A 72,089-nucleotide genomic window follows, 5' to 3' on the forward strand; every position below is an offset into this window, starting at 1 on the left:
AGAAGAGTTGAAATGCACCCAGCAGCTCGCCTGGGTGCCCTAGAGAAGAAATCCTAGCTGAGCATTAACTACAGAGCATCCTCCTCCAAGGTTTGCAGCTGGGAGATAATCATAAGCCTGGGAACATCCTGAGCCAGGAAGCTGACAGCAAAGTGTTTCCAATTCCTGAGAACTGCATTTGTCTTATAATGACTGCAGTTGTGTAAGTGTCATTTCACTTAGAAGATGGTACCTTTGCTGAATGGAGTTGGGGGGAGGCAGAGCCAGCCCCAAAGACATGTGATCATCATTGCCCTGCAATTGTGCAGGCAGGTTAACTGGTCAGGCTGTTCCTCTGGTTTTGGCTATTTTAAAAAAGGAAAAAAAAATAAAAGATAACTACATCCCTATTGCCAATTGCCTTGGAAAAGACACAGTCAATTTTCTCTTTTGTACTTAGCAGAAACACTATTGGTGTCACCTCAGAGGTGGGGGAGCCTTATTGTCTAGGTATAATCAGTGTGGCCCGAGGGCTTTGTGAAATGCACATTCTTAAGAAAATGAAAGTATTCCAAAAAGTTCACTTATCTCCTTTCAGTGAAAAGTTATTCGCTTTCTGTGCCAGTAACATCTATGGATTACTTATATATTCATAACAAGGCTACTGAGTTTTTAAACTCTTCATGCAATTAAGACGAAATTTGCATGAGGAAACATGCAAAATATCCTCAACAAAATATACATTCTGAATCCCTCTCCAATATCTCCCCTCACTGTCAAACCCAAAATAATACCATGAGAGAAAAAATCATGTAACAGTTACACATAGCTGGGGTGAATTATTAATTGGAAATTGTTACCAAAAGCTATTGTGGAAAGGCGATTATACTTTTCTGTAATTTGGCATCATGCAAGCTGGCTCTGTGTTTTCAATTAAGTAAAAGAAACCACACACATCTATAAGAGAGGGCAGTACAAGGATGGAACAACATCTACATTTTTGTGCACTGCCTGCTTAGCTCCGATTGGATTTGTCTCTGTTTTATTCCATGGGATAATTTGATTAGTTCCTTCTTGTACAGAGAGGCAAAGAGAAAATAATATCTACCAATGATTATGTTACTTCAGCTCTAGCAATCCATTTTTTCAAGAGTTTATACAATGTCATTGATGTCAGTAGTACCTAATCCCAGTGAGGGACCTCTGGAGGTATTCAACTCTACTACTAAACAGTAGAAACTTACAAGAGGCCACTATAAATGAAGACAGTGAATAAAGATCTTATCAGGCTAGACAACTATTTTTAAAATGATATTACTAGTGGGGCACCTGGGTGGCTCAGTCAGTATGGTGTCTGACTCTTGATTTCTGCTCAGGTCATGATGTCCCCATTTGTGGAATTGAGCCCCATGTCAGGCTCTGCACTGATAGCTTGGAGCCTGTTTGGGATTCTCTGTCTCCCTCTCTTCCTGCCCCTCCCCTGCTCATGCTTTCTCTCTTTCTCTCTCTCTCTCTCAAAATAAGTAAAACACTTTAAAAAACTAAAAAACAAAAACAAAAAAACTCTATTATATTGTATCTGACTTGCCCCTGTCTAATATAACTGCTTGAAGTATAAATGAGTATTTCTTGAAATATGCCACTCAGTACATTTACAAACTTTTATGCTCAATGCTGTGACTTACTCTACACTGAACTGCCACTGGGTGACAGAAGACAGATTAGGGACAAGAAGAGGTGGCTAAGGGAATGAAAGGAGTAATGACTTGAGATTTACTATACAACCATTTACTGATTGCATTCTGTGTATGTCAACGTATAATAAAAACATTATCTTTTTCTCTCCCCAAGAAAATTCCAATTCAGTTACCTATCAAGCTATCCAAGGAAATACCAAGTTCTAAATCTTAATTCTGCGCCATATTAGCCATTTGACCTTTGGGCAAGTAATTTTTATCTTTTGTGAAGTCTCAGTTTTATAACCTGCAAAATGGTATAATGACATCTTGTAGCAAAGTTGAAATATTTCAAAAAGACAATACGTGCAGAAGTGCTTAGGATTTTGTCTGACATATAATAGATATACATGTATGTTTATTTGCTTCTCCTAGGACCAAGTGAAGATTATATAATACCTCTAAAATCTCTTACTTATGGGAACTGGAAATAGGTCAAGGTAGATGAAAAGGCCAAGACATAAATATTATTCTATTTGCCCTCATAATTTCTTGTAGTTGGGAGAAAAGGACTTTGGGACTCTTTCACAAGGACATGAAAGGGCACAACACTGTGATAAATAATGAAGGCAATATTAACAGGTATTTAATCATTATATAACTATGAGGCTTAGACCTAGGAATTTGCTTTGATTAAAGCTAGTAACTGAGAGTCCTATTCTCTTTGATTCATTGTGCCTGACCATGTTTCTCATGCAGCTGGTTTAATCTCATTCTACAGAAAAATACACTCTCTTGAATTGATTTAAACCACCAAATAATTTGTTAAATTATTCAAAATAGCTCAAGCAAGTGCTTCCTGAAAGGGGAGTAGAGGCTATACTGGAAACAGGGCTGTTATTGTAATTAAACAAGAGGTTTCATTCCACCAGAGAAACACTGTTGCTTTTATGTTCATAGAGAAGGAAGTGGGAGGGGCTCTCTCTCCATCTGTGATTCTTTCTCAGTAACAACTCAACCTACTAGGTCATCTCCACCTCTTTCCACAGCTAGATGCTCCTTATGCAAAAGAAGCAATGATACCAACTAATCATTACTTTTATTCATGCTTCAGTTTTTTTTTTTAACTAAAGGGTTAGCTTCTAGCCCATACAATTCTGTAAGAGTTTTTATTTAATGACATTTTCTATTTTTGTTTTAATTATTAGTAAGAAATCCTGCTGATTTGTCTCACCTTTTTCTCCAAGTATCTCTGTTGGAAGATGAATACTAATTATAGTGAGCTGGGGGGAGACAAGCTGAGATTGGAAAACTTGGCCATGGTCTCAGAATGACTGACTCCTCTAACCTGTCGCTTTCTAGCTAGAGGCCAATGGATGGAGGGCATTTGAAAATGTTTTCTGGGGGCGCCTGGGTAGCCCAGTCATTAAGCATCTGACTCTTGATTTTGGCTCAGATCATGATCTCATGGTTCAAGGGTTCAAGCCCTGCACTGGGCTCTGCCCTGACAGCGTGGAGCCTGCTTGAGATTCCCTCTCTCTCTTTCTCTCTCTCTCTCTCTTAAATAAATCAACTTTAGGAAAAAATGTTTTCATAAACATTGATGATTAATGACAAATAATTTCATGTAATTTAGAGAATTTAATCCTTCAGTTTAAAAAGTTCTGCCTTGAGCTCATAGTTATAGTTACAAATGTGTGTAATATATATATATATATATATATATATATATATATATAGAGAGAGAGAGAGAGAGAGAGAGAGAGAGAGAGAGAGATCTATGTCTTAAAGGGTAGATATCTGAGGAGGAGAAGGTGAAGAGAAAAACTCAGAAAAAGAGTCTCCTGAAACATGGAAATGATGTCTTTATTCCTATCCTTCAGTGGACAGAAGGAAAGGGGCAGGGCTTTGAGACAGGCTCTGCTAACAGAGGAATATCTGTATTGAAGCAAAAGATAACACTGAAATTGAGAAAACATGTACAGCTAAGGATTACGTAAAGAACAGAGTATAAACCAATTTCCAAACCAAAGATAGAGCCATGGATACAAACATGGGAACATTTTTTGAGAAAATGAGAAGTATTTTCTGGGCAATTTTCAAGACAGGTATCTGACCCCAGCTCAATTTCATGGGCTATCAGCAGAGAGTTTATAAAGAGCCAGGACCAGGCTAAGAGAAGATTACAGTATGGGCCAGTACAAGTACTCTCTCTGATTCACTAAGTAAGTGGTCTCACCAATTCCTCATTGAGGACAAAGAGTCTACTGTATATCTTTTACATTTCATTACATGGAAAAGTAATCCATATGTTTGTCACCAGAATGTCATTAAGTCTTCCAATTATCTGTTCTCCATCTGGTTTTTAAATACAAACTGCCTTGAGTTCCCACTGTACTTCATATGGAAAGTCCAGGCACCTCTCCAGCGTCTTGTGTGGGTTTGGGAAGCACACCTTGATCAAATTTCTGGCTTCTGCTGAATTCTCAATTTTATATTCTAGTATTGTACTTTTTCTCTTTGTTTTTTTTAATATCTCCAAGCATGAAAAAATCTCCCTTTCTTCAGACCCCAGAGCCACTGTAATACTAATTTAGATAAAAGTGTTTCACTAAATATTAAAAAATAATCAAGGTAAATTTTAGCACAGCACAGAACAGGTCATAACTTAAAACTGAATAATTACGCAACTCAATGCTTTGGCCCCTTGGCCATACCTGCCACAGTTTTCTGTCCACCCCTTTCACCAATTTTTTTCACAGCTACATTCCTTATAGCCCTGCCTGATACCATGTTTATTTGACCCACTCTCCCTCTATTTTTTTCCTATTTTTCTCTCTAAAACTCCAAATGTCTGCTATTTGTCATTCATGAGATTTTATTGATTTCTGTTGCTACTAGCCCCTTTCACATTTTGTAGGAGACAACACAGGATAATAATCACCTTGTATAACTAAGTAGCAATCCATCTAGGTGTTTTCTACCCACTCACACAGTTGTATTGATATATAATCAACATATAATATTGCATTAATTTAATTTGTACAGGTGATGAATTGATCATGTGTATACTGTAAAATGATTACCACCAAAGATTAGTTAACCCATCTATCACTTCACATAACTACCCTTATTTTGTTTTTTTTATATAAATTATTTTTTTAAAAAAATAAAGTTTTTATTTGAGAGACAGAGAAAGCACAGGTTGGGGCAGGGCAGACACAGGGAGAGAATGAATCCCAAGCAGGCTCTGAGCTGTAGGTGCAGAGCCTGATGTAGGGCTCAAACCCACAAACCATGAGATCATGACCTGAGCTGAAATCAAGAATGGAATACTTAAATGACTGAGCCACCCTGGTGTAGCAACTACTCCTTTTTTTGTAGTGAAAACATTTAAGATCAAGTCTCTTAGCAACTTTTACATATATAATATAATATTAACTTTAGAAGGAAATTTTTTTAATGTTTACTTTTGATAGAGAACAAGAGAGACACAGAGTGTAAGTGGGGGACGGGCAGAGAGAGAGAGGGAGACACCGAATCTGAAGCAGGCTCTAGGCTTTATGCTGTCAGCACAGAGCCTGATGAGGGGCTCAAACTAACAAACCATGAGATCATGACCTGACCTGAAGGTGGCACTTAACCAATTGAGCCACCCAGTCCCCTTGTATTATTAACTTTAAACAACATAGTGTACATTAGGTCTCCAGAACTTAATCACCTTATCACTGGAGATCTCTCCCCTTTAACCAATATCTCCCCATTTCCCCTACCCTCTTGCTGTTGAAAATCACCATTCTACTGTTTCTATGAGTGCAGCTTTTTGTTGTTGTTGTTGTTGTTGTTAAGATTCCAAATATAAGTGACATCACACAGTATCTGTCCTTGTCTGACTTATTTCACTTAGAATAATACACTCAAGATATATCCATACTGTTGCAAATGGATGTATTTCTTTATTTTGGCAAAATAATATTCCATTGTTTATATATGCCACATCTTATTTATCCATTTATTCACTGATGGAAACTTAGATTGTTCCCATGTCTTGGCTATTGTGAATTAAGCTGCAGTGAACATTGAATGCAGATATCTCTTTCAGATAGTGATTTCATTTCCTTTGAAACACACCCAAAAGTGTGACTGATTGCTGGATCACATGGTAGTTCTATTTTTAATTTTTTGAGAACCCTTCATACTATTTCCAGGAGGTTGTAACAACCATTTGGTTGGTTACATTTCCAACCAAAGATGCACAGGTTTCCTAGGCATCCTCACCAACAGCTCTTTTGTCTTATTAAGTGAGTGTGATGTGTCAGGTCATTGTGATTTGGATTTGCATTTTCAAGATGATTAGTAATGTCAAACAGTGTTGAGAATGGGACACAAACAAAGGAGGTTTTATTTGGTCATCTTGCTGATGTCACTACATACCTAGGTATCTCCTTAAGGAACAACTACTTACCCTGGTAACTCTGCTCCTCTTTGAGAATGCAGCCAGGTAATAATTATATTTTTATAGTTATTTTCTTCCTTCTGGTATAAAAGTTATGTATTAAAAAGTAGATCACCAGTTTTGGATTATAGAGTCAAATGTTCCTCAAGTTACAAGCAGCAAAATGTAGGTAATTTTACTTTGTGGAATTTGATTAATTACCAGTCAGGAATCTGGTACTCAGAATGAGAAAAATTTGTAAGCATCTTAGGGCTGTAAGAACATATTACAAAGTTTGCCAAATTTCACATTTATTATTATCATTGGGAAATATTTTGGGTGTCCTTGAGGGTGGCTTTTGTGCACAGAAAGTAAAATTTGTAGCTAGTCTAGCATTTGAGGTTAATACTTGCTTTATATTCAAATTTTAGAACCTTTTAACCCTTAAACTTTTAGTTTTCACTTACAAATGTTATCATTCTATTTAATAAACCTATCAAATTTTAACGATCGGCTTTAATCAACTTTTCTCCTTTAGTACTTTAACTACTTAACAAATAGTATCTCTCTAAGTACTTAAATGAGTCTTGTAAATCCAATAGATTAAAGGCATAAGTGTGTTGGGGCACCTGGGTGGCTCTGTCAGTTAAGTGTTTGATTCTTGATTTTGGCTCAGGTCATGATCTCACAGTCATGAAATGAAGCCCCAAAATGGGCTCTGTGCCATGCGTGGATCCTGCTGAAGGTTCTCTCCTTCTGCCCCTTCCCTGCACATACTCTCTCTCTCTCTCTCAAGCAAAAAAAAAAAAAAAAAGTTATAAGTATACTAATTTTTTACTCAATACTGTTATCAAATTTAGTAATTTTGTAACCTTTCACATTAAAATAAAAAGTTTCATCATTTACTTAAATATTTTAATTATCATCATATATTATTAGGTGTTATAATGTATAATTTTCTATTAAACAGTAGTATATACAAATTTATATATGTGTACACACAGACTCACAAATTGTTCTTAAGCTTAACATAAAAACTTTAAAATTATAGCTCTATTACTTCTAAATTTTTATAATTTAGTTAAAATTAAATGGATTTGCCCACTAAGGAAACATATTTTCCCATCAAGGAAACATTATTATCACTTCAAGCAATTTAAGGTTATTCTCCCAAGAAATTTTGGATTATATACCCAATTTAGCTGGGGTTACACATCAACCAGATATTTGGGAGGAGGTCTGACATCTGGATGGTTCTGCTCAAGACAGTAAGAAATACATAGAGACTTCATTTATAATTCCTATGCATCATGTCCAGCTCCATACTCTCCAAATATTCCTGGATTTATGTTAGCTAATAGATACCTCACAAATCCTTCTTGAGTCTCAAACTATCCTAGATTACTTCACTTACAGAATGGATTCAAGTTTCTTTCTCTCTCCCTCTCTCTCTTTTTTTTTAACTCCTTATTTCATCCTGAATTATTCCCATACAATTCCCACATGGCAGGGTCATAAATCTTAGGAAGATTAATATTACTTCTGCCTTGATTCTGCATGTCTTGTGGCTTACTCTTGCATTACGGTCAGGACATTAAACCATGACAATGACAATAACAGGCCTAAAATGTGGATTATTAATGCTTTCTCCAAGGGAATTACATATTGAGCCAGAGATATATACTTACCAAATAACATAATGTCTTCATTGTATATACTCATATGTATGTGCTAGTTTGGAACAACACTTTATATTTACTGTGAATTCACATTTTTCACAAATTCTCTAATTTTCTTGTGCATAGCCTAGTTAATTTATATCGTACATGTTAAAGAATTTATTATATGTAAAATTTACCATGGTATCTGTAACATACTTTTTAACTTATTATTTTTTTTATTTAAAACTTCATCTGTGTTTGTTAAACTTACTATGCAATTCTCCAAGAAGAAAAATTTTTGATGAGACCATCCTGAAAATGAATGTGTTTTTCAAGTTATCTTCTTTCCCTTGTCCATGTGTATATATTTTTATGTCTTCATATTGTTTTATACGTTCTATATATTCCATTGTATTTTGTTTTAAATATATTAATGCATTGAGTGTAAATTTCTAAAATTTTTATAGCCTGTTTGGCATATTCTCCTTTTTAATTATTTTTTAAGTAGAGTTGATACACAATTTTAAATTATTTTCAGATATACAACATTACAATGTTGTATATCTGATTACAATAGCTGTACATAATTACAATATGCTATACTTGTTCTACCAATAACTTATTCATTCCATAACTGGAGGCTGTACCTCCCACCCCCTTCACTCATTTTGTCCATCCCCCATGCCCTCCCCTTTCTGATACCAAGACCACAAAAGTGGAAGTAGCCTGCATGACTTTGGAGAATATCTGATTATAAAGATCTGGGAATACTGACAAAGGAGTAGAGACTTTAAAAATACTAGATTTCTTTAACTGCGAGTAATGTTGTTTTTCTTTTCCAGATCATTGTGTATCTTTACATTACTATTAAAAATGGAAGGAAAGTTCTTTTTCTAATAACTCATACGTCATTTTCCTCATTTATTTTTATATATTCATTCACCAGTTTAAGAAATATATGACAGACTCTGCCAAAGAGCCTGGAAATATAGAGATAAACATGATCTTTCTCCACAAGGAGTTTTTTTTTTTTTTTCCTAAAGACATTATTTGTAAAGAAACAAATAAGAATAAGACATACAGAATTTTCATATAGTATTCTTGGAATACAGAGGAAATATAGAACAATACTACTTAGAAGAATCCATGAATCCTCTTTAGTCAGGCTTCATGTTAGTTGATAATATGGAGGATAGTAGAGCATTCAGTTATTTGTTTATTCATTAAATATGTGTGGTTTTTATGTGTTAGAAACTGTTTAGACTTAAAAAAATTAGACAGAAAAAATTAGAAAAAAAAAATTCTTTCCCTCAAGGAGATTTTATTGTAGAGGAGACAGAGAAAGAGGGAGAGAGAAATCACTAAATAGGTAAATTATAAATTATATCAGATGGGATTAAGTGCTGAACAGAAAATAAATCAGGGAAGGATGAAAGGCAGTGCTCACCCTAAGGTGAGTTGTTTTACTGCCCATGACACCTTATGATTATAGTCTGGGGAAGAGGGATACTCTAGGCTTCCTTTGGTGACTACTGACTGTTACAGGGATTGATGTCATAATGAAAATTTCCAGGCAGAATTAATGGTGGCAAGAAGATACATTTTATGAAGGAGGAAAAGGTGGAAGTCTTGACAGAAGAACATAAAGTTCTGGGGCTTCCCTTCCATGCTGCCAATGGTGGTGTGAAAGCCAGGGAAGCAAATCTTTTTTTTTGGAACATGTTGGGGACACTGAGTTTCCTCTTGACCACTGTCAATGGAGACAAAGAGAATGGGAGAGGGAATCTTATCCATATATTTCCAATTATACTCCACAGTATATTTTAATTTTCATGGACATTCTGATGGACTCCTCAATTGAGACCACATAAAATAAGGATTAATCAATAAATGTCTCTCTTTACTTTTACTTAAAGTGAAATACTGCCTTTAACTCATAAAATTTTCTTTGAGTTCTACCTTTTCTATGCTAATTCCTTACACCTCAGCCACTCAACCAATTTGTCATGACATGACAAAGCTACCCTCTCCCTCCCTCATATTGGTCTTATCATTCCTTCTGCTTTCCCAAATCCTGTGGTAAAATTTTATCATTCTGGAGAATAATTCTAATATCTCATTCTGACAATCAAAGACCCTCACCAGCATGTCCAAATAACTTAAATTCTCTCATTTTTGGTTTCCTGTGATGTAGCTGTTTTACTAATTACGTCATTTCTTGGGCTGAGATTTCTCCAAATATATATCTATGGCATTCTAGCAGATATAACATGCTCTATGGTCTCATGGAAAAATTTAATGCACAACTGCATATTTATTATTTGAGATAGTTACAAAAATAAATGTATTTAATGTTGTTGAATTAAAAGTTTATTCAAACATTTGACCTGAGGTCCACCACTTCCAATTTCCCAATACTTATTATTAATAGTTCATGGCAAAAAAAAAAAAAAAAAAAAAAAAAAGTCTATAAAAAGCCTACAGCATCGGGACACCTGGGTGGCTCAGTCAGTTAAGTGTTTGACTTCAGCTCAGGTCATGATCTTATGGTTTGTGGGTTCGGGTCTCGCATCGGGTTCTGTGCTGATAGCTCAGAGCCTGGAGCCTGCTTTGGATTCTGTGTCTCCCTCTCTCTCTGTCCCTCTCCCACTCAGACTATGTGTCTCTCTCTCTCTCTTCCAAATATAAATAAACATTAAAAACAATTAAACAACAACAAAAAGCCTACAGCATATATCTTATTTAATAGTAAAATACCAAAGGCTTTTACTCTGAGATCAGAAATAAAAGTCTTGGGGTGCCTGGGTGGCTCAGTTGATTAAGTGTCTGATTTTGGCTTAGGTCATGATCTTGTGGTTTGTGAGTTCAAGCCCTGTGTAGGGCTCTGTGCTGACAACTCAAAGCCTGGAACCTGGTTCGGATTCTGTGTCTCCCTCTCTCCAGTCTCCCACACTGCTCACACTCTGTGTCTCTATCTCTCAAAGAATAAACATTAAAAATAATTAAAAAAAAAAAAATAAAAGTCTATTTACAGATGATGTGATCATTTACCTAGAAAATCCAAAATAACTAATAAGCAGTTTTAGAATAAGTGAATTTAATAAGATCACTATATATAATATCAAAATTCAAAAATAAAATTGTATTTCTATATTAAAAAGAATAGTTCATGGTAGTATTGCAGAAAACATTTATTAAAAAATTCTAACCTAAGTAATTATATTTGCCCCCTAGACAACTCTTTATGGTTTATATGGTTTCTAGAACTGAAAATTATGATAAACTTGACACAGGAGAGCTAAACTTTCTATGTACTTTCTAATTTAAATAAAGGGGGGACAAAGCACTAGATACAATCATGTAAATTTTTCATTATCTATCCACATCTTGATTTGATCTCTACCACAAGCTGTGATGGTGCTTATGGTTTCTGATTCCCTATGTCTAATAGTCATGGGACTGTTGGAGGGTTCATCTTTTCACATAGTATGACTATCTGACTAAATGGCTAAATATCCTTTTTGGGGAGATATGGGGGAAACATTACTGGATATAATTGCATGGTGGTGATTCCTTCTGGATAGCTAGCCTCTTGTTTAGTCAGTGTGTTCCAAGTCTATGAACTGACTCACATCAGGAAACTGCAAGACATGGTTATTGAGGTAGCTATCCTTAGTCTCCATATTATCCATCTTTGATCTCTTTTTATTGTATAAATTAGGCAGTATATTTTTTGGCTATCTTTCTTCCTTATTCTAGAAACACTTTGTTATTATTGCTATTTGCTATTAACCATCTCCACAACATCCTTTGGGTCAAAAACTCCTACCTGCTATCCAACCTTGTGCAGGTTTGAGTCCTTACTGACAAAAGACGAATATTAAAAACAAATAATTTGACTCTGCCACAAAATTGTCCTGTGGTTTGCAAACAAAACTACTCTATGAAAGTAAGAGTATACTTGAGGGATAGATTTTTACTTTCCAGTGCTTTCAACTGAAGATGCTATGAATATGCCCAAATATGCCCTACAAATATTAGAAAATCTCATATGAAACAAACCTTGCTGGGGCATTCAATCTTTGGGATGAACCTCATTATACATAAATCTGTCCAAACATTTTTCAACAAGCTATTGGTTTGATTAGATGAGTAATTAAGTTGACAGAGTCTATCTTTTAAAATTCGATGTAGACTCAGAACCCAGATATGAGAAGAAAATGAACACTGCCTTCCCTTCATGGATTTTTTTTTTTTCAGGTGATTAAAAAATAATATAGGTGAAACTTGCTCCTCAGAGAGAAATTTTCTCTTTAAACACAAAATAATGACAATAACCATAAGTAATACCATAGAATTCTAAGTTGAATGCCTCATAATAGATACAACCTAATGAGAAAAGGTCAGAAAGAATAAGAAAGGAAGGATCATCTACTTGGTTGATGTCTGGATAAATTGAAAGATTTTGTCACTGCTTTGCAGTGAATAGTTGTATGATCTTGAGTTAGTCCCTATTCATTTTGAGCCTCAGTTTCTAGGTGAACAAAGAAGGGGCAAGAATAGATCTTTTCTTCTCTGTTACTTTGTAGTGCTGCTCTCCAACAAGAGGCAACATGGCAAAGTGCATACGTGCTTAGATGGATATGGCAATGGACAAGCAAACAAAAGCAAAACAAAAATAGATTTTATCTGGGTTTCACTATGAACCAACTGTGTTAAATGAATAATTCAGATCATTTCTCTAAGTCTCTGTTTCCTCATTGGGAAAATGGGAATAATAATAAATACAAGGATGAGATACAATAATGTGGTTGGTCTAGTTCTTGACACATAGGAAATGCTCTGTGAGAAGAAGCTGCTTTTAGTGCAGTAGTGGAGTTCAGAGTCTAGAGCCCAGCTTATAGTTCATATGCTGGTTCTTCTCATTATCATCTGTGTGACTGTAGGCAAAGACTTAAGGTCTGTATAACTCATTTTCCTTCCCTACAAAATACTGTTTTCATGCACTAGTCGCCTAAGACATTAAGTATGATCCCTGGCAAATAGTAGGTCTCCATAGATGTTAGTTGGCATTATCATTAACTCTTAGATTTCTTAATGATCATAATTCATTAGATTTTATGAGGCCTTAATGTTCTTAAACATGACAGTAGTGATCATCTTGGCCATCGCACCATATTTTAACCCAATTTTTGAAACCAGAGAAAATTACAGGTTAGATGAATTATTTGAAGGGGTAAGAAGAAGATCGAATGCTGAGCAAGTTACGTAGGTAGTGAGTGCAATGGATTTCCTCTCTCCAGGCTATGCTGCCTCTGCATAGGTGGCCACTAGACATCGGTACCCTCACGACATGTAACATCAGCAGCAGCCTCGTGGAGACTCAGCTGTTGCCATTACCCAGGCACTGTCTTCTTGTCTGCAACATCTCTTTGAACAGGTTGCTTGCCCATCTTTTTATTTTTGTTTTCATTTTAGATACTATTAATCTTCAACTTGACAAAATGTCTTCGATTCTTGCTTAGAAATAGTTACCAAATACATATAAAAATGTTTCCCAGATGCTTTTTCACTCCCAGCTTCTACATGATATTCAACTCCACCTACTTTTCTTCTGGATGTCTGTCACAAATCTGGATGGATCTTCACTGGCTAGTATGACTCACTGGAAAATGGTTTTTGCGGAGCCTATGTGCCACACATTACCACTTCAGGGCTTGCTGTTGCTGTTACTGCTGAGTGCGGAACTCGACAAAGGTCAAAATCTGCAGAAGACCAGGGAGTAAAAATTTATGAAGCAAGCACTGGGAAGAGACCTGGAAGGTAACTGGCACTGTGCAAATCTCATTCTACCACACCATCAATACTCCCTGACTCTGGAAAAGTCATTTATCTTTTCTTTATTGTACTTGTAATTTTTTTACGACAAATGGGACAGTCGTGATATCTGGCAAAAAAAATAGTTTCCAGGATAATAATATACATGTGACATTGTTTTGGAAAAGGTAAAAGTACCACACCAAGCTGTTGCAATTTTTCTAAGCAGAAAATCGTTTGTAAGATGAGGGCAAAAGTGGAATCCTCCTAACTCAATGAAGCAAAAATGTATATTGCCTGTTGCAGCAGCTCAAGTCTTTCTGTGGTAATAAGCACGAGAAACCACCACAAAGAGGAAAGGTAGCACTTTGGCACCTGAGACACCCAGGTTTAAATCAGTTTATTACTCAGAACATATGTATCCTCCGACACATTTCTGAATCCTTTTAATGTTTAGTTCGTCATCTGTGAAATGGGGAAATTAACAGCAATCTCTCAGCAATGTACCGAGGATCAAATTAATTGATGCTGCTTAACACAGCGCTTGGCATATTGTGAATGCTCAAAATGGTCGTTTTATTATAATTAAAATGATAGTATTTAATTCATTGGTGTCGCAGGTAAGAGGGTGAAAAATAATTTAATTTTCTTTCATTTCTATGGGAGCATGAACATACTGAATCACAGAATCAAGAATCTCATCAGTGAAAGAACCCCAAGAGACCATCCAGTTCCATTTATATTCAGGTACCAGAAGTTATTATTATTTCCAGTCCAATCTATATTCAGGGACAGGAGTATTATTGCTTCTAGTCTGTATATGTAGCCCCTAAGGCTTGCAAATATTTGGTGAGATTTGGTCACATAACTGTAGGTACTAAAAGGGGAACCTGATTCCAAGTCACCTGTCTTTTAAGGTAATGTTTCATACATTTCTTGATGGCATTCTTATTATGTAAATGAGGTGCTATTTTGCTGATGGAGAATGTTGGCAGCAAGTATGGTTAGATGTTGCAAAGTTACTGAAGTGGTTTTTTTAAAAAGATATAAGGTTCTAATGTGTCAGTCAAGTATCACTTATTCCTAGTTTTGCTCTTCAAATGGAATAATTCTGTCTCAAATCAGATGATGCTGCTCTAGCACTGTCAGTCTTCAGCTGTTGCCACTTCCCTACTGAATAGGAATCCTCTAAGTAGTTTCAAATATCACTGGACCATTTTCTCTTCTCTCATTCAGGAAACTTCAAGTATTGCATCAAGGTATAGAAAGTATGGTATCAAGGATCCATGGCTCTTCATTTGGATTTAAAACCAAGGTTTTAGCTATAAATGGTCTTAAAAGTTGGTAATTTTATGTGAAGATTACTAATTCTTCTCCAGCTCAAATTCAGAATTGAAAAACATCCTCTGTCTCATTTAGCTGAATCTGCTTGATTGCTTGAGAAAAATGACTTTATGCTGTTGCAATTGACTGTTAAACAGCCTCCATGAAGGAATTACTATATGCACATTAAGATCTGTAAAACTGAGTAGAATCTTTACCTGACAGTTTTCCTCCACAAAGTGATTGTATATTTCATCTACTGACAATGGCTTTTATGTGTTGCTAGCAGACTGCATATTGTAATGCTAAATTGAGACAATAATAGAACTACTATTCAGCGAATAGCAAAGTTTTGAGTGTTATTATTGTTATTAAGATTTTATTATTTTGGATTACTAGTTAGCCTTCTTATGGAAAACCAATGGTTTGGTATGAGATCATGTTAAAAAATATTTTCTTATTCATTCCTGAGTGGTCATTAAAATCATTTCCTACCACTTGCCTGAAGAATTAATACATTTAATCACTTGTTTTGTTTTGTTTTTTTTTTTTATTTTTTTTTTTTATTTTTTTTTTTATTTTTTAATATATGAAATTTACTGTCAAATTGGTTTCCATACAACACCCAGTGCTCATCCCAAAAGGTGCCCTCCTCAATACCCATCACCCACCCTGCCCTCCCTCCCACCCCCCATCAACCCTCAGTTTGTTCTCAGTTTTTAACAGTCTCTAATGCTTTGGCTCTCTCCCACTCTAACCTCTTTTTCTTTTTTTTTTTTTCCTTCCCCTCCCCCATGGGTTTCTGTTATGTTTCTCAGGATCCACATAAGAGTGAAACCATATGGTATCTGTCTTTCTCTGTATGGCTTATTTCACTTAGCATCACACTCTCCAGTTCCATCCATGTTGCTACAAAAGGCCATATTTCATTTTTTCTCATTGCCACGTAGTATTCCATTGTGTATATAAACCACAATTTCTTTATCCATTCATCAGTTGATGGACATTTAGGCTCTTTCCATAATTTGGCTATTGTTGAGAGTGCCGCTATAAACATTGGGGTACAGGTGCCCCTATGCATCAGTACTCCTGTATCCCTTGGATAAATTCCTAGCAGTGCTATTGCTGGGTCATAGGGTAGGTCTATTTTTAATTTTCTGAGGAACCTCCACACTGCTTTCCAGAGCGGCTGCACCAATTTGCATTCCCACCAACAGTGCAAGAGGGTTCCTGTTTCTCCACATCCTCTCCAGCATCTATAGTCTCCTGATTTCTTCATTTTGGCCACTCTGACTGGCGTGAGGTGGTATCTGAGTGTGGTTTTGATTTGTATTTCCCTGATAAGGAGCGACGTTGAACATCTTTTCATGTGCCTGTTGGCCATCCGGATGTCTTCTTTAGAGAAGTGTCTATTCATGTTTTCTGCCCATTTCTTCACTGGGTTATTTGTTTTTCTGGTGTGGAGTTTGATGAGCTCTTTATAGATTTTGGATACTAGCCCTTTGTCCGATGTGTCATTTGCAAATATCTTTTCCCATTCCGTTGGTTGCCTTTTAGTTTTGTTGGTTGTTTCCTTTGCTGTGAAGAAGCTTTTTATCTTCATAAGGTCCCAGTAATTCACCTTTGCTTTTAATTCCCTTGCCTTTGGGGATGTGCCGAGTAAGAGATTGCTACGGCTGAGGTCAGAGAGGTCTTTTCCTGCTTTCTCCTCTAAGGTTTTGATGGTTTCCTGTCTCACATTCAGGTCCTTTATCCATTTTGAGTTTCTTTTTGTGAATGGTGTGAGAAAGTGGTCTAGTTTCAACCTTCTGCATGTTGCTGTCCAGTTCTCCCAGCACCATTTGTTAAAGAGACTGTCTTTTTTCCATTGGATGTTCTTTCCTGCTTTGTCAAAGATGAGTTGGCCATACGTTTGTGGGTCTAGTTCTGGGGTTTCTATTCTATTCCATTGGTCTATGTGTCTGTTTTTATGCCAATACCATGCTGTCTTGATGATGACAGCTTTGTAGTAGAGGCTAAAGTCTGGGATTGTGATGCCTCCTGCTTTGGTCTTCTTCTTCAAAATTACTTTGGCTATTCGGGGCCTTTTGTGGTTCCATATGAATTTTAGGATTGCTTGTTCTAGTTTCGAGAAGAATGCTGGTGCAATTTTGATTGGGATGGCATTGAATGTGTAGATAGCTTTGGGTAGTATTGACATTTTGACAATATTTATTCTTCCAATCCATGCGCAGGGAATGTCTTTCCATTTCTTTATATCTTCTTCAATTACCTGCATAAGCTTTCTATAGTTTTCAGCATACAGATCTTTTACATCATTGGTTAGATTTATTCCTAGGTATTTTATGCTTCTTGGTGCAATTGTGAATGGGATCAGTTTCTTCATTTGTCTTTCTGTTGCTTCATTGTTAGTGTATAAGAATGCAACTGATTTCTGCACGTTGATTTTGTATCCTGCAACTTTGCTGAATTCATGTATCAGTTCTAGCAGACTTTTGGTGGAGTCTATCGGATTTTCCATGTATAATATCATGTCATCTGCAAAAAGCGAAAGCTTGACTTCATCTTTGCCAATTTTGATGCCTTTGATTTCCTTTTGTTGTCTGATTGCTGATGCTAGAACTTCCAGCACTATATTAAACAGCAGCGGTGACAGTGGGCATCCCTGTCGTGTTCCTGATCTCAGGGAAAAAGCTCTCAGTTTTTCCCCGTTGAGGATGATGTTAGCTGTGGGCTTTTCATAAATGGCCTTTATGATCTTTAAGTATGTTCCTTCTATCCCGACTTTCTCAAGGGTTTTTATTAAGAAAGGGTGCTGGATTTTGTCAAAGGCCTTTTCTGCATCGATTGACAGGATCATATGGTTCTTCTCTTTTTTTTTGTTAATGTGATGTATCACGTTGATCGATTTGCGAATGTTGAACCAGCCCTGCATCCCAGGAATGAATCCCACTTGATCATGGTGAATAATTCTTTTTATATGCTGTTGAATTCGATTAGCTAGTATCTTATTAAGAATTTTTGCATCCATATTCATCAGGGATATTGGCCTGTAGTTCTCTTTTTTTACTGGGTCTCTGTCTGGTTTAGGAATCAAAGTAATACTGGCTTCATAGAATGAGTCTGGAAGTTTTCCTTCCCTTTCTATTTCTTGGAATAGCTTGAGAAGGATAGGTATTATCTCTGCTTTAAATGTCTGGTAGAACTCCCCTGGGAAGCCATCTGGTCCTGGACTCTTATTTGTTGGGAGATTTTTGATAACCGATTCAATTTCTTCGCTGGTTATGGGTCTGTTCAAGCTTTCTATATCCTCCTGATTGAGTTTTGGAAGAGTGTGGGTGTTTAGAAATTTGTCCATTTCTTCCAGGTTGTCCAATTTGCTGGCATATAATTTTTCATAGTATTCCCTGATAATTGTTTGTATCTCTGAGGGATTGGTTGTAATCATTCCATTTTCATTCATGATTTTATCTATTTGGGTCATCTCCCTTTTCTTTTTGAGAAGCCTGGCTAGAGGTTTGTCAATTTTGTTTATTTTTTCAAAAAACCAACTCTTGGTTTCGTTGATCTGCTCTACAGTTTTTTTAGATTCTATATTGTTTATTTCTGCTCTGATCTTTATGATTTCTCTTCTTCTGCTGGGTTTAGGCTGCCTTTGCTGTTCTGCTTCTATTTCCTTTAGGTGTGCTGTTAGATTTTGTATTTGGGATTTTTCTTGTTTCTTGAGATAGGCCTGGATTGCAATGTATTTTCCTCTCAGGACTGCCTTCGCTGCATCCCAAAGCGTTTGGATTGTTGTATTTTCATTTTCGTTTGTTTCCATATATGTTTTAATTTCTTCTCTAATTGCCTGGTTGACCCACTCATTCGTTAGTAGGGTGTTCTTTAACCTCCATGCTTTTGGAGGTTTTCCAGACTTTTTCCTGTGGTTGATTTCAAGCTTCATAGCATTGTGGTCTGAAAGTATGCATGGTATAATTTCAATTCTTGTAAACTTATGAAGGGCTGTTTTGTGACCCAGTATATGATCTATCTTGGAGAATGTTCCATGTGCACTCGAGAAGAAAGTATATTCTGTTGCTTTGGGATGCAGAGTTCTAAATATATCTGTCAAGTCCATCTGATCCAATGTCTCATTCAGGGCCCTTGTTTCTTTATTGACTGTGTGTCTAGATGATCTATCCATTTCTGTAAGTGGGGTGTTAAAGTCCCCTGCAATGACCACATTCTTATCAATAAGGTTGCTTATGTTTATGAGTAATTGTTTTATATATCTGGGGGCTCGGGTATTTGGCGCATAGACATTTATAATAGTTAGCTCTTCCTGGTGGATAGACCCTGTGATTATTATATAATGCCCTTCTTCATCTCTTGTTACAGCCTTTAATTTAAAGTCTAGTTTGTCTGATATAAGTATGGCTACTCCAGCTTTCTTTTGGCTTCCAGGAGCATGATAGATAGTTCTCCATCCCCTCACTCTCAATCTAAAGGTGTCCTCAGATCTAAAATGAGTCTCTTGTAGACAGCAAATAGATGGGTCTTGTTTTTTTATCCATTCTGATACCCTATGTCTTTTAGTTGGCGCATTTAATCCATTTACATTCAGTGTTATTATAGAAAGATATGGGTTTAGAGTCATTGTGATGTCTGTATGTTTTATGCTTGTAGTGATGTCTCTGGTACTTTGTCTCACAGGATCCCCCTTAGGATCTCTTGTAGGGCTGGTTTCGTGGTGACAAATTCCTTCAGTTTTTGTTTGTTTGGGAAGACCTTTATCTCTCCTTCTATTCTAAATGACAGACTTGCTGGATAAAGGATTCTCGGCTGCATATTTTTTCTGTTTAGCACACTGTAGATATTGTGCCAAGCCTTTCTGGCCTGCCAAGTTTCAAAGGAGAGATCAGTCACGAGTCTTATAGGTCTCCCTTTATATGTGAGGGCACGTTTATCCCTTGCTGCTTTCAGAATTTTCTCTTTATCCTTGTATTTTGCCAGTTTCACTATGATATGTCGTGCAGAAGATCGATTCAAGTTACGTCTGAAGGGAGTTCTCTGTGCCTCTTGGATTTCAATGCCTTTTTCCTTCCCCAGTTCAGGGAAGTTCTCAGCTATAATTTGTTCAAGTACCCCTTCAGCACCCTTCCCTCTCTCTTCCTCCTCTGGGATACCAATTATGCGTATATTATTTCTTTTTAGTGTATCACTTAGTTCTCTAATTTTCCCCTCATACTCCTGGATTTTTTTATCCCTCTTTCTTTCAGCTTCCTCTTTCTCCATAACTTTATCTTCTAGTTCACCTATTCTCTCCTCTGCCTCTTCAAGCCGAGCCATCGTGGATTCCATTTTGTTTTGCAATTCGTTTAAAGCGTTTTCAACTCCTCGTGACTGTTCCTTAGTCCCTCGATCTTTGTGGCAAGAGATTCTCTGCTGTCCTGTATACTGTTTTCAAGCCCAGCGATTAATTTTATGACTATTATTCTAAATTCACTTTCTGTTATATTATTTAAATCCTTTTTGATCAGTTCATTAGCTGTTGTTATTTCCTGGAGATTCTTCTGAGGGGAATTCTTCCGTTTGGTCATTTTGGAGAGTCCCTGGCGTGGTGAGGACCTGCAGTGCACTTCCCCTGTGCCTCTTCCGTGGGCCTCTAGTCTGCGCTTGACTCCGGAGACTCCCTTCTGCTAATCCTCTGGTGGTTTTCTGGGTTCTTTAGGCAGGTGTAGGTGGAATCTAAGTGATCGGCAGGACGCGCTGTGAGCCCCGCGTCCTCCTACGCCGCCATCTTCACTTGTTTTGTTTTGTATTTGAAGCATACTCTTTTACCTTGTACGATCCTCTGATAACTTTCACTTTCCTGGAACGGTTTCAGCATAATTAAACATTTCATGATAAAGATCATAAACTGCTGACTCAGCTGGACTCTGATGCAATTAGTCTGTACATATGGTTGGTTGGATGGTCCATGTTGTGTCTGTACACTTACTTTCTATAAAGATGAAAACATATGATCTAGTCAGCTACAGTATTCAGAAATGACATCTGCCCCATTCCTAAGCTTTTTTTAAAATCAATAAGTCATCTGAATTCCAGTAAAAAAAAAAAAAAAATTGTCTATAATGCACTTCAGATTTTTCCAGAATATGGCTTTGCATGACTAAAATATAGATGTGCAAAGAATATAAGGCAGTAAGCCTTCTACAACTGAACTTCCTGCTAAATAATTCACCATTCCCCAGTATGTTTCTCTACCTCTGATCCTACATTTGTTATTTCTCAGGTAATTTTTCTCCTATTCTACTTCACACAGCCATTTTTATTTGGGGAAATTCTTCCATTGTGGGAAGTGCCATTATAACATGGTTGTTGACAATACTACAGTGAAATGAAATTAGTAGTATTTGGGTATTTATGTGCAATAAATTTTATTTTATTTTATTATTTTATTTATTTTATTATTTTGAGAGAGAAAGGGAGAGAGAGAGAGAGAAAGAGAGAGAGAATGAATGAATGAGAGAATAAGCGGTAGAGGGAGAGAGAGAGAATTGTAAGCAGGCTCCATGCTCAGTGTGGTGCCAGACATGGGGCTTGATCTCATGACCTTGAGACAAAATTAAGAGTCTGACAGTTAATCGACTGAGCCACCCAGGTGCCCTAAGAATCATTATTTTAAAAGGGCTCAGAATTTTAAATCAATAAACTAAAAATTTCATAAATACAAAAATGAAAATAGTAACATTTTATAAAACAATCAAAATTAAGTTAACAAAAGTTATATATTCTGACCAATATCTTTATAATAAAACTGTATACATGGAAAACATAAATCAACTGAAGAGTTTAACCTCTGAGTAAAGAATATTATTTGAAATTACATGATTTGAGCATTTTAAAAAGGTACAAACAGCAAAGTGTGTCAGTGTTCGATCATTGTTGCATCTGTATAATGTCTCTGCATACTAATTTTCAGTTGGTCAACAGGCTTTCTGATTCTACTCTAGTCAAGAAAATGGTGAAGAGATAGTTGTTAGCTAACTCTAGACTTTATTTAACAAGAAAATAAACTGTTGTTGGAGAACTTTAAGGGCATCATTTTTGAAAAACCATTTTCTTATGGATAGTGAGCTATAGTTCACTTCAGAGATAATATTTCCAGTTCACCTTTGTCCTTCAGTTTAATCATGGAAACCTGGAGACTACAGCACAGAGGTATGGGTATAATTTTCAGTATTTTACTTTTATATTCTACTTGTTCAGAAAATCTTTGAACTTGGATTAAGCATCATTCTTCTAGAGAAACTATACACTGTCAATAGCAATTTTCTGTTTCTGCTGAGCATTATGGAGTCAATGAAGGATGCCTTTAAAATGAGTATTTTTTTATTCAAGATATCAATGCCATGTATAGCTCTCTGGTTAGGATCCAAAATGTAAATTATTCAAGGTTTACGTTTTAAAAAATACTGAAAAGTCAGCTTAAACTGAAAAAAAAAATTTAGTGCATGTACATAGCACAATATTCCATAATACAAATCACTAAAATTTGGTATCCAAAAGCACTAGAGGCAATATTCACTCTCTTACTTATGATATTACAAAGCAGGTTTCTGCTTTTTCGCCTTCACTTCTGAATTTCTGAGTTCAGGCTGCTAGTCCATGACATAGACTAACTGAATGGATGCTTCTAGATTATTCCTGCCTAGGATATTGACTCTGGTGAGTGATATAAGTATTAAAAAGCATTTATAAGTCATATTTTTGTTGTTGTGGTTTTTTATATGGTGATGGATTAATGATACAGCAGATGGTTTCTGGCTAGATTTTTCTTGCTGCCTAGCAAGGGTCTTGCCAGTTTTCTAAACTGCCTTTTTTCTTCCCTGTTTTCTGAGCTGGGTCAGCCAACTATTGATTACCTCAGTTCCCAATAACTTTGTAATATATTTACTTTTTTGCTTAAAGCTACATGGTCAGTTTATGTGGTTTTAAATCATGAATCATGGCTCATACTCTTCCAACTCTCAAATTCTTACTAATCCTTTAAGGTCCACATCGAAAACCATATCTTCCTTGAGGGCTTTCTTCATTTGCAAACTGAAACGTGGATGATCCGTGGTCTGATTTCTCCTTGATTCAGCTGTGCTTGTTTTACAATTTCAAATTATGCTTTGTTCTTACAGATATCTGTTTTCCTTCCTTCCTTCCTTGTTTCCTTCCTTCCTTCCTTTCCACAATTGTGTTTTAGTGCCTCTACTACACTGTAATCTCTATCAGGGAAGGTATTTTTTTTTCTCTTACCCATTTTTGCCCCAAACACATACCCAAACTAGTCCCTGTTCTGTACAAGCTGGTTTTTAAACACTATAATTATTAAAATTTAAATTATATGCATTTACGGGGCACCTGGGTGGTTCAGTCAGTTAAGTGTCTGACTTTTGGTTTCAGCTCAGGTCATGATCTCATGGATTGTGGGTTCAAGCCCCGCATCAGTCTCTGTGCTGACAGCATGGAGCCAGCTTGGGATTCTCTCTCTCTCTTTCTCTCTCTCAAAAATAGATAAATAAACTTAACAAAATAATATATATATATATATATATATATATATATATATATATATATATAAATTTACAATTAAATACATTATATTAAAAATCAGGGTAATACATACTTAAAACTCATCACTTCCTAATTATTGCATCTTACTCTATTCTATGCTCTTGAACTTATTAACCATTCTTGTGTCTATTGTGGAAAGACTAAATAATGGTGTGTTACTATTGCTCATCTCTTCACGACTTCACATTTAGTAATTGCACCTCAGTGCTTATAATAGGCCATGGTGGGACGATCTACCACAGTTACTGGCAAATACTTTAAACCAGGAGGAGACCGGGAACAACCCCAGCTGGTTGTCACATATTTAACAGCACATTAGTTTGGATTCTGTCTACTAATGAGCCCGATCTCACCTACTATGGTTTATTCTTAACCTTAATATGTGCAGTGGTGGCGTCCTGATCGTCCATGGTACTGATTGTGTCAGAAGTAGTACCTTCACTGGACCACAAGTTCTATAGTGTTCTGTGTACTTGCCAGAGTCTTTAGCTTTGAAGTTTCTCTGCTAGTCCTTCCAAAGCATGTATAAGCACTATTCTTTTGTGTTAAAGTCCATGCTGCTTAAACGATGCATATTTTCTGAACTGAGCCTCCACTAATAATGCTTCCTTAGCTTTCACTTTGTTTTTCCTGTTGCCTTTAGAGTCCTGTAGTAACATGTCACACAGGATCTGATAGGAATGAGGAGTGCTGAATGAGGAGTGCTGAAAAGAAAAATTTGCATAACTTGGAAGCTTCAAGCACAATGTTAATTGTATTGATTGTTCAGTTTATCCTGAGATAACAAGTTTCTTAACAAGATTTCTTTGGAGTTCTGTCCACTTCTGGGGCACCTGGGTGGCTCATTCGATTAAGCATCCAACTTTTGATCTCAGCTCAAGTCCCAATCTCCTAGCTTGTGAGTTCGAGCCCCATGTCAGGCTCAGCGCTGACAGTGTGGAGCCTGCTTGGAATTCTCTCCCTTTCTCTCTGCTCCTCACCTGCTCATGTACACACCTGTCTCAAAATAAATAAATAAAACTTAAAAACTTAAACAAAAATTCTGTCCACTTCTCCCATTCTGTCCACATGATGGGAGGAAGAGGGCAAGACATACTTGCAAGACAAGTATGGAAGAGGTGCTGGGGCATTACGGAACTAAAACTGCCTTGTCAAAAATGTTCTTTTTGTTTCTGCATGAAGTTTGTATTGGGACACTTCCCGATTGCAATGGGATAGTAGGTTTGTGATTTAAAAAAGTCTCCTAAGATTCTTAGTGGTAAGTGTTCTTTCTAAAGAGCTACAATACTCAACATATTCTAGGTCTTCTCTACAAAAACAAAAAACAAAAAAAAAACACAACTAAAAAGGAGAATGATGTGGCCTGGTAACAGCGATATTCTAGTTAATGACTTTTTCTAGGTGGCAGGGAAGGTGTACTTTAGAACCACACTTCTACCTTCTTATGTGGAGTCTGCTAAATGTAATTTATATTTTAAATAATAACTTACTTATGGACATATGGCCATTACAGTTGTGATTTTCTCAAAATTGCTATAATTATACTTATTGTAGGACTCAGACCTGAATAAATGTTAATCACAATAAGGATCCAGGAAATTAAGTTCTTGAAAGAAAAGTACCTAATTCATCAATTTATGGCCAAATTAGTTATTTTGTGAAATCTAAAAAAGAATCAATAAATGTTGATTAATTGTGTTTAGGCTTTGTTATTATAACCTGCTAATAAGGTGACTTTTTTACATGTTAATTGTCACCTGGACACCTCACTGTGAATTATAAATGCTTATGATTATTGAAGGACAAGTTTAACAAATATTTGTTGTTCCCTTCCTATGTGCCACACATATCTCAAGGCTTGTGGCATAGAGCACTGAACAAAGTTTCTGTCTTCATGGAGGTTAACTCTAACACAGATAGATAATGTCCAGACAAACAGTGGAAAACATGCTTTTGAAAATATACAATATAAAAAATGGCACATGAAGATGGAATGTGACCAGGTACGCTGTTTTGTGTAAGAGGATTAACAAAGGAGCCTTTCATAAAATATTTGAGCTGAAAGCCAAGGAATTTACAATAGTTGGCCATGTAAATGTATGAGTAAAAGATCTTATAGGTAGAGAGATTTGCAAGTGGATTTTCCTGGCATGCCAGTTAAATGGCAAGTGATCATCAAGACTGGAGCAAATGAACAAGAGAGAGAATGAGAGAAGATCAGATGGTGACTGGGGACTACACCAGGTAGGGTCAGCAGACAACAATGAGAAACAATTAACATTATATAGCACTTCGTGCCAGACACCATCCTAAGAGGTTTGCTGGTTTTAAGTCAATTAACCCTCTCAGTAATGTTACAAATTTGATGCATTAACATTTTATACATGGGAATTTGAGACAACGAAGAATTAAATAACCAAAATTGTAGGGGAAGACAATGGTACAGCCATGATTTAGACCTACACGTCTGGCTCTAGAACATATATATATATTTTTTAATCAGGGGATGTTTTATGAGAGATATCAAATGTTTTACAGGCTTTTGAGTGGAGGATTCTCTTTATGAGGATTATTTCATTGTGCTTGCTGAGTCGAAAGTGGACTCCAAACAGGCAAAGAAGCTGACAGTGTAATTTAGGGGGTTATTGCAGTGCAGTGCTCCAGGCTATTGATGAAGTTTGCATCATCTCAGATGGCACTGATGGAGTGGATAAAAGTAGTCTCATTATAGATATAATCTAAGGGGTTGGTTGATGGATTGAATGCTGTGGTGAGAAAAAGAGAGCAATTTAATATAACTCCAATGACTTTGGACTGAACAACTAGAAGAATGGGGATTCTATTTATTCAGATAAAGAAGATGGGAGATGAAGCAGGTTTGTAGGAGCAAAAAAAAAAAAAAACTTTACTTTGGGGCAAGTTAAGTGAAAATTAAGGACTAGTAACATTAATTAGAAAATTAATGGCATTAGAGACTAGGATTAAAGGTATGAATTTGGGAATAATTCACTCATTAAGGAGTGAATAAGGGTCTTCAGCATTTAGACTTTAGAAGCACAAGAAGAAACTGGCATTTATGAAGTAGGAGAATCAATGAGTAGTGTGGTTTGAAGGCCATGAACCAAGTGTTTTAGGAATGAGGTAATCCCTGGTTGAAAATACTACCGATATATTGATAGAGGTGAAGTCTGAAAATTGATTCCAGGATTAGAAATGTGGGGGTCATTAGTGACCTTGACAAGAGCAGTGTCTGGGGAGTTATGTTTGTTTAATTTTTTTTTTTTTTTTAGAAAAACCTGGATTGATATAGAGGTAAGAGTAAATAGGAAGAGAGAAAGCAGACCGGAAGTACAGGCAACCCTTTAAAAAAAACTCTAGGGGCGCCTGGGTGGCTCAGTCGGTTAAGCGGCCAACTTCGGCTCAGGTCATGATCTTCCAGTCCGTGAGTTCGAGCCCCACGTCGGGCTCTGTGCTGACAGTTCAGAGCCTGGAGCCTGGTTCAGATTCTGTGTCTCCCTCTCTCTCTGACCCTCCCCCATTCATGCTCTGTCTCTCTCTGTCTCAAAAATAAATAAACGTTAAAAAAAATAAAAAAAAAAAACCTCTATTGTAGGGGTGCCTGGGTGGCTCAGTTGGTTAAACAACTGACTACTGATTTTGGCTCAGGTCATAATCTCATGGTTCCTGAGATGGAGTCCCACATTGGGCTCTGTACCGACAGTGTGGAGCCTGCTTGGGATTCTCTCTCCATCTCTCTCTGCCCCTCCCCTGCTCACACCCCCCACCCCATCACAAAATAAATAAATAAACTTTATAAAAACCTCTTAGGTTACACAGTTGGTTGAGCATCTGACTTCAGTTCAGGTCATGGTCTCACGGCTTGTGAATTCCAGCCTCACATCAGGCTCTCTCCTGTCTGTGCAGAGCCTGCTTCAGATCCTCTGTCTCCCTTTCTCTTTGCCCCTTCCCTGCTCACACTTTCTCTCTCTCTCAAAAATAAATAAACATTAAAAAATTTAAAAAAATAGGGGCACCGGGGTGGCTTAGTCAGTTAAGCGTCTGACTTTGGCTCAGGTGATGATCTTGCAATCATGAGTTCGAGAGTTTGAGACCCATGTTGGGCTCTGTGCTGACTGCTCAGAGCCTGGAGCCTGCTTCTGAAACGGTCTCCCTCTCTCTCTGCCCCTCCCCTGATTGTGCTCTCTCTCTCTCTCTCAAAAATAAGTAAAAACGTTAAAAAAAATAAACTCTATTATAAAGGAAAGCATACAATAGGGTAACCACTGGAAATGAATGTGGTAGTAAAGGAGGGAATTAAAATGATTTTAAGATGATATATATCACAGCGTGTTTATATACCTATGGAAATTATTTAATCCTGACAAATCCAGAGTGTATAACACAATAAAATAAATCAAGGGGTTTTGATAGAACATGGAATGCTCCAGGAACACAAAGGGGCATGTAACCTGGTCTAACAAGAGGGGAGAAAAAGTAACTAGAGATTTTTAGAAGTAATATCTGAATTCATTTGTGAGGAACAATGTGGGTTAATCGTGCAAAGAAGAATGGAAAGAGCTTTCTAAGCAGACGAAATCATCAAAGGATATATTAAGTGTACCTCTGATTTGCTTTGTAATATTTAATCTTTATCTTTCAGACACATAATAAAAGCTTATTCATCACCTTTTCTGCCTGGTCTCGAACTACAGTGAAGAAGATAGCCAAAGCTTGCCTTCATGGAGCTTACATTCTGGGAACAATGAAAAATGAACACGTAGACTGTGATAGCACCACGATACACAGAAACAACTTGTCGAGGTTGGCTAGAATGCTAAAGGAAACCTGATCTGAAGAGTGAGCATTTGTGTTGAAACCTACAAGATGGGACTGAGCCAAACCAGCAAAGAGCTGGATGAGGAGCGCTCACAGCAGGGGAAATAGCAATTGCAGAGTCATGAAGAGGGGCTTATTCAAGAAACAGAAAAAGGATCAATATGGCTGGGGTGTTGTGTGAGGTCTGAGAGAAGTTTGCAGCTTCTACTAAGAGCAAAGAAAGCCATTCAAGGAGTTTCAAGCAGGCTTATGGCACTTCCAGGAAGCAGAGGCATGGATACCCTCATTGCCCTCTCTCAACTTCTGCCTCCACCATTCCAGCAGAACAAAGGCTGTTTCAGGCAAAACCATGTACCCTGGTTGAAATTGTCCCTGTACTCCTGATTTATTTATGACCATGAATTCCCTCTATACTTAACTATATAACTGATACTAAGTTACATAACCTAAATGAAGTTAATTTCTTTAGTACTATTCCCTAAACCCTAAAAGAGTTACTGTTTTAACAACATGCCATATTTAGGACTCTTAAGGGTTCTGTTTTACTTATTAGAGATACGAAATATATGAAAATACCACATTATTAATTATCTCTCTCCTGCCAAACACGTTGTTCAGTAAACTGCCCTTTCTCAGTTAAAACAAAAACAAAAACAAAAAACACTGTTAATCTGGTTGATGGGAATGATTTTTTGTTCCTATTTTTCCTTCACTTCCCAGCAAACAACCATCACCTATTTATGCTATTTCTTCTTCCAAAATATATCACAAATCCCTCCTAGTCTTTTTATTTCTTCTGCAACCATGGTCCAAGCCATAATCTTCTCACACAGATTACTGCAAAAAGCCTCCATGTGGTTCTCTGCTTCCAGCTTTGACTTGCTCACCCATTCTCTACAAGTGGCCAAGGAATCTTAAGAAACACAAATTAAAAAACCATGCAAATCAGTAGTACAGTGAATACGTTTTATTGGTGTCCTTTGCCTAGAAAACTGCACTCTTCTTTGCCTGACTGACTCTCACTCGTCTTTTACAACTGAATTCAGATATTCCTCCTAGAATCCTGACTAGTACATTTCTCCTTTCTCACTAGACTGGGCTGAATATCTCTCTGTGTTCCTAAAGCATTCTATACTTCCCTCCATCAAGAGCACTTTATTTTCTCTACTGTGTTATGTGTAGACTGCCCTGCATGTCTGTTTTGGTCACTAGACTATGGGACAAGGTCTGTAGCTTTTATTTATATGTGTATCTTACTCCCTGACAAATAATTAGTGCTGAGTAAACAATGTTCTTTCATGGCACTCATGACTGATTGCATAAATACATGTGAATTGTGATGATATAGAAAGGTTTCATGAAGAAGGTGTTACCAGATTCCCCACTACCATTTATTAAAGAAGCAGTCCTTTCCCCAGTGTGTGTTCTTTAGCCCTTGTCAAAAATTAGTTGATTGTATCTTCTTGGGTTTATCTCTGGGCTTTCTGTCTGTTCCATGGGTCTATGTACTTGTTTTTATGTCACTGCCATACTTTCCTGATTGCTACAATTTTGTACTATATCTTGAAATAAGGTACCGTAATATCTCCCAAAGCATGCTGGGAAAACTGAATGTACACACGTGAAAGAATGAAACTTGAACACTGTCTTATACCACTCAGAAAAAAAAAAACCCTCAAAATGGATCAAAGACTTAAACATAAGGCCTGAAACTATAAAACTTCTAGAAGGAAAAAATATCCTAGACATTGGTCCTAGGTATTATTTCTTTGATAACACACTAAAAGCACAGGCTACAAAAATGAAAAAAAACAAGTGGGACCACATTAAACTAAAGAACTCTGTACAGCAAAGGAAACAATAAATTGAAAAGGCAAATTACAGAATGGGGAAAAATATTCACAAACCATATATCTGATAAGAGTTAATATCCAAAATATATAGAGAACTCATACAACTCAACAGCAACAAAATAAAACAAAACAAAAAACAAACAATCCAATTGAAAAAACTGGGCAAAGGACCTGAATAGAGATTTTTTCAAAGAAGATATACGGATGGCTAATAAGTATATGAAAAGGTATTCAACATTACTAATCATCAGGGAAATGCAAATGAAAACCACAATGAGACATTGCCTCACACCTATAAAGAGGGCTACTATCAAAAAGACAAGAAAACAAGTGATGGTGCGGATGAAGAGAAAAGGGAAATTTTACATACCATTGGAAGGGGGGGATATAAATTGGTACAGCCATTACGGAAAACAGTATGAAAGTTCCTCAAAAATATTAAAAATTGAACTACCTATGATCTAGTAATCCCACTCCACTCCTGGGTATATATCCAAAGGAGCTGAAATCACCATCTTCAAGAGATATATGCATTCCCATGTTTGATGTAGCATTACTCAAAATAGCTAAGATATGGAAACAACCTAAATGCCCTTCACTGGATGACTGGATAAAGAAAATGTTATATGTACGTATGCATATATTTACATATTAAAAGATACACACACACACACACACACACACACACACACACACACATGCTTTATCCAAGTTACCTCCTGGAATAGTTTGGATGAGGCAAGGGAATATTCTGATCAAATAGTTTGGCCTCCTCTAAGCCGCACAGTTTTTGTAAGTTTGTATCATGATCTGGCCAAATTTCTGTGCTGTGGGATTTTAGCATCTTAAAGTAATTACCCTCAAAATGTGTTCTACAGAGTGATTTAAATACTCTTTAGAACAGCAACCAGTGCGCAAGAAATCCTCTGGATGGGTGACAGTTCAGCTTTTTCCATGAGAAATTGTGTATTTTAAGCCCTAATGATCAATGAGAAAATAATAAAGTTCTTGAAACTGAATATATGATCCATCCTTGGAGTAATGAGATTAACTTTGTGTCTCTAATAGAGATTATAAATTATTGTACCATATATATTTATTATCCCTAGAATTTGCTTCACCCTTAGGGAGAAGTACGGGCACTGATGATGCAGGATTGCATAAGCAGAAAGCATACATATCTTAATTAAAGACAGCATTAGATGTCTGACAATAGGTACCTATAGGAGTTTTACAAACACTCTCAAAGGAGAAAAATCTGAAAGTATGAATGTGTATATACATATGCACATACATTCATATATATGTATCTATGAACATGTGTACATACATGCATAGACAGATGTGTGTATATGTACACATACATTTTATAATTTTTTCTCTTTTAATTTTGCTGTTATAGTAATAATATGTGTTCCTGATTTACAACTTCAAATAGTAGAAAGGGGTATAAGTAAGATTAAAATGCTTTCTGTTCTTCCCTCCACCCCACTTTCTAGCAGGGCACACTACCCTACTTCTGATATAAGTTTTTAAAAATTAATGTTATGTTTACAACCACAAACTTAAACATTATTACACCTTTTATCTTTTTGTGTCGCTATTATTTTGTCAGTTGTGTGCTATCACTAGGCATCTTTCCATTGTAGCTGAAATTTAGCACAGTTACATTACCTACGACCTCTATTTTCCTCTCTTTTCCATGCCTCATTTTTGTATAATTTTTTAAAGTTTATTTGTTTTTGAGTGAGAGAAAGAGAGAGACAGAGTGTGAGTGGGGGAGGGGCAGAAACCTAGGGATACCTAGAATCCGAAGCAGGCTCCAGGCTCTGAGCTGTCAGCACAGAGCCCTATGCGGGGTCAGAACTCACAAACCATGAGATCATGACCTAAGCTGAAGTAGAACACTTAACCGACTGAGCCACCCAGGGGCCTATTGCTTTTACAATTTTTTGCCCTTCTTGGAGTTATTTTCTTAACTGTAAAACCATATACAGCTCTCCTTTTAGCCCATAATTTTCAAACAGTGTCTACTAATTCCTTGCTATGTAAGAAGAGGAAGTCAACTAACACATAGGTTCTCCCTTCTGCTTCTCCTGTGTCTGACTTTTATCAGTTATGACACAAAGTAGCCATTTTCAAGCTTCCATGATTTACAACATTCATGTTCTGTAACTAACGTTAACTGTCTTGAATATTTAGCCTACTATCCATTCTAAAGATAAGTAACTAATGAAAACAATATTATGAAAAGGTAAAATATATCTCTAAATAAACAATACTGTGATTTCACAAAAGAAATTCAATTCCATTTCATGAAATCTTGGCATTCAGGTAAGAGTTTACTACATGCCTAGCTAAAGAGAATTCTCTTCTCTTATACTTAAGTATTTGCTCAAAATTATGCCACCTTTCAGCTTATTTCATATTAGATACAAAATTTTATTATTTTTTAGGTTTTTTTTTTGAATTTTAATGTTTCCAGGGTTCTCTTTGTTTCTTGTTGATAAAGGAGACAAATGAAGATCTTTATTTTTCTAATCACCTAATCTATTGAGTAAACCTACTTTATTCCTGCAAATATTTTTGCTGTTCTGATTTTGCAATAATCAGGGCAGGCTAAATATTCACTATATTAAGACCATGAATGTGGGGGCGCTTGGGTGGCTCAGTCAGTTGTGCATCCGACTTCAGCTCAAGTCATGATTTCACGGTCCATGAGTCTCACATGTGCCCCACATTGGGCTTTGTGCTGACAGAGCCTGGAGCCTGTTTCAGATTCTATGTCTCCCTCTCTCTCTGCCCCTCCCCCACTCACGCTCTGTCTCTCTCTCAAAAATAAATAAACATTAAAAAAAAAAAAAGACCATGAATGTGTCCCCAGACCTACTTCTTTCCCTAGTCTGATTTTTTAATGCTGGTGATAAACCAAGTCTATTTTTATGATGCATCTTATGTGGGAAATATCTGTGACTCTAGGTATCTGATCATTCTTGAGAAATGACAGCACAGTTAATGCAATACATTTTTTTCAGATAACCACTGCTAATTTAATGATTATCAATTGCCATTAAATGAATTGTGGAAAATTAAAAAAAAAAAAAACCCTCTCTTCTTGTAGACAAACTTTACGAATTCACTTTTTGGTCTAGTTTGGATCTATTGCTTTCTAGGCCTGCCTGCACATTGTCATCTCCGGTTTTAAATATTTAGTCTTCTACTTTAGTTCCTACTGACCTTGTATTAAATATCTTTTTATATCATGGATGCATTTACCATTTTGTTCAAATATATATTCAAGAAAATTTTTTGAAATAAGTACCTATGAGATATAAAATACCTGAGTCTGTTTAAATTTTATTATTATTATTATTTTAACTGACAACTGTATGGATTTGGAATTACGAGTTGAAGATCATTTAACTCTGGAGGCTCCTGGGTGGTTCAGTTGGTTAAGTGCCTGATTCTTGGTTTTGGCTCAGGTCATGATCTCACAATTTGTGGGATTGAGCCCCACATCAGGCTCTGCACTGATGGCACGGACTCTGCTTTGAGTTCTCTCTCTCCCTCTCTCTCTGCTGCTCCCCCACTCCTGCATGCATGCTCTCTCTCTCTTAAAATAGGGACACTTAAAAAAAAGATCATTTAACTCTGAATTTTGAAGGCAATGCCCCATTATCATCAACCTTGTCATGGGTGATAGCCAAATGTGATACCAATATGAGTTCTTATTCCTTTGGAAGCAATTGTTTATTTTTTTCCATTCTGAAAGCTTACATAATTTCCTTTCACATTCAGAAATTTTGCCAAAATATTTCTATGTTTAAATATTTTTATCCCATTCTATTTGATGGTTAGCAAATCCTTAATATAAAAAATGGCTTAAGATTATTGGAATTTATTATTTTGTAATTTCATCATTTTTCTCTTAAAATTTCTGTGTTCTTTTATTCCAGAATTTCTATTTAATAGATGTAGGAATGCTTGCCTTGATCTTTTGTATTCCTTAATTTCAATCATTTTTTCCATATTCTGAGAAAGTTCATCGTTCTGTCATTTAAGATGAATAATTTGATTTAAACAAAATCTGTTGTATTATTCAGCCACTCTATGGACTTTTATAAATATTAGGAATCATGTTTGAAATTTCCAAAAAACTTTAGTTTTATGTAATTATTTTTCTTCCATTGCAGTATTTACCTTTTATTGATAGCACATTCTCTATTATTTCCCTAAGTGTAATCAGTATAATTTTTAAAGTTCTCTTTTGTTCCTTAAAATGTCTCTGGTTCTTTGTTTTGTTTTTATTTTTTTGTTATCAGTTGTTCCGTTGTTTTTTGTTTTTTGTTTAATTTTTAATGTGTATTTATTTTTTTGAGAGAGACAGCACAAGCGGGGGAGGAGCAGAGAGAGAGGGAGACACAGAATCTGAGGCTGGTTCCAGGCTGTGAGCCGTCAGCACAGAGACTGATGCGGGGCTTGAACCCACCAACTGCAAGACCATGACCTGAGCTACAGCTGGTCACTTAGCCAACTGAGCCACCCAGGTGCCCCATCAGTTGTTCCATTTATTCATCTTTTCTCTCGCTAGCTGTTGCATCTCCTCAAATGTTTGATGATGTTTGATGATTCTTGGTTAGACAAATTCATAGGTATGAACAAGGGACTCAGCTAAATAGAGACCACATGGATTTTCCCTGTAGGTTTGTTCCTCTGTTTCTCTCAAGTCCTTTCCTCTATGTGGGAAAGCTGCCTAGAGAGTTCGTGTGGCACATCGGATGGCAGGCATTGCACCAGGGTGACCTGCAATAATGCATGGGACTCCTGAACCATACTCTGCTCACATCTCAGCTCTAATACTTTCTAGCTGTGTGAACTTAGGAAATTCCGTAACTTTCTTGTGTCCCTGTTTCCTTACATCTTAGATGATGATAATAATGGTACCCACCCCACAGGGCTGTTATAAGAATGAAATGAACTAATTTGTTTACTTATTTATTTTTTTAAAATGTTTATTTTTGAGAGAGAGAGAGTGAGCGCATGCATGCAAGTGTGAGCGGGGGAGGGGCAGAGAGAGAGGGAGACACAGAATCCGAAACAGGCTCCAGGTGTCAGCACAGAGCCTTATGCAGGGCTCAAACTCATGAGCTGTGAGATCATGACCTGAGCTGAATTTGGATGCTTAACTGACTGAGCCACCCAGGTGCCCCTGAAATGAACTAACGTAATTTACACAAAAGAATTCAGGAATGTACTGACAATGTTTTTAGGAGGCATGGAATGCCAAGAGTAGTCAGATGAGCTGGGGGCTCTATCAAATATGAAACAAGAAGGACTGTATCAGGAACAGAACAGTCAGCAGCAACGTCTTACCTTTTATCCTTCATTGCCTCCACCTATGTTAAGTTTACTTTAAGTTACTTTGATCGTTTTTGCTTGTCTCTTAGGCAAAACGACTAACAGCAGTTTTCCCCCAGACAAACAATGTAGTTTCTACAGAAAGCAGTGTTACAGGTTTATTATCCGGTACAAAAGCCAGACACCTCCTCCTCTGCAGGTGCCCTTAGGAGGAGAGGAGATGCCACTTGATCAAGCTATTCTATAGACAGTCACTAATTATCTTCATTATGGGCAAATATTTTATTTTTTTTCTGTAGCTGCGGTTCTGGGCTTGAGCCTCTTTCAAGCCCCCTAGGGTGAACAGCTCCTGCTTTGGCTGATCATATTCTAGGCTTCAACTCCTCCTGCTTTGGTTTCTCAGTCAATATAATCCCATCCAATTAAAGATTGTTCTAAAGAATCAACTTCTCTGTGCTAATGAGAGATATTTTTGTTTTCAGGATTGCTTATGATTATTTACATCTATGCATCCTTAACTACCATTTCATAGTTAGGAAGAGGGAAAAATAAAAACATAGGTGTAGCGTGCCATCTTTAACCAGAATTCCTGCAAAGATGTACATTTAGGTAAAACAAACAAACAAACAAAAAGGAACATTGCTTCTTAAGAATAAAAATAACATTTTGATCATTGTAGGACTAATTTTTTCCAGTTTACAGTAAAACTCCCCACATAAATGTATTTATTTCTTCTTTGTAATTGCCTTTTCATCATAGAAGTATGTGATTTTAAGACTTATCTTTCTGTACTCATTGAAATATAGTGTGAGAAATTATGATGCCCTCAAAAAGCAACTTATAGTTATGAAAATAGTATCTGAAAAAGTCTTGGAACTTAACTGAAAAGATACGTGGTTGACAAAATCAGATGTTATCTGTAATTCATTTCATTCTCTAGAGAAGATATTATCATTGTGGAAAGTTCATACAGGAAGGTACTAGGAGAAAGAAAGAAAACCCTGAGGTATCAACCCTTCAAGAGAGGATCCATGATTTCATATAAGATAAAATAAATCTTTGGTACTAACATAAATAAACAATTAAGCTGAAGATCATGAAGATGTAGAGGGTGGTGTGAGAGGGACCACCAGCAAAGTGACCTTTGCATTTCCGTTCCATGTATGTGGTCAGCAAATATTGTTACATCTGAATCTTACTAGTGAGTCACTGGTATCTGAGTAATGTCTCCTTGTCAACCTGCATCGTGTTCTTACTTTAGGAATCAAAGGCAAAGATGACATGCATTTCCAGGTTCACTGAAAATTACCAAATGTTACATAAGTAGCAGTGTATACACACACACACACACACACACACACACACACACACCCATTATCACTTACTTTTACTATAGCAAATAATTACACAGAAGTTAGTTTGACATATTACAAAGAAAGAGCTTTGCAATATTCAGGAGACATTTTCTTGCACGTGTCCCTCCCCTTAGTACATACACATTGCTGCTTAAGAACAAAATCATTGTTCCCATGAAAAATTCAAATGAGATTAACTATTTTTTTTAGATGAGTTAATTGACCATTCCTAGTTCCAAAGGATTAATGGTCCTGGACAAGCATAAAATAGATTCAGTCAGCTGCAGCAGCTTTTTCAAACAGCCCTGCCAACAGAGAGAGTCAGCCACTGACACATCTCCTCTCCTTTAGCCCTTGAAACAACAGCATTGACCTTTAAAGCAAAGACTGAATGGGGTTGGGGGATTTGATGCATTAAAATTAATTAATTAATTAATTAAAAGAAAAACAGGACAAATTCAACAAAAACATGCCCAATTCTGCCAGATGGTGGGATTTTCATGTCTCTGTGCCATAATTATGGTCAAGTGGTTTAAGTGAGCTTGATGAAAATAAACAAATACCAATACCCTCACATTATCCAAAGTGGGGGGGAAAGAACTCCAGGTGTTGCTAATTATGGTGATATTGCAAAGTATTAAGGCATACAGAAGACTAGAGGAAACAAATTTATCAAGCAAGCATATTAAATGGACAAAGATGTTCATATTGTGTATGTACAAAATTAGATTTTAAAAAATTCTGTAGTGTGTATATTGTACATTTAGAATCTAAAATGAAATACAAACAGTGCTGTTTTTGAGACCATACTTCCCCACCATGCAAGGCAAATTAGGTATCTTTTCATCATAGTGCTATTTGTTCTGCTCAAATAAAGTTTTCATCCACATCCATTCATTTGACATAAACACGCTTCAATGAGCAATGTGAAATGGAGAAGGGGGAGTAAGAGGAGGGAAGAGAAGAGTGTTCAAAGAAGTATTCGACAGTTTATCAAGGTGCAGGCAAAGGTCCCTCATTTTACAAACACACACACACACACACACACACACACACACTCACACACTGAGACATCCTACAAAACACGTGTAAAGAATATATAACCTTTTCTTTCTTTCCCTTTCCTTCTATCCTTCCTCCCTCCAAAATAACATTATTATTCCTGAAAACAAATTATTTAAGTCAACTAGTTAGGAACAGCACAGGGAAGCCAGGAAACATAATTTTTAAGTGAATAAGGCTACAAAATGTTATTTTGTGCATATGCACATGTTTTTAAGATGCCCTCTTTATGAGTGCTTAAGGTTTGTACTAAGAGCAAAGCAAGCACAGCATCATCCTGCTTCTGCTGACAGTAGTAGTAACTGCAGTAACTCTAAACAACACAAATGTTCTGCTGATGTCTGAGAAATCTAAAAGACATTGACATTTTACTCTGGAAAAAAAGGAGGATGTGGATTATTTTTCTTATTTTGTGTCAGCTTATCTGTAGGGAATCCACTTATATGGTGCTCATGCCTTTAATTGCTCAAAAAAGAACATCTGTGTTGTCTGTCACATCTTATCACACATACTGCTATCACTCATGTGGGGGAATTACACCTAGTAAAGGTTTATCTGTGGACAGGCTGGGGTAAAATCACTTTCTTGGAGGTCATTAAATCTTCATATGCAAGAGGGACATCCTTAGACAGAATTGCATTAGAGTTATCTGGTTTTGCATATATTAATTTAAAAATTAGCAACAATAACAGCTGATGTTTATTGAGAACTTACTTTGTGTCAAGCATGGTGTAAAGTGTTTTAATGTTTGTTTGTTTGTTTGTTTATTTTGAGAGAGACAGAGACCAAATGGGGGTGGGTTAGGGGCAGAGAGAGAGAGACACACAGAATCTGAAGCAGGCTCCAGGCTCCGAGCCATCAGCACAGAGCCCGATGCAGGGCTCGAACTCACATAGCTGTGAGATCATGACCTGAGCCGAAGGCAGATGCTCAACCGACTGAGCCACCCAGGCACCCCATGGGTGTAAAGTGTTTTAAATGCATCATGTCATTTCGTTGTCAAATCCATCCTATGGGGCAGATATTATTATATTCCTCACTCCTGATGATGAAACAGACCTAGAATGGTTAGTAATTTGCATGGGTTCAGGCAGGCAGTAACTGGCAGGGCCAGCATGGGAACTTGGACCATCTCCTCCCAATGCTTGCATTCTAATACGTTGCATAATACCCTGTCCTATTAGATTTTGGCCAAGATATTTTACATGTCTCCTTAAACATAATTTTTGTAATTTGTCATAGAGGAATTCTCTGCACTGAGGATTTTGCTGTTTCAGTAAGACCTAAGCTACATTGAGTTATCACTACAGAGGGCAGCCCTAAGAAGCTCCAAGTATTGAGAAGAACCTCTAATTCCACGTATGGAATTGTCAAATCACTATGTTGCACATCTCAAATTAACATCTCATTGTATGTCAACTATATTTCGATAACAATTTTTTAAATGCATCAAATAAAATGAGATTGATCGGTGGGTGGATAGAGGGATGGTTTGATGGAAAGCTGGGACAAAGCAAGTTTAGTAAAATGTTAAATGTAGGATCTGGATAATGCATAAATAAGTATTCATCTAAAAGCTTTTCAGTTTGAAAACATTCTTAATGAATTTTGGGAAAAAATGCAGCTATTGGGGGTGAGGAAGATGAGCAAGGAAGTCATATAAAAAAAAGGCCCCCAACTTAATGGATTTGATAAAGGGAAGAATGACTAAACGTCAGTAATAGGAGGCAGAAATGTTTTCCATGAGTGAGAATTATAGAGGTAATAGAAACAAAGATCTCATATGGAGAGTGAGGATAATTATAAAGAAATATCAGACAGCCATTTGACAAAGTGCAGTATTTCAAAATGGTAACAAACCCAATGTTCATTCTATCAAAATATCTTGTCATTTTCTTTTATGGCATTTTGGTTCTATATGCTTATATAGAGATTACATACAGGCTTGTGTAAAGGGTTTTCTACAGGTTTGTATAAAGGGTCTATATTTTATATATAGTTAACATGCCCTTGGATGACACACCTATTGTTATGTGTTACTATACAGGGTGAATATTGGTGAACCATAGGGGTAGTATATAGAATTCTCTTTTTAGTGATATCTAGAATGCTTTGCATTCCTTTTTCTTAATTTATTCTTTTATTTCTTAATTTTGAGAGAGAGAGAGAGCAAGCAGGGGTGGGGCAGAGAGAGAAGGAGACAGAATCTGAAGCAGGCTCCACACTGTCAGTGCAGAGCCCAATGCAGGGCTCGAACCCATGAACCATGAGATCATGACCTGACCAGGAACCAAGAGTCAGATGCCTAACAGACTGAGTCACCCTGGAATGCTTTGCATTTCTGAGTAAAAATTCATAATGAAATAATCTGAACTTTGTTACATATGTGTATAAATGCACAGAGCATTATTATATTTAAGACGTGTCCCTCTCTTGCTCCAAGACGATGTTGGCAATTTAATCCTTTCTTTTGGCCATAGTCTTTTCACACTGCATGTGTTTGGATTCAGGATCTTTCTACCTCCAACAAAGCAGTAAATTATAATGCTAACCAGACCTTAGTGTCTCTGACATTGTCTGCTTTTGCAGACTTGAGCTCAGAATAGCAGTAATTTGCTAACTCCCTGTGACTGGCTCACAAACAGAGTACTTGGCAGGGTGAGTGGAAGTGAGCAGGGGCGGGGTGCCACAATGGAGAAAGCCCAGAGGGAAGAGCTCTTCTCCTGTGACAGGATTCATGACGTGGGAAATTAGTCATTAAACTATGTGCACACTGCATACTTAGCCAGTGCCACACTTCTTTTCAAGAGAATTTTCCTTGCTATTTTGTCTCAAACCATGAGTTCACAGTTAATCTGTGTGTAGTCCTATAGCAAGAAATGCTGGGCAAATGGCTGTGTTCTATCATGTGGGCAGAAGAGCTACCAGTAGAATGCGAAGTATTGCTGGTGTCATGGGAGGGACCTGTGGTTTAGTGGAGATAACGAAATGATAAACTCTAACATTCCAGGGAGTGAATCAAAAGGAAAACTTAACACTCTGAACTCACAGAATTACTCTTTGGATATTTGTCATCACGAACGTTGAAGTGATGGAAGTCTGTGCTCCTTTTACTATCCATTGTAAGATACTTGAATACCTAGGCTACTCTGTGATTGCTATAGGCTAATTTATGTCATTCCGATTCCTTAGAATAATCCTGAGATTCACCTATATTTTCCATCATCTATGAAGAAGTTACCTGATACTCAGAATGATGAAATAATTCGTCCAAGATCAGAGTTACTAGTGGCAATGGGATCCTTACCTACATGTGTCTGATGCCAAAACCTGAAGTCTTTTTATTATGCCATATTATTTTAGTGCTACAAAGAGGAGGAGATTACTTATTAACTGGGCTAGCTGCTTGTTTTTCCTTTCAAAATCTTCCCTGTACAAATCTTCTGCCTGATACACTGCATAAGTACACTTTTGATAAATGCTTTGCATTTCTGAGTAAAATTTACCATACTTTATAATAAATACTCTGACCTTATTTGAATGGTGCATATAATGCTAGGAAGCCCAGCTCTCCTAGTTGGAGCCATGTAAAGCTATAGCTAACTTTGTTTCCAATATCTCAAGAACCAAAACATTTGGGACAAATCAATGATGTTTATACATTAACTCAAAATTTTGAAATAATTGGTATTGCATGGGCATGATTTATGTTTCATTATATGGATCTTGGCATATATTTTAACAGCTTTTGTATTATGTACCAGTCTGCTTGTCAGCCCTAAGAAAGAAAGGACATACGGATAAAAGAAAATTTAAGAAACAAACAAACAAAAAAACAAAAAAACCCCTCACAATTCAGTCCTGGTATTATGTGCCCAAAAGCAACATTGAGCATAAATTCACAAATGAAAACATTTCTAAATGTCATCTTGATGGTGAAATTTGCCTCTTGTGAGATTTAACTGATACTATTCCCCGCTCTTTAAATTTGATTTTTTTCTTTCATTTTTCTTTTATTATGACTCTGTTTCAACAAGAGTTGCGACAGTCGGTTTTCCTATCACTTTCCCTCTTCTTAGGACAGGCAGTCTATGATGCAGATCTCTGTGATCTTCAAAAGGAGAACAAGAACACCAAGAGAAGAATGTGGGGAGGCATCAGGGACTGTGACAACTCTATGAACTGAGCAAATTGTGACTGAAAAAAAATCACAGTCAAATGCTCAGGGTTATTCTATTCTTGTAAGATTAGTCCTTCAGCTTTTGAAATATGCACTTCTTATCTTGCAAATTGCATGAATACAAAGGAACTAGACACTTGTCTTTCAATGTGACAAGAATTCTGGAAAGCATTACCCCTTGAGAATGCCAAGCAAAATTATTAATATTAAAACAAAACTTTTTCTGAATCTAAGTTTTTCCTTTTTACTGAAAGGCCATCTGCATCCCCTTTTGAAATTCACCTTATCTTGCAAAAACCAGGTACTTCGCTACAACCCCCAGTGTGAAGCTTCCCTAATTTCCATGCCATCCCCACCCCCAGTCTACTTCCCCTAGACAGAATTAATTACAACTTCTTTTTCCTTCTCCCAGTGTGTAACTAGTCCTTCAATTTAGCACTATTTACTTGTGCTCTGTATGATAGTCAATTGTAGGTCTGTTTTCTGTGCTAAACTGTAATCCTTGAAAGCGTCTTTTTACCTAAGTCCACTCACCCACGAACCTTAAGTACCGGGCACACGGTGGGTGTGTGGTTTTTGCTAACTTTACATTGAATTAAATCAATTTCCAGATAACTCTCAGGTCCTTTTTACAAAGCAGAAAGTGCAGAATGGAGGTTATTTAGCAAATTTGGGTGTTCAAGTTCTATGTTCTCATATGCCCAAAGCCACCCTGTAAATTCGTGCTGAAACCACTTCAAAAGCGCCTGGCAACCTTTTTAGCAATCCATACTCATGGACCTCAAACTCCATTGTACCTTCTGATGCCTGTGTTTTCAATAAGATCCCCTGTTGCTACTGATACACATCCAGATTTGTCAAACACTGGTTTTAGGTAAAGCAAAATAATTTTTTTTTTAAATTTAACGTTTATTTATTATTGAGAGACAGAGAGGCACAGAGCATGAGCAGGGGAGGGGTAGAGAGAGGGGCAGACACAGAATCTGAAACAGGCTCCAGGCTCTGAGCTGTCAGCACAGAGCCCGACGTGGGCTCGAACCCAGGAACTGTGAGATCGTGACCTGAGCCGATGTCAGTCGCCCAACCAACTGAGGCACCCAGGCGCCTCAAAATAAAATAATTTTTAAAAATTATACAAGATAGGGGTGCCTGGGTGGTTCAGTTGGTTGAGCATCCAACTTTTGATTTTGGCTCAGGTCATGATTTCAAGGTCATGGGATTGAGCCCCATGTCCAGTTTCACACTGAGTGTGGAAGCTACTTAAGATTCTCTCTCCCTCTCTGCCCGTCTCCCTCACTCATGCTCTCTAAATATATTTTAAAAAGTATACAAGATAAGTTCATTTATTTATTTAAAGAATGCACTTTGATCTTCAGTTGCACATAGTGTACAAAATAGTTTATTATTGACTCTTCCATTAAGATGTAAGCTTCATGAAAGCAGGAAATGTCTTGGTTTTCTTTTCCTCTAAAACTCAATGTCTACACATGGATAACAGTCACTTCCTAATTTGTCTCTCTTGATTTCCATCAGGGGCAATAATTATCTTTCTAAATTAAAAGCTGATCATATAATTTCCTTCCTGCAAGCCTAAAGCCCCCTTTCTCTTACAGTTTTCCAACTTTAATATCCATCAAAATATCTTAGGGAGCTGAAAATTATATTAGGTTATGAGTTTACCCTCAGTGATTCCCCTCCATTTGATCTTGGTTGGGGACAGCAGAGCAGCTCTAGAAGTAATTCTTAATCACAGTCAGTTTTGAAAACATTCACTTCAATTAAAATAAGATAGTCAAAATATCTTGATATGGCACTCAGGACACTTCAAAATTGGACCCCGATTATTGCCCCGGTTTCTTTTTCCTAAGACATTAAACTCTATGCACAAGTCTGATTAGGCTACTTGCAATTTCCTAAACATGAAATAATCTTCATTCTTCCCAGTAATTATATATAATTCTCCTTTCCCAGGATACTCTTGTATCTCATCACCTGTATTCAGTGAAGTTGTACTGAAAAGGAACCAGCTCAGGAGCTGGTTCTAAAGGATACCCATGCTATAAAGCCATTTCTTTTCATTAGAATTAATTACTTCCTTCATTATGCTCCCAAAGAGTTTATACTTCTTATAGCATCCATCTCATGATATCATGATGTTTTTGTTGACCTCTCCCATTTAAAGACTGTGAACTTGCCACAGGCATCTGAGTGGCTCAGTCAGTGAAACATCCGACTTTGGTTCAGGTCATGATCTCCTGGTCTGTGGGTTTGAGCCCCGTGTTAGGCTCTGTGATGGCAGCTCAGAGCCTGGAGCTTGCTTTGGATTCTGTGTCCCCATCTCTGCTCCTCCCCACTCATGCTGTCTCTGTCTGTCATTTTCTCTCAAAAATAAACATTAAAAAACTAAAAACAAACAAAGATTATGAACTTGTTGAAGCACATATACATACATATTCACACACGTTTCATCTTTATATCACTGTCGTTTTGAATACTAATGGGCACATGATAAATGCTCAATAAATATTTGTTGAATTTCATTACAGATGTTTTACAATCTAGTACATTCACATATTTTACAACATAGTTGACATTATAAGTGCTAATTATGAGTCTATGATAATTAGCAGGAAGTTTGTGAGTATCAAACAAATGTAACTTCATTATAATAGTAAGCATATTTTAAAAATAATAGTTTGGTAATTTTTGCATCTAATTTTCCAAAGAATACCTTTATTTCTCTAATTGATTACTTTAATTCCTTGTATAAGTCAGCCAAGAGAGCAAGAACATCTATTTATATCATAAGTCCTCTATGAAATGTATTTCCATAAAAATCAACCAAATTAGAAAGGTAAGTCTAAGTGTTAAATGTTTTAATTGGCCCTTTATAAATGTTTATTAAATGAATGATTGAATAAATTACCATTCTGGAACTATGTCTAAATTGATAAATCAGGTAGTTACAAAGAGAAAAGATCAGTTAAGTGTTTTATGCTTTAAACATTTTTAATGTAACTTTTTGTGATATTAGTGTTTTACAAAAATGTGATTTAGAATGCCTTATAATAACACTCCAACATATTTTTGGTAATTTTTAAGGGGGAGAGGAATTCTTATGGCATAATTTATTAACAGTAATGAAAATAGATTATACAAACTATTTTATGATATTAGAAATCTTTTGAGGATACATTACATCAAATGTTTTATAAATGTCTTATATTTAAATGTTTTATAGCCAATGACAAGAGTTTTGTTTTATATAGAGATATCATTTACCGTAAAATGCTAGTGAAATTGAATTTAAAATATACACCATTGTTATGTTTAGTTCCTTTGACTCACCATCTAGGGTAAATGTCATTAAGATATTCATCATCTAAGATCACGACCTTTGAAAGTACTATTTCCAATAATGCCCAAACCTTTGAAAGCTTTAACCCAACATTTCAACTTGAAGTAATAAAATTTCTAAAAATCTATCAATCATGAATGTGAGAATGACCATACTGAGCACCCAGCAAATCCCACTCATTTTGAAAAAGAGGAAATAGAGACCAAGAAGAATATGTGACTCACCAAAGGTCATACAGAAAATCAATGGCAGAGCTGGGACTGGAATTCAGGGTCCCAGTGATTCATGCAATACTCTCTCATTAACTTATGCTGTCTTTTTTTTTCTACTTCTGTTTGCATGGGAAAACCCATTGATTTGGTTGGTACTCAAAACTCAGCCATAATCAGTGTCTTCTGTAGCCTCAGAGTTTTCTTGAAACTCACTGTGCAAGTAACAAAACTTGTTGACTTATACTGTTATTTTATACCTCAAAGTTTATGTTTAGGAGGAGGGTTTGGAAACAAACATTAGCTTGGGTTAACTCTAAGAGTATGCTTGAGAGGGGTTCCACATTTTACATTATGCATATCAGTATTTGTTGCATATTTTGAAGCAATTATTACCATAACTTTGAAATAAAAATATTTAAAGTGAGATAAACAACAAAAGAAAAAATGTATTCTTGTTTGGAACCGTCATCACTCTGGGTGGTCCCTGGGCTAATTTTTGTAATATATTAGATGGTTTGTTTCTTGTAGGAACTTATGGAAGAAATAGGAATTTAGGAAGAATCCCTCTGCTTTTGCATTGCATTTTGCTATATGAAATCACAAATACTCCATGAAGTATATAATCTTTCTCCGAAATCTTCAATATGTTTCTCTTTATTGGTTCTTTCCATTCAACCTATAAACATAATCAAGACATTCTCATTCTGGAACAGTTAAATGAAACCAGGCACCCATTCCATCTCTTATTTATACCTCTCCCATTTCCTGAATCACTCTGGCTGTCACCTGTTCTGTTACTACCTTATGTATTTATACATTTTTTAGAGCATCCAATGATGCCTAGCACATAGTGGGCAAACAGGAAACACTTCATAAGTATTGTCCTACTGAACTTTAGATTGTTTGATTTCTCTGTGCTGTTCACTCTGCTAATTAACATGAACTTGCAAATAAACAAGGACAGTGGTACAAATCATCAGAAGTTCCTTATAAAATAAGCATAATTTTCAGATCACTTCTCTGAATTTGAAAGAGTTGTACATTTACTGAGATAGAAAAGTATAATTCCAGATTTCCTATTAGGCACTCTCATAGAACTACGGACTTTCCTTTATCGGAAAATATTAAGCTGAAATTTAAATTTTGTGTAAAATCCTTTGGATAGTATCAGTCTCTCCAGGTAGTATGAAAGCTTTATGAAGACAAGAAAACCACCCAAGTTGTTTCATGGTTGACTGAAAGTTCCCCGGGGGGACAAGGATTCTGCCTGACACAGAAAAGAGGTTCAACAATTATCTGTTGAATGAATGAATGAATATACTGAGAAGACTTAAGTAGCTCACAATACTAAAGTTAAAAATTAAATTTAGAAGGGGATATTCAGTATATTTGGCAATTAGATCAAATGTCATACAGGTAATTTAGAGAACTTTCTGATGACTATTGTGAATTGCAGAGTATCTTACCCTTGAAATTGATTCATTTATAAATAAATTCATTAGCAAATAATTTCGACTATCCAAAGCTTTCATACGGAGAGCTCTTTAAAGGGATTGTGTAAGCTTTCCCTTTCTTCATTTCTTTTAAGCTAAGAGCTCAACAGTGACATAGCCATTATTTCCTTATGCCTTAAAATCCAGTAAGTTATATCAAACTCTATTCAGGTTGGAAAATAAATATTTTTGCTCTGTGCTTTGGATTTACATTAAAGCCATAAAAACAGCAAGATTTACTCTGGACCCGTAAATTAGACCAAAAGCTCTTACATCCTGTTTTTAGGGCTAGTGTTTGCATTTGTCATGTTTCAGTCTATTTCATCTCATACAGGTCTACCAGCCTGTAATAGTGAAAATACACAAGCACTCTTTTTGTTTTAGGACACTATTATTCTGCTACAGTTCTGTCAGGATTTCTATGATGTTCCTTTAAGTAGAAAATATGCGTACACATAATATTTCACGTTTTTAAAACTATATTCCCCTTGTAATGCATAGAAATTGTCCTAATATCTTTACCTTTGGGGTTTTAGTGCTTTATGTTTACCTTTAAAATACTTTTTTTTCTTTTTATAATTTATTTTGAAGGGCATATGTATTCATGTGTATGTGGCTGAGAAATAGTTTTTTTTGTTTGTTTGTTTATTTGTTTTTTTAGTTTTTTTAAATTTATTGAGATAGAGAGAGAGTGAGCATAAGTGGGCACCCAGGGCTGGGGGGCAGAGACAGAGGGAAAGAGAGAATCCTAAGCAGGCTCTGTGCTATCAGCACAGATTCCAATGCAGGGCTGGATCCCACATACAGAACCATGAGATCACGAGTCCAAAAATCAAGAGTCCAACATTTAACTGAGTCACCCAGGTGCCCTGAGAAATATTTGTAATAGTAAAATATGATCATTTTTTAGCTGTGATTCAAGTCTTGTTGGGATCTTAGAATTTGACTAAGAAAATCCAGTTCACAAGCAACGCTGATTTCCATAATGTACAAGTGAAAAGAATGCTCTTTCTTTGGCATTTGTAGCTATGAGCCTTGAATGTTTGCAAAAATGTTTGAAGTAATTGATTTATACCTTACTTTCAGTTTTTAGTCAAGTTCCCTTCCTGTAATGCCACAATATTGAACACTAATATATCTTTTCATGTAAAAGACCCCAATTTTAGTCATCATGGCAAAGTTCTTACACTGATGATTTTTTAACTTGGGCAGTTGGTAGCATATTGGGATTATCAAGGAAGATGGTTAAATCCAAGAACTTGGAGAGAAGATTTAAAAAATTCTTCTTGGAGGGGCACCTGGGTGGCTCAGTCAGTTAAGCATCCAACTCTCGATTTCGGCTCGGGTCCTGGTTCTTGAGTTCATGCCCTGCATTGGGCTCTGCACTGAGAGCACAGAGCCTCCTTGAGTTTCTGTATCCCTCTCTCTCTCAAAATAAATAAAAACAAACTTAAAAAAATTCTTCTTGGCGTTAAATAATTTAAATAAATACCTAGCATTAATTGGAGACAAAATTTATACTAGATTGCTTGGAATATTTTCTTGAATTATAGTTTCATCGATGATATTAACCAAGTTAAAGGACACATTTATCAGTGAAGGACTATAGCTAGCCTAGGAAAACATGTTACAGAGAAGGCAATTTCTTTTGATGTATGTGTATCAGGATCTAGGATAGAGAAATATAGGATAAAGGCAATCCTCTACCTACTATCTTACATAATAAGTTAATGAGTTGTATCCTGACTGATAGATCAATCTTATGTGAATTCAAGTATTATAAGCACGCCAAAGAGTAATTGATCACTTCTAAATACACTAATACATTTTAGATTCTAGATCTTTAAGGATTGGGCCACTCACTGTACTACTGACGCATGCTTCCACTTAAAATTAAAGGAGAATTACAGGTCATTCAAGTCCCATTGGATCTTTCATGTTTAAATAGATCAAATTGCAGAATTTAGCATATGAATAACAGGATACCTGTTTCAGTATATCTGCAAGAAAAGTATCCTTTTTTTTTTTAAATAAAGGCAAATTATAATGAGTTCCATCCATTACAATGCTCTATATTAAAAGCTAATTTGAATGTAATAAAGGCCACCAGGCTCTAAAAGTAAATAAATAAAATTAAATTAAAGTAGAATTAAAACATTATGTCTCTCTCCTTGCTTTACAAGCTTTTAAAATTTAGCAAGACTGTTTGGCCTAGATTATTCAAATATGTGCATAAATTATTAGTTACATCATTCTTAGAGATGAAGGCTGGCTTTAAAAAAATTTTTTTTAATGTTTTTAGTTACTTTTGAGAGAGAGAGAAAGAGAACTAGTGAGGGAGGGGCAGAGAGAGAGGGAGACACAGAATCTGAAGCAGGTTCCAGGCTCTGAGCAGTCAGCACAGTGCCTGAGGTAGGGCTGGAACTCGGAACTGCGAGATCAAGACCTGAGCTGAAGTCGGACACTTAACGGACTGAGCCACCCAGGCACTCCTGAAGACTGGTTTTTGTGGAAATATTTTATGTTTTACTTACACAAGGTGAATAGCGGTCCTGCATTACACAGAAAGATAAAGCATGGACACACAGGAAGTGTGTATAGAATGAAATAAATTGTGAAAACAAGGATTAGTGGGTCACAAGGCAAAGTGAAGATAGAAAACCCATTATGAATTTTGATGTGGGAAACAAAGGCAGAAGAAAAATATAATAAGTTTCCTTACTGCCTACAGCCCATTGACAAGTCTTTGAGACAGGCATAGTCCAGGAGCTCAGCTGCCTCGATGATGACACTTTGCTAAGGGCAAAAGGAAATCTTAGCTTAACATTATCCTGACACCCTAGGATCCTGTAATTCTCCTTTAACGTATAAAAATTCCTTTGGAAACTTGCTTTATCTCTACCCCCCAAGATATATGTTAGCAATCATACTCCAAGCATATGGCTCCCTGATACACATCTGAAGGGTCTCATGATTGAGGTTTTACTAGGGAGTAACAAATGACCTTTTCCTAACAATAATAGCTAGTCCCCTCAAGGTCCTGGAAACCTTACTTCCAAAATTCCTTAGAGACTTAGGCTATCCCTAACATCCTCCCAACTTGAAGGTGTATGATCAGTTACCCTGTCACAACCCCAGCACAGCTCTTTCTGCCAATGGGTCCTGTCCTTGCACTTTAATAAAACCCCCTTTTTGCACCAAAAATGTCTCAAGAATTCTTTCTTGGCCACTGGCTTTGGTAAGAAAGGGGCACCTGGGTGGCTTAGTCAGTTGAGCATCTGAATCTCGAATTTGGCTCAGGTCATGCTCTCACTGTGCTGACAACACAGAGTCTGCTTGGATTCTCTCTCCCTCTCTCAGCCCCTCCCCTGCTTATGCACACACTTGTGCACACACACTGTCTCTTTCCCTCTCTCTCAAAATAAATAAACATTAAAAAAAATAAACTGGAAAAAAATTAAAATGGTTTAAAAAACAGAAAGCTGTAATTTTTGATCGAAAGGAAACACAAAGTGAGTTTCAATTTCAACCTGATGTGCCCGAGGACACTTTCTAAGTTATGGCACAAAATTGTGAACCAAAACAGGTATCAACAGTCAATTGAAGCTCAGGGCTACTGAGGTAGGTGGTATTTGTGGGTCAGGGTTTTAGAAAAGAACAAGAGGCTCAGAGAAGTAGGATAAAGTCCGCATGGAGATTTTGTCAGAATACTAAACTGCATATACTTAAGTGAAAATATTTGAGGCTCAGCAAAGAATAGCTACTGGGAATCTTTGAGATAAGCATATATTCTGGAGGTTACTCACTCCTTAGAGACTTCTCAGAAGCAGAATGTAGGGATTTCAGTAAAGCAAGCTGATAGCTCAAAAAGGCCATGGCTTAGCTATAGTACTATTGCATATATACTTTAACGAAGTCTGAAAACAATCCTTGGAGGATCAAACCGATCACCAAATTCACTGCCAGAACAAATATCAAACTAACTGCAATCAGGAAGAAATGCAGATCTACAAGCATGAATAACTCGTAATAGAATAGAATGTGTGAAAATGTAAAATCATTTTTCCTGTCTTATTTTGATAAAACACAATTAACTAGGGGCACCTGGGTTGCTCAGTGGGTTAAGTGCCCGACTTCGTCTCAAGTCATGATCTCATGGTTCATGAATTCGAGCCCCACATTGGGCTCTCTGCAGTCAGCACAGAGTGCTCTTCAGAAGCTTGGTGCCTGCCCCCCACCCTTCCCCTGGTCCTAAGAGTATGCACTCTCTCTCTCTCAAAAATAAATAAACACTAAAAACAAAAGGCAATCGAATAAAGAAAAAATAAATGACAATATGCTGTGAGATTTATAACGTGTATAGTAGTGTCTGAAAATATAGCATAAAGAATGGACAGAGTAAATGGAAGACCTCTGTTTTCAATGTTTTAATTATATATGATGACACAATGTTCATTCAATATAGACTTTAATAAGTTAAGGACGATATAGCAATTCCAGAAAACATTAAAAAATAAGAAAGTAAAACTGAAAAGCAAATAGATGAGATAAAATAGAATGCTAAAAAATAAAAGGGCTATTGAAAATGCTCTGTATGATATGTTAATGATGGATACATGTCATTATACATTTGTTGAAACCTATGGAGTACACAACTCCAAGAATGAACCCTGTTGTAAACTATGGACTTTAGGTGATCATGATATGTCAATAGGCTTATCAGTTGTAACTGATGTACTTCTCTGAGGGGGGATGTTGATAATGTAGGAAGCTATACATGTGTGGGGACAGTGAATATAAGGGAAATCTTTGTACCTTCCCCTCCACTTTGCTGTGAGCCTAAAAATTGACCTAAAAACACAGTCTTAAAAATGAGTAATCCAAAAGAAGGCAGAAACAAATGAAAGAATTAAGAAGAGTTGGCACAAAGAATAAATAAAAACAATAAAATGAATTTACACTCAATAATACTAAAGTAATACAGTTGAAAGCATTAAATAAGCTAAACACATACATTAAAAGACAGATTTTCATACTGATTAATAAGAAGATGTAACTACTTCTTAAAGCAGAAAAATTTTAATTATGAAGATATAGATGGCTAAAAAGCAAAATGATAAAAAATAATATTCTATGAAAGTTCTCATTCTGAGAAATCTGGAATGGCTACATTATTTTCAAAAAAGAGATTTTAAGGCACAAATTATTTCCAGAGATAAGGAGGGCATTAGGATGAAGGGTCAATAAATTGAGAATACGTAACAATCCAGAGGCACCTGGGTGGCTCCAGGCAGTTAAGTGTCTGACTCTTGATTTCCACTCAGGTCATGATTTCACATCATGAGATTGAGCCCCTCATCGGTCTCCATGCTGAGCATAGAGCCTGCTTAGGATTCTCTCCCTCCCTCTCTCTTTGCCTCTTCCCTGCTTATGCACATGTGATTACACACAATCTCTCTCTCTTAAAATAATTAAACATACTTTAAAAAAGAATACATAACAATCCTTTAAAAGTATCTGGTTAATAAAAGAATATCTATATGTATAAAAATAAAACTAAAGAGAGACATTATTGGATCCTTAGTTACAAATTTTAATAGTCCTCCCTCAATAAATAAAGAAACAAAACAAGTAAATAAAAAATTAGTAATAATATAGAAGATTTAAACAAAGCACACTTAGTATAATCAACATTTATGGAAAATTATAAAGTAAAAACTGAAAAATACACATTATTTTCAAGTTCACATGGATAACCCACCAAAACAGACCACACACTGGGACATAAAATAAATCTATATATTTCAAAGGATTGAATTCATACATGACCATAGCAAAATCAGTAGACAATGACAAAAACATAATGGGAAAAATCACATATTTTGAAATTAAGCAGCACATTTCTGCATAACCCATGAGCCAATGAAGGAATCACAGATGTAATTAGAATATATTTTTAATAGAATGATAATTTAAAGACAACATACCATAATATTAAAATACAGCTTAAATAGTGCTTATAGGTAAATCCAAAGCTTTAAATGCTTATAATAGAACAGAGGGAAGCCTGAAAATCAGCATCTACTCTACCATCTGTAAAAAGTAGAAATGAACTTATTAACCCAAAGCACCTAAAATGAAGGAGGCAGTAAAGGTGAATCTTAAAATGAAAGTCATAGGACTATAAAGTAGTAAAACAGAAAAACAATGAGTAAACAAAGTACAACAGAGAGAAAAAAAAAACTTTTTTTTTTTTTAAAGATCAACAATAGTGAGAAATTCCCTGATTCATAAAGGGGAGAGAAAGAGAGAGAGGGAATGAATATTCTAAATTACAAATCAGGAATAAATGAAGGGACATCTATCAGCAAATATTAAAGAGGGGGCACCACTACAGATCAAATAGGTATTACCTGAACAACAAAGTAATACTATGAACAAAGTTATACCAAAATTTTTTGACAATTTAATTAAATGGGCACATTCCTTAAAAGGTACATGGTAGCAAAACTGACTCGAGGAAATTGTAGAGCTGAACAGCCATATATCTATTAATGCAATTAAATTCAATATAAATGACCTTCTTACATTCATACAAAAAAAAAAAAAAAAGAAAGAAAAAAATCAAAGCCAGATTGCTTCACTGGTGAATTAGCTAAAACACTTAAGGAATAAAATAATATCAGTCTTAAAAAATACTTCAAATAATAGTATAAAAGCTGATTTTATGAAACCAGCAATACCCTAATACTAAAATCAGACAAAAATATTACAAGAAGAGAAAAATATAGACCATTATATGTGGTGAACATAAATACAAAAATTATTTTAAAATATTAACTTTTTGAGTCTAACAAGTGGGATTCATCTCAGAACTGCAAATTTTATTCAACATTCAAATATTAATTTAATCTTTCAACAGAATAAAGGAGAGAAACACATTAAGAGAATTTAAGTTAATGCAGAAAAAATGTTTCACAAAATCTAACACTACCTACATTAAATAAAGGAAGGGAAATAAGAGAAATCAGACCAGGAAAAAAAACCTGTGAAACAGAGTAAATCAAAAAGATGATAAGGTGGTTAGGATGAATATGTGCTATACATATATCACAGGGAAGAATATGGTAGCTTTTTGCCAATAATTTTAGCAACCTAGATAAAATAGACAAATCACTGGAGAGATACTAACGAATTCACTCAGGAAGAAATAGATAACCTAAACAACTCTATAACTACTAAAGAAGTTAAAGTTCTAGACAGAGTCTATGTTCATTTCTACCAAATATTTTTAAAAATTCTGAAAGTTCTACTAGAAAATTAAAAATAAGGGAATATTTTCCACTGATTCTATGCAGCCAGCATTACAAAACAGATAATTAAAAAAAGAAACCTACAGACTCATATCCTTTATGAACATAGATGCAAAATTCTTAACATATTCAGTAAATTCAATTCTGTATATAAACAATAAATAAACTAGTGAGATTTTTCATAAGAATGCAAGATTTGATTAATATGAAAACTAATCAATACAATTCATGTATTATTAAACTGAGGAAAAAGATTATCTCAATATATGTAGGAAAAAAAACATTTGATAAACTCTAACATCTAATTCTGATAAAAAGACAGCAAACTAGAAAGGTAAAGAAACTTTCTCAACTTGATAAAGGAAACCCTTGAAAAACCTACAGCTGACAGCATGTTTCCTTCAAAGATAAAGAAGATGTCAAAGATATCTGCTTTCATATTAGAGATTTTAACTGGTATAATAAGGCAGCAAGAGAAAAAAAGTACCTAGGTTGGAAAGGAAAAGTAAAACTATCTTTGTTAGCAGATGCCATGATCAGGGGTGCATTGGTGGCTTAGTAGGTTAAGGGTCCAACTCTCCATCTCCTTTCAGGTCATGATCTCACACATCAGGAGATCAAGCCCTGCCTCAGGCTCTGCGCTGACAGCATGGAGCCTACTTGGATTTCTCTCTCTGCCTCTCCCCTGCTCACTCCTACTCTCTCTCTCTCTCTCTCTCTCAAAATAAATAAATAAAAACTTTTAAAAAAAAGAAAAAAAAGGAAGATCCCATGATTATCTATGTAGAAAATCCTATGGAAACTAAATAAGTGCATTTACGTAGATTATAAAATGCAAGATTATTACAAATTCAAATGTTTTTCTACAAGTAGCATCACTTAACAATCAGTAGTTCAGAAATAAACAATCAATGCCATTTACAGTAATATGAAAAATATGAGATTTTTAGGTACACCTCTGTCAAGAGACACATGACCTGTAGGCTGAATGAAACAGTCATTTTTAAGAGATATTAAAGAAGACCTAAATAAATACAGAGATATACCAAGTTTAGGGGTCAGAAGACTCAATATTGTAGTGATGTCAATTCTCTCCAAACTGATAGTTTCAAAATAATCCCAATCAAAATCCAATAATATTTTTTTTTTTTACTTTTATTTATTTTGAGAGAAAGAGAAAGCATGACTCAAGGAGGGGCAGAGAGAAAGGGAGAGGGAGAATTCCAAGCAGGCTCTGTGCTGTCAGCACAGAACCTGACCCAGGGCTCAAGCCCATGAACCACAAGATAATGACCTGAGCTGAAGTTGGATGCTTAACTGACTGAGCCACTCTGTCGCCTCCCAATAATAGGTGTTTTTTAAGTATGAAAATGTAAAGGGCAATGTAAATTGCCAAAATAATATTGCAAATGAAGAATAATTTTGAAGACTTAAAATTCTTGACTTTAAGATATTTAAAGCTGCAGTTATTAGACAAGGTGGATTGGATTTAAGACCGACAAAGGGAAGAGACATAGAAGATGTAGAGATATAATAAGGATAGTAAATAAGCACATTAAAATATGTTAAATATATACAGTCACCAAGGAAATGAAAATTAGGAAAACAATGAGATGCCATTATGTATCTATTAGAAGAGCTAAAATTAAAAGGATTAACCACATCAAGCGTTGTAAAGGATTTGCATTAACAAGAACTCTCATACAATGCTGGTAAGAATGTAAAATGTAAAATCACTTTCACAAACTGGGAGTTTCTTAAAGACTTAAACATGTATCTATTCTATGATCCAGCCTAGCCATCCTACTCATAGCTATTCACCCAAGAAAAATGAAAGTATATATCCAAGCAATGACTTTTAAATTAATGTACATTGCAGGTTTACTTATAATAGACAAAAACTATAGACATTGCAAATGCATATCAGCTGGTGAATTGATAAACTATGGTATATTCATACAATGGAAAATGGTCAGCAATAAAAAGTAAACTACTGATATGAATAACAAAATGCATGAGGCTCAAAATAATTGTACTGAGTGGAATACACATTGATGATTACATGTATAATAATTTCTAAAAATTATCAAATTAATCTATGGTAAAAGAGAGAAGATCGATGGTCTCCAGGAGGCATGGCAGTGACATTAAATGGGTAAGAGAAACAGACTTCCAAGGTGTACAAGGAAAGTGGGTTTTATAGATACATTAATTAACTTTTAAAAAAATGTTTGCTTATTTTGGTGGGGGGAAGGGGGAGAGAGAGACTCCCAAGGAGGCTCTGTGCTCTCAGTGCAGATCCCAACACAGGCTTGAATTCACAAACTGTCATATCATGACCTGAGCTAATATCAAGAGTTAGATGCTCAAGTGACTGAGCCACCCAGGTACCCCAATATATTAATTAACTTGACTGTGTAATATTTTCACAGGTGAATATGTGTATCAAAACCTACCAAATTTGACATCTTAATTATGTATAGTTTTAATTTTTTTTTTTTTTAGTTTATTTATTTTTGAGGGGAGGGGCAGAGAGAGAGGGAGGGAGAAAGAATCCCAAGCAGGCTCCACACTGTCAGCATGGAGCCCAATGTGGAGCTTGAACTCACTAATCATGAGATAATGACCTGAGCCGAAATCAAGAATCTGATGCTTATCTGAGCCACCCAGGCACCTCTATGCATAGTTTTAATATGTTAATTATAATTGGATAAGGCAGTAAAAATTATACAGTTAAAATAGCAGCAAAACACGTAAAATTCTTAGAGATAAATTTAAATCTTTTTAACAAAGGATTCTATAAAATGCTCTGGAATACCATGTATTTGATAACCTCAACCCTATCACACACGTTATATAAATATTAATATGAGGTGGATCATAGACATAACCTAGGAGGCTAAAATTATAAAGTTTCCAGAAGAATCATAAGATATTATCTTTTGGGCTTTGCAGTATGCAAACATTTCTTAAACAGAACAAGGAAAACACTAGCCATAAAAAAATAATATATTAGACATCATACAAAATAAACATTGTCATAAAAGTCATTGTTTAAAAAATGAATAGGCAAACTACAGATTGAAAAAAATGTTCTCAATACATCCATATGACACTGGACTAGGACTGAGGAAAAAAAAACCTCCTAAATGTCAAAAATGAAAACTATTTTTAAAAAATGGATAAATGTTCGACCATATACTTAACAAAGTACTTCATATGAATGGCAATAAAGCCATGAAAAAGTATTCATTAGTCATTGGGGGAAATTCAAATTAAAATCAGTGAGATATTACACATTTATTGCTAAGACAAAATAAAATAGAATGAAACCCTGACATTACCAAATATTGCCAAGAATGTGATTGATAACAACTGAAATTCTTATACATCGATGGGTAGGTGTAAGCCAATTTGGAAAAACACTGGCACTTTCTTATAAAGTCATACTTACATCTGTTTCTCAATCCAGGAATTCCTTTCATGTTCATTTTCTTTTGGTAAATGAAAATATATGTCCAAAAAACACGGACACAAATTTTCACAGAAATTTGATTCAAAATAGTCAGAAACTGGAAATAATCCATAGGCCAACAACAAGAGAATGGATAACACTGAGGTGTAGTCATAAAAAAAAATAGTATTCATCAACAAGATGAGATGAACTACTGTTATGTCCAACAACATGGGTGAACATGTCAAACAATAATGAGCCAAATAATCCACATACAAGAGTACTTGTTATTATTTCATCCTTTTAAAATTCTAGAACAGATAAAATTAATCTATGATGGATATATCTTAATAGTGTTTGTCAGATCATTGACTGGGTAGGGACATGAAGAAAGTTTCTCTTGTGATTTAAATGTTCTATAACTTGCTATGAATGTATGCATTTTCAAAACTGTTAACTTCAGTTATGGTCTATGCATTTGGCTAAGTATAAATTATACTCCAGGAAAACAGAGGGATTTAAAAAATGTTGCATATTTCTTCTCATAATTAAAAAATTCTAAAAATTCTAAATGGGAGTTTTAAAGATTTTAATCATAAACGAGGAACTCACATATCATATGTTTGCTCCCTAGCTCCAATTTGTATACATCAGTAAGTCTTTTCACACAATTTTGTGTTTCCTAAGTAGAGAGTACAAGTTATTGGAAGTATAAAAAATCATTAGAAGACTGATTTAAATGTCTGTAATGCTGACATGTGTCACTGGGAGAAACATCTTTTTCGTCACATTGACTTGTAATGTAATTAACCAAAATTCTTTATGATCCCCTTTGCTATGTTTGTCTTTTATTTTTATTAAATAATATATATACATATTTAAAGAATTCAAATAATACTAAAAGTCTTCTAAAAAACACTGTGGTCTCTTGCCCACTCTTTCTGTCTCCCAAAAGATGTGTGTATTGCTACGTTTTCAATTATCTACTGTAATTAGATATTGTCTATTATTTTTTTTAATGTTTTATTTATTTTTGAGACAGAGAGAGACAGAGCATGAACAGGGGAGGGGCAGAGAGAGAGGAAGACACAGAATCCGAAGCAGGCTCCAGGCTCTGAGCTGTCAGCACGGAGCCCTATGCAAACTCACAGACCGTGAGATCATGACCTCAGCCGAAGTCAGACGTTCAACCGACTGAGCCACCCAGGCACCCCTGTCTATTATTTTTTTTTAAGTTTATTTATTTTGAGAGAGACAGAGACAGCACAAGTGGGGGAGGGGCAGAGAGAGAGGGAGAGAGAGAGAATCCCAAGCAGGCTCCATACTGCTAGCACTGAGCCTGACACAGAGTTCGAACTCATGAACTCTCAGCATGAGAGTTCTCAAACTCATGAACTTTCAGCATGACCTGAGCTGAAACCAAGAGTCGGATGCTTAACTGACTGAAACACTCGGCTGCCCCTCTAGTATCTTAATGCTAGCTGAGAGGCTCTCTTTCATGCTTACCTAAGCCATCTACACTTCTGCTATTCCTACCTTCCCACTATTCTTTATAACAATTTATTTAATAAAGTGATAGTTGGGACTTAGGGTATTATAATTACACATCTATTTATAACTACTGAATAGTTTCTTTCTTGAATTACTTTATTCTAGTTACTTATTTTTTTGTTTAGTTTTTTACATACTAGCTAATAATCCCCCCAATATACTTCAAAATATCTTTTTCAACAGTAACCAATGTTTTTTCTTTCCAACATCCAAACAGGCAGATCAGTTTTTTAAATTCTATTCTCTAACCAACTTTTTCGTCCTTCCCCTTCTCTAGCTATCTGCTTTCCAGAAGCAAGTCTGGAAACACTGTTCTTAATGTCCAGAGTACACTTGCTCTCCAGGAAAGTTGCTGTCATTTTCCTTTGCTGGCTCCCGTATCATGATTGCAGGTCTTTCTCGTTCATCCTCAATCATTATCTTTCCACTCTCTTTGTTTTTGTACATTAACAATTTCTCCCTCCTGTAATTTCAATTTGGCTTGGGGGAGGGTAAAAGATAAGCACACACGTGGTCACTATACATTGTTTAGACAAACTTCCTGAACAGGTGTTTTGTATCATTTTCTATCACTGTTCTCTTAATTAGTAATATACCGTATCTCAGGAACAAATGGATGAACTATTTTATTGTTTGGACATTTTAACCCAATCTTGATGTATGAAAAATATCAATCAATTAAGGTTACTAAAGGACACACATTATCTCCCAAGCCAACCTAAAAAATGCCCTGAATCCATTTTTATTTGTGCTTATTATACTTTAGTACTTTATGTTAAAGGCAATAACCCTTAGCAGAAGTATCTGGAAAGAGTGACCTATCATGTTATTTTTACAGAGAAACACTTATGATTAAAAGTAATTAGGCAAGGGGCGCCTGGGTGGCTCAGTCGGTTAAGCGGCCGACTTCGGCTCAGGTCATGATCTCAAGGTCCATGAGTTCGAACCCCGCGTCAGGCTCTGTGCTGACAGCTCAGAGCCTGGAGCCTGTTTCAGATTCTGTGTCTCCCTCTCGCTGACCCTCCCCTGTTCATGCTCTGTCTCTCTCTGTCTCAAAAATAAATAAAACGTTAAAAAAAAATTTAAAAAAAAAAGTAATTAGGCAATTGCCAGCTACATGAACATAAAGCACATTGTTTGTTATATGCAAAATTGAACTAAAAGTTCCTATATTATTATTTTGAAAAGAGGTGAAATTTTATATGTAAATTATTTTGGATTACAAAATATTACTCAAATATGGAGGTTTGCTGCTGTTCACCACTGAACAAAAATATTACTGTCATTAGCTGGAGTGATTTGTCTACAGCAAATGGAAAATAACATGGTAAAATGTTTTTTCCCTTTTGGTAGAGAGATGGGCCTAACAGATAAGGCTTGAAAGGCAGATAAAACTGAGCTGCTGCATAGGAAAGTGCTAGCACTTCAACTATGTCCATTTTGACCTCAGTCTGTACTTTCTAAGTGATTAAGTTCTTTCTAGCTTATCTCTTAATGAAGGCCAAAGACCCAGGGGGCAAAGCATCCCATAACTGAAACTAACCCTTCAGGCAACAGGGACTGCCCTGACTCCAGCAAGACCCCATGTGATTGACTTCAAGACAAAGACCGACCTGACCTTCACTCCCCACCTGCAGGTACCCACCTATCTTTGTCCCACATTTTCCTCATATTAACCCAGAAATATTTTCAGCACTTTGGAGACAGTGTTTGAGACATTAGTCTTCTGTATTCTCAGTGTTGACCTCAGTGAAATAAATTCCTTTCTTGTATTTCACCACCAATCTTTTCTTTGTCTTTGGATTTTACCAGCAGAGCATAGCCAAACCTGTCCAGGCACTCTTGTTCCCTTGGGCGCCTGTTACAAAAGGGATAAGTGGGGGTAAATAGAAGCTTGATAATCTAAAAAGAAATAAGAGAGGGGAACTTGGGTGGCTCAGTAGGTTAAGCTTCTGACTTCAGCTCAGGTCATGATCTCTCAGTTCATGTGTTTGAGCCCCACATATGGCTCTCTGTTGTCAGCACAGAGCCTGCTTTGGATCCTCTGCCTCCCTCTCTCTGTCCCCCCTCCCCCGCCCCATCCCTCTGTCTCTAAAATAAGTAAACATTTAAGTGCTCAATAGCCAATGTGAGTAGTGGCTACTGTATTGAACAGAGCAACTCTAAAGGATTTAATGAGGTTTTTTTTTTTTTTTTTTTTAAATAATAAATAAATAAAAAGAAATAAGAGGGCACTAGTTCCAGGTCTTGAGGAAGTTCTAAAAGGAATGGTGGCTGAAACTTGACAGGAATTAGGCTATTGATAACTACTATAATTTCAATGAATTTCAAATATATTTACATTTTATTTATAAAGACAATTAATAAATTTGCTGACCAAAGATGGTTTTGAGACATGTGCTCTGAAACATATGGATACATTATCACCAATCTTCTTCATGACCACATGCAAAGAAGTTAAAGAGCTAAATAATAAAAATCTATAATTTGATGCCGTCTCACACAATACTCATTGATACTATATGGAAGCGTTATAACATCCATGTAATTTTACTTTTTCAGTAGAATTAATTCTTAGCTCAGACCATTGAAAATGAAGTGTAGGTTACAATGGTAGTGGGAAGGCAAAGTGGTGCAGCCACTCTGGAAAACAGTATGGAGTTTCCTCAAAAAATTAAAAATAGAACTACCCTATGACCCAGTAATTGCACTCCTAGGTATTTATCCAAAGGATACAGGAGTGCTGATTCGAAGGGGCACATGCACCCCAGTGTTTATAGTAGCAGTATCAACAACAGTCAAATTATGGAAAGAGCCCAAACATGCATCGACTGATGAATGGATAAAGATGTGGTATGTGTATGTATACACATACATACACACACACACACACACACACACACACACACACACACACACTGGAATATTACTTGGCAATCAAAAAGAATGAAATCTTGCCATTTGCAATAACATGGATGGAACTAGAGTATATTATGCTAAGTGAAATAAGTCAGCAAAAGAAAGACAAATATTCATATGATTTCACTCATAAGTGGAATTTAGGAAACAAAACAGATGAACAAAGGCGAAGGGAAGCAAAAATAAGATAAAAACAGAGAGGGAGACAAACCATAAAAGACTCTTAAGTACAGAGAACTGAAGGTTGCTGGAGGGGTTGTGGGTGGAGGGATGGGCTAAATGGGTGATGGGCATTAAGGAGGGCACTTGTTGGGATGAGCACTGGGTGTTCTAAGTGTTGAATCACTAAATTCTATTCCTGAAATCATTACACTACATGTTAACTAATTGTATTTAAATTTTAAAAAAAGAACAAGAAGTGTAGGGGCCAAGGGCAGGGTGCCCCAAGTTGGAGCACTTAGGCATGCAGATTATGTTTGAGTTGAAAACAATTAAGGCCTGGATGACTCAGGAAGAAACACTGACCATCCCCCACCAACTGTCCTAAAAGAATTTAGATGGAAGACCAGTTCCAGGAAGACAGCTATCTCCATAGAGAACTGTATTTTAATATGTAATAAGGGTTGGAGACAGGGAGGATTACAGTTTGTTAAAATCCCTCTCCCTACACCATTGTTTCTGTATGGCCCAGCAAACATTTGCTTACCAAACATTTACCTTTTTTCATCTTCCTGTGAACTGCATTTCTTCCCTTTGAAGTCCCAGACCCCTACTGTAAGCTGGAAGATTTAGGGGTCCCCAGAAAAAAAAAGAGAAGTTATTTTAGTCCCCCAGGTATTTTCTGTGCTGTGTGCCTTACTGGCTGTACTTGCCTTAGCAGGCTTCCAGAACTTCCTAGATGTCAGAATTGCAAAGAAACGCAAAACTTCAGCTGTTAAGGATTTTAAGGGAACAGAGGGAATGCAAAAACTAACAGTCTGCCAGGCCAGGAAATGGCCTACCCATATCAGAGACAATAAATCAGTAGTAAAAACTCCCAGTGCTGCTCCAAAGTGCTGTTTCCTCGTCTGAGATAACAAGCCCAAGACCCCATCTCATTTATATCAGCCCATGGAGCCTGCCCATAGCCCCTTCCCCTTTTAGACAGTTACCTCTGCCTTGTTATAATGTTAAAGTGTCTGCTTTAGGAGAGGGGCACAAGCCTCATTAACCTAACATAGGATGGGTATCTGGATAGGCATGTCTTATAAGTATGCCTGCACAACGTTATGCCTGCCTTTACATGCGATGACACAGCACCCCTTTCTGAGTATTTATCCTAATCCTAAATAAAAGAAACCACTTACCCCTCTTCAGGAGTCACAGCTTTGGAAGTTATTTCCCGTGATCTCCCTTGTTTGCTGTACATAAAGCTTCTTTTGTGTGGCAACTCCAGCCGGTGTAGTATTCCCCAAGGAGTAAACTCCTGTTACTTGGTTTACACTACCCTCTTCTCCTTAGTTCAGGATGATATATGCCTCATCTTGCCTGTCTTTGGAATTACATGTCTGTGTGGTTTCCCCTTATGTGTGAAAAATCACATTTGATTTTCTCCTGGTAATCTGTTTGATATCCATTTAATTTTTAGTCCAGCTACAACTTTGAAGGACAGAGGAAATTCTTTCTCCCACACAAAAACATTGCTCCCTGTTCTGCAGAGTTAAAGCAGAGAAACAGAAGAGAGAAGCAGCTGGCCAGAGGACTCAATGTGAAGATGAGAAGTGGACCAACATTCAGTAGGTAGAAAGGCCATTTCCAGGAACACATACATAACAAGTAATAGTGATAGCATTTGTGGACCAGAAGGATCAAATGCTAGCTGATGAAAACGGAAATTAAAAATAAAAAATTAAGCGACTGCAAATAGTGAATTAAAAAAATAGTAGTGGGCACTGATGAGGGAGCATGAGGTGGGCTGAGGACAAAGTCCAAGTAGTGCACCCCAACCCCTGCCCCAGGTGGGATGTGTGTGATATTCTTCAGGCACTCCTGACCGGCCAAGGACAAAGGAAAGAAAACAAATGGCCAACTGATAGAGATCACAGTCATTCAGGACAGGGTCTACAGCAATTCACAAATATCTGAGTAAATTCCAAGAAAAAGGCAATCTTATCAAAAGCCGAACCTCCAGAAGCCTATAGAGTGTTTCACCCCTCCACAGTAATATGGGGAACAAAGACAAGAAGGAAATAGCACATAAAATTAATTTTCCTCATAACTTGCAGCCCATTGACAAATACTTGAGGCAAACAGTTTCTCCAGGAACCTCCTACCATCCTAATGTTAATGCCTTATATAGGAGAAACAACTTCAGCTTGACAATAGCAAGGCCTCAGCTACCTTAGGAGTCCTCTTTAGCATATCAAAGTTCTCTGGAGGCCTCCCTTTTGACTTTACTTCCCCAACTCCTTAGTATAAAACCAGCCATTCTTCACAACCCCAGGCAGCTCTTTCTGCCCCTGGTTCCTGTCCCTATGCTTTAATAAAATCACCTTTTTGAACCAAAGACATCTTCAAGAATTCTTTCTTGGTTGTCATCTCTGGATGCCCCACCATCACCCCAAAACCTCATCAGGTACCATTATGAGAGGCATATCTAACACAGAATTTTGTAGAACAAACATACGAAAAACACATAAAACACAAAGAATACAGCCAACAAATATGGGTAATATAAAGACAAGGTAAAATTAGACCAAATGAAATGCAAAAATTCTTTTATTCTAACAATTTCATTGATTCCTTGGAGGAAGAATAGAAATTCCTTTCATATACTATATTATTGCTTTGTATAAATTTGTGTACATTAATTATATCAAAAACTAGATATAATTATCAATTCCTGGATATCAGACATTCTCAATTAGTCCTTAAGTCCATGTTCATGTATTTCTGAGATACTGTTTTAGTTATCTTTACTAGATAGACAGCATATGTCTATTGACATATATAGATTCTGGTACCAAAAATGGGTAAAACTAGATGAGGAATCTCCTCCTATGATAGGAAATTGCTCTGTAGAGATTTAATTCTGATTGGAGATGTTCTATGTTGCACATTCAAAAACAAATTTTTCTTAGAGTTAGAATTATAGAAATCAGAAAGCTAGGGTGCTGGGCAAAAATCTCAGGTTTGGTAACAGGTGGTGGTTATTCCCTAACATGTTTCTTTTAAAGTTAGGGCTGCTGAGCTACACAACAGTAAACTCACAGTTGAGCCAGAAAAATTGCTGGACTCAGATGGCAAAGTCATAATATAGGAGAGAATACTAAGGCTAGGTTCTAAAATGGAAAAACAGAACACTGAAATTGAATACATTCTATATCTGGGGGAGTTAGATGTGAATTCTGAAAGTCATAGAATCAAGAAATTAGAGAGATAGAGGAAAACTTGACAAAATGGGGGTGGAAACAAGACAGGTGTGCCTAAACAAATGTTTCAAACCTTGGCTGGAAAATCATAGTTTTCTTACACGACTGTCAAATATGTGTTAAAGGATGTTTTAGGGGCACCTGGGTGGCTCAGTTGGTTGAGCATCTGACTTCGACTCAGGTCATGATCTCACAGTTCCTGGGTTCGAGCCCTGCATATCAGGCTCTGTGCTGACAGCTCAGAGCCTGGAGCCTGCTTTAGATTCTGTGTCTCCTCTCTCTGCCCCTCCCCCACTCACACTCTCACTCTGTCTCTCAAAAAAATAAATGTAAAAAAAAAATTAAATGATGTTTTAAACTAGTTATAAGAAATATGAATTAGCACCCATTAGGATAAATATTATTTTTTAAAAAGACATATAGAAAATAATAAATGTTGGTGAGAAAGTGGGGAAATTGGAAACTTCATACATTGTTGATGGGAATGTAAAATGGTGCAACTGCTAGAGAAAATGGTACGATGATTCTTCAAAAATTAAACAATAGAATTACCACAGAATCTGGCAATTCCACTTCTGGGTATTATATATGTACAAAAGAAATAAAAACCAGGAATCCAAAAGATCTTTGTAGAGCCAGTCACAAAAGGACAAACATTGTATGAGCCCACTCATGTGAAGTACCTAGAGCAGTCGGATTCATGGAGACAGAGAATGGTGGCTGTGGGGAGGGAGAAATGGGATGTTAGTGTTTAACAGACATAGTTTCCATTTGAAAAGAGGAAAAAGCTGTAGAGATGAATGGTGGCAATGGCTGTACAACAATGTGAATGCTCTTGGTGCTATAGAATACTTAAAAATGGTTAAAACAGGGGCATCTGGGTGACTTAGTCGGTTGAGTGCCCAACTCTTCATTTGGTCTCTGGTCATGGTTTGTGAGTTTGAAGCCCCCGTGGGGCTCCATGCTAACAGCGCAGAGCCTGCTTGGGATTCTTGTGCACTCTTTCTGTCTCATTCTCAAAATAAATAAGTAAAAATAAAAATAAATGGTTAGAAGAGTAAATTTTAAGTTATATATAATAGTTTATATAATGTTATATATGTGTGTGTATGTATATATATCCATATATATACACAGTACAAAAAAAGAAATAGAGTATTACCAACATTCAAAAAAAAAACCATCAAACAAACATTAGGTAGATCAAGTTTATAGATGTGAGGATTTATAATACATAGTTTAATATTTTAAGTTGTAATACAACATTATGCTGTGATCTTATTTATTGAAGAAAAGACTTATGCTACATATGAGTACATTCTTGTCTGATAAAAAATGTCTGTAATGATACCTAAATTTAAAAAATAAATTAACAATAAGCTTACTATAAGTGCTAAAAGCCAGATTAAAAAATAATAAAGGAAAGAGAAAAAAGAGAAAGAAATTATATGAATGGAAGTTAGTATATAAACATTAATTCCAACATGGCAGTCTCTGACCCTCCCATATTCTTGTCCTGAAACTACATGGCAGCCAGTTGCCTATGACTCTCTTCCCTTTGACTCTTGCCTACCAATACTGTTCATAGAGTTTATACTTTGACCAAGACTTCCTCTAATATCTTGATTATAACCAGACTTTTCTCTGTAATTATGTAAAGTAACAGGTGAAGGGGCCCCATACAGTGAGATATGCTCCCTGTTCTGTTTCCTACTAAAGCTGGTTGGGTAGTGCCTGGTGTTACATACAACTTGGTCTATTCAGTGTGTTTGAGATCTGCTGATGCCTTCATTCAGAAAGAGCTACCTTGTTTTGCTTTTAAGAGGTCAGTGTCTGTTATTGCCTGACCAATTAGGTGTCCCTGAGACAAATGTAAAGTATCTCTATTTTAGCACACTTTATCCTGGCAGTCTAACTCCTCCCAAATGACTATCCAAATCTTTTTTCCTTAGAAAGGACTTTGTTCTAAGTTGTCATTACTCCACAAAGTATAAGCAATAAGCACAATATAATAGAGGATTTTGAACAACAAAAGGGCTAGTCTACAGTCAGAATTCTGGAACCTCTTGGGGGTGGATGTGTGTGTGTGTGTGTGTGTGTGTGTGTGTCTGTGTGTCTGTGTACTTGTGTGTGGTGAAGGGAAGGGAACAGAAGAGAATGGAAGGGCAGGGAAGGGAAGGAGGTGTACAGTTACTATTGGGGAATTTTGCCAGCCTTTCTCAAGAGCCCTGCTCCAGGTGGATGTGGTACTTCTACATCCTTATGTAACTTCTATGAGATCAATTCTCTCCATTTGACACATAAAAAGCAATTAAGTTATACTGGTGGAACTACTTAGAAAAAGGACATGATAGATACAGTGCTTGAAGCCATATTGAAATCCATTTTATTAATGTGCATTTAAAAACAGATTTTAGTGCTCTATGAGTGATTTCCTGACTCCCATGTCTCAAAAGAGAATTTAAATAGCATTTTACTTTGTGCATTAGAGACTTAAGTTATCAATGTGCCCACATTATATACAAATAGGTCCGGTTTTACTTATTTTTTTAAAAAATATTTATAACATCTGGTTATTTTAGAATTTTCAATGACAGTAGTCAACAATGGATAATTATACCAGTGGGCTTGCACATATATCCTTTTAGAAATACTGGATAGATCCTTTCCCAGATGTTACTAAATTAATAAGTAGTTACCAAGTACTTAATAGTCAGCAAAAGTTCTCCTGGTCAATTCTGTAGGTCAGTTAGAATACAAAAGTAGACAGAGGACAAAGGAGTTGTGCTATGCATAGCAACGAATAAAGATTTAAGGTCCGGACTACATAAAGTGTATAGTCTACTGGTAAGCATGGTATTGAATAGTCATTTACAGAGGTAATTTAATCTCATGAAAGGTAAAGGATAGCATTTGAGAAGAGTACCTAATGGAGTCACCTAGTTAATACAGGGAGTGGGAAGTGAGTCTATCTGAGGAAATTATAAATTCCACTCAGAAATGGTGCAATCACAGGAGTTAGCCAAGTACATTAATTGCAGTGGAAGATGGGGACTGTCATAGAGTAACACACTGGCAAGAGCATGTGCAGAGGCATGTTGGCATGTTTTTCACATGGATCTAGTGTAATTACCAAAATTATCCAGGGAGGTAAAGAGAGAAAGTAATAACATGCTATGGAAAATTTCATAGTAATCTAAGTGCCAGCTATACCCGTTCACTCCTGATGAAAGCAACCTGAAGGGTTCTTTCCTCATTAGTTTGGGGTGTCTTATGCCACCGTGGTGTGAGTGACTGGTACTGTGATCAGTGCTAACAGACACCCTAAGGAAAAGAGAGAGACCAACCAGCTAAACAGTGGTCTGGCATTCTTCCTAATAGAAAGATAGCATTTTTAGAAGCAATTTAAAGGCACTATTTAAAACGGTTCTTGGCTGGAAGGCTCAGGAATATCTAAAACTCTTTTCAAGCAACACTGGCTTCCCCAAAAAGATCTCTCAGGGAAATATAAGGTAACAATACAGTTGTTCATTTACTGATACAAAATATTTACTGAATTTTCACTATATACCAGGTGCTATTCTAGACACTGGGGATAGAGGGCTGAATGAGTCATGTTTGTCTCATTATTCTTGGGCGCACTTACATCCATAACCCAAAAGTGGAACTCTCTGACAGTCTGATGAAAAAACTTGATAATTAAGGTTATTTGGTTGCATTCAACAGAACATTATTCTGATTAACCAAAGGAGGAACTGAAGTGGACTTATCTGCATGGCTTTCACAAATGAAGAAAGAGATTGACCATCACACCTTGGGGAGATCACAAATTAGACCAACTCCAGGGATCCTATTTGTAGGGGCTTCTGAATTACTTCTCTAAAAGGCTATTATCAGATAGCTGAGTTTAAATTGTGCTATGCCTTTCCATATCTATATTCAAAGTTAAATTTTCCAGGGAAAAAATCTAATGGGCTCAGATTTGGTGAAGTCTGTGTTCCAAAAGACATATCTCTGGGACTGACAATTGCATCAGAATCACATGAAATTTTTAGAGAGCTTTTACCTAAAAAAAAGGTATGCAGAGGTAAAGGAAGGAGGGAGGAAAGCTAGGCAGATACAAATAACTGATGTTCACCATGAAATAGCAAGCCTAGGGGCCTATAGAGTACTATAGAGTGATGTTTTCCTACTTCACCTCCTTTTGCTGTCAAGGGACAAGTATCTAATGGAATCCAGTATATACACGAAAGAGTGAGAAGATTCCAAGCAGACACCAGTCAGAATGGACCTGCTCAGAGAGAGAAAGAGAGTACTCAGGATTAGATTGCCAATCTAGCTACATGGAGAAAAGAAGCAGAAGTTGTGAGCATTAAGTCATATACTCATTTACTCTTTCAATGAATTTATGGAGTGATTAATTTTGGCATTGGGATTGCATCTGTGAGCAGAATGAAGATGCTCACATTATAGTGAGCAAAGAGAAGATTCTTCGGCCATCTCCAAAACTTACGAAGCCTTGTGCTCTTATCCTTTTTTTTTTTTTTTTTAATAGTAAAAGGGTAGAAAAAGCAGAAGAGGATGGTTAAGAATGATATCTTATAACCCTCTGTGTTAGCACTGGAGTGAAATGTAAGACACTAAGCAGGAAGAAAAAATATTGTTCAAATGTATTTTCCTTTAGCAGTTAACTCACCTGGTAGTAAGTATGACCAAACCAGCAGAGGGGGCAGAGTGGATATTGACAATGATGGTTATTGATCCACTTACCTAAACAGATCTTTGTGAAGGGTGGGGGGTGGTTATGAGTGTAAACTATACACAGAAGAGTGAGGAGTGAGTCATTATCACACAGGTTGTGTCCTGAAAGCTAAACTCATTTTATTTTTCTAAGAGGCTAATACCTTGGAAAAACAGAATTTAGTGTCTGTAAGGCTCTAGACCTATTTCTTAGGCTATTACACTTCTTTACTCATCATTCTGTAACTCAAATTGTTACCAGCTACTCCAGTCTGACCCTGCCAAACATCTCCCAAGCAATTTCTCAGTTTTTCAGATATTGCCTAAAGGCAATCCTAATCAAATCCCAAGGCATCCCCCACTCAGAAACTCATCTGGCTCCTACAAGGCTATTTCTGCCATAACCATAAGTGACTCTAAATAGGCTACTTTTCATTTGGACAATACTGTGTTCCACTGGTCTCCTCTGCTCCTGGGGAACCAGTGATGCCCATGTTTTCGCACAGAATTAATGAGACCACATTTTGCCTTGTGAAAAGACTAACATATGGTTTAGAAATAACAGAAATATAAACAAAAGACTTATTTATAACTGCTACTCAAAGAGTAAACACTACTCTTAGAGGCCATGAGCTCACACCTGACCTCTGAGTCCTGTATCAGGCTGGATGATTTTCTAGCTTCTAAAATATCTTCAAATGAGAGAAATCAAGTCGCCACCATGAATGTTCCACCACTTCTACTCCCCAGACTCCAATTGGACCCAAAGAGAGAGGGCATGTTTATTCCCTTCAGTCTAAGATTGAGCACTTCTATGGACATAGAATTTACTACTTTCTAGAAGAATGATAGTGGAATCATTAGAAGAAAGCATCATCCCTTATAAATGTGTAATTGCTTCACAAGCCCCAGAAATAGTAGTCTGATACCATTTTTTGTCTTCCTTGAACTTATTGATTGTAAATAACACCAAGAAGAATACCATACAGCATAAATTGCATAATGCTGAAGCCAGTTTTGAGGGGTGACACTAGATAAAGTAAAAAGACTATGAAGTCAAGTTTCTTATGTTTGAATCCCAGCTCTATGACTTACTAAATGTGTGACCATTCAGACCTTACTTCTCAGTTTACTCATTGTAAATTAGGGATGACATTACCTATTTTATAGAGTTATTGTGAGAATTAAGAGGATTAATGTATGGGGGAGTCTGGGTGGCTCAGTCAGTTGAGCACCTGACTCTTGATGGTGGCTTGGTTCATGATTTCACAGTTCATGAGTTACAGCCCCATTGGGTTCTGCACTCACAGAGCAGAGCCTCCTTGGGATTCTTTCTCTCCCTCTATTTCTGTACCTCTGCTGCTTGTGCTCTCTCTCTCTCTCTCTCAAAAAAAAAAAAAAAAAGACTATTAATGTATGAACTTAATGTAATTGTAGTTAGCACTGTAGTCCATCAGTGTTGTTTTATAATAAGCACTATGGAAGTGTTAGCTG

General features: G+C 36.4%; 1 long non-coding RNA gene and 2 pseudogenes across 1 annotated transcript; all 3 read left to right on the forward strand.

Annotated features, from left to right (window-relative positions):
- The first annotated feature begins 13,314 nt into the window (after positions 1-13,314).
- On the forward strand, positions 13,315-29,737 carry LOC132661164 (uncharacterized). Its single transcript, XR_009602094.1, has 3 exons — positions 13,315-13,574; positions 14,235-14,315; positions 28,162-29,737. It is a non-coding gene; the product is annotated as an uncharacterized LOC132661164 (long non-coding RNA).
- Positions 29,738-32,764: 3,027 nt separating this feature from the next.
- LOC132662635 (small nucleolar RNA SNORA72) lies at positions 32,765-32,862 on the forward strand (annotated as a pseudogene).
- A 148-nt stretch (positions 32,863-33,010) lies between these two features.
- LOC132662636 (small nucleolar RNA SNORA72) lies at positions 33,011-33,119 on the forward strand (annotated as a pseudogene).
- Positions 33,120-72,089: the final 38,970 nt, after the last annotated feature.

Source organism: Panthera onca, chromosome D1 (genome assembly GCF_046562875.1).
Source record: "Panthera onca isolate mPanOnc1 chromosome D1, mPanOnc1 haplotype 2, whole genome shotgun sequence".
NCBI lineage: Eukaryota > Metazoa > Chordata > Mammalia > Carnivora > Felidae > Panthera > Panthera onca.